This window comes from Triticum aestivum, chromosome 6B, assembly GCF_018294505.1.
Source record: "Triticum aestivum cultivar Chinese Spring chromosome 6B, IWGSC CS RefSeq v2.1, whole genome shotgun sequence".
Classification (NCBI taxonomy): domain Eukaryota; kingdom Viridiplantae; phylum Streptophyta; class Magnoliopsida; order Poales; family Poaceae; genus Triticum; species Triticum aestivum.
In genome coordinates this window covers 686,614,050-686,686,138 of record NC_057810.1, presented here as the reverse complement: position 1 = coordinate 686,686,138, position 72,089 = coordinate 686,614,050, and positions in this window count along the sequence as shown.

Below are 72,089 nucleotides of genomic sequence, written 5' to 3'. Positions count from 1 at the left end.
CATCAACAAGAGAATGCCTCTTGTAATTGCTGTACGCAGCTCTATATGTACCATGTACTGAACACTAAGGAAGTACCAACTACAGTTTCAGTAAAACTACGTTGATCAAAGGGACCAGGATAAACAAATAGTTGAGAGCCTCTTTCTTTTTGTTTGAGCAGTCATGGGCTCGCAGAGAAGGTATAGCTACAGAAGTAGAATATGACCAGTTAATATATTGCAGAGAAGGTTTTTGTGCATCAGCACTGAATCAAAGAACATATTCTCAATAATTTAGACACATCGTTTCAAGTTGTTGCAACATCAGCTTGAGGCTGCTTCTCTATTCTCAATAATTTGTGCATCAGTCATTTCTACAGTTTCAGTAAAACTATAAGAACACAAAGTAAAACTACAAAAACTACAGTTTCAGTCAAACTATATGTACCATGTACGCATAGATTCAAGTATGATACTAAGTGAGCAGGTAGAATCATCCAAGCATGGAGGCAAGTGTCTCACCTGCGGCAACTGACCAGGAGCGAAGTTGAGCATGGCCGGGGCAGGAGCAGCTGGAGTAGCACGGCCGGCCTTGAGGTCCGGGCATCCACAGGCTGCCTGGCATCGGGTGCCCAGACCGAGGGGAGCATCAGGGCATGCCTGCATGAGGAAGGAAAGCAGCATCAGAGAGTTGAAGGGAAGAAATCAAAGATGAGGGTACCTCGAGGAGAAGAGCAGAGCAGAAGTACTATAAATTAACAGGGCAAGGGTCATTGTTATCCTGGTGGCATTGACAGGCTGCAAAATTGCCTCTACAGTTTATTGTTTAGCTATGATAAATAAGTTGGTACAAGAATGATTGTGGCAACAGTAGATACAGTAAGAATGCAAAGTACATTTAGTGAGAATTGTATTCTTATAATTAAGCTACCAGCAGAGAAGCAGAAAACTGCCAAACAGCCTGGCACTAACATATAGCACTGAGCCACTGACTGCAGTACAGAAAGCACTCCAAATTCAGATGTGCTGGACCAATTCAGAACTTCAGATCAGCTCAGAACTGTTTCCCTGATCAGTTCATCCATTGCTAACAAATCTATACACAAAGTAATAAATTGTACCCCCTAATAGAGACCAGGAATTGGGCCAAACAGATCGTGTCAATTGGCTATCATTCGAATTATTATTGTACCATGGCATAGAAAAAATTCAGTAACCTCACTTCTACAAATTAACCTGGTGTTGTTGTACTCCTACACCATTCAAGCTCATGGTCGGGATAAACAATACTAATAACCCATAGATAGCATGGTACAGACGCAAGCAACCAGTTAATACTAGCTATCTGAAGGAACAGCAAACAGTGACATTTGACAGTAGCTGAAGAAAAGTACGATCCTACTGCTACTCTCATCCATTAAACTGGCATCATATAATACAAGCTATCTCAAGGAAGGAGAGAAGGGAATATGGGGTTGGTGTCGGTGAGGAGGTGTATGATCTCCATGGTGTGCTTGATGATGCGGGCCGGCATGACATTCTTCCTATTCTGCTTGGGCTAGTAGCACCCCGCCAGGACAAAATCAAATCAGTAACTGATGAGTCAAAGACCAATCAATCTTCATATGCCGACTGATGCTTCTGAATTTACTTTAAGAAATGTATACTCACTTACAGATTTTCTCCATCAAGTATAGGGACGAAGCTTCCGTAAACGGCCTTGACGAGAATGTTCGCCTTCAATGACCTGACAAACATGATTTGAGATGGCAAGTAGTTTCTCAGCAAGGTAACATAGATAGATGCCACTCCCTCCATCCCACAAGAAAAGATGTTATTACATCAAAAATACTAAAACAACATGGCGCAATACACTGTAATTAGAAGCACATGCAGATTTAAGATCGATGTGTGCATACCTGAAGGCGTCTTGGCAGAAGTGAGTGCTGAGCTTCCCGTCCGCACCCTTGACCAGGTAGAAGTAGACAACGGTCTGCTCCGACAGGCCGTCGTCGACCAGCACGAGTAGCCCGAACGGGCCGAGCAAGCCCCGCCCCGCCGCGTCGGCGCTCGCGCTGAAAAAGAGAGGATCAATGAAACTGAGAAACTTGTCCGAGTAGAACTAGATAGAACAATACTGAATGTCTATCTAGGATAAATATATATATCACAATGATTTGAGCTGGATTTTAAGAACTGAGAAAGCTAAGAGCTAAGAAAGCACAACCATGTAAGCTGCAGTTTGAGAGCTAAGGAAAAAACATGTGGTTGTACTGAAGAAAAAGAAAGGTGCTCAGCTACAACACCAATTGTTGTACTATGTGAGCTACAATTTTCAAATCAAAGAACAAAAGTCTGTAGGAATGATCCGACTACTCATCACAGAAATCTCATATTATACTGAAAAATGGCAACTCTTGTTTGGATAGGGAAGTTCTAAGCAATTCAGTTCAGACAACCACCCCTAAAAAAATCATGTGTTTTTTGAAAATTCTAGTGCAAAGAAACATGACTGAGTGCGCCACACCAACATAAGCAACTTACTACAGTACTAACTAATCTGCCACTTTGCCCCTCAAAAAGAAACAATCTGCCACTTTGGCCCCTATTTTTGTAGCATTTCAGCTATAGAAACTGCAACTTTAATTGCTAAAACATGTCGCTAGTACATTGAAAACTGGTTTATACACAGGCAGTAACCGTGGTTCTTACCAGTAACTGCAGTCAGTAACCAAGCCATGCCTCGCTTGTCTACTCGCAGCTAGTTGGGTAGCCTCGGTAGTTCAGAATCTTCTTAGGAGCGCAATGCATTCATCTCATTCATCGACCACCCTAAACATTCAAGTAAACGGAAGTGAGAGCTCGGAGCTAACTTAAGACAGACTGCAGCGAATCAAATTAACAACTAGTTTTTTATGGCTAAGGGTACACACAGCACATATATATAGTTAGAAAATTTGAGCAGTGGGGAGGGGGGGAATTAAGTGGAGATGCTACATCCTCTTCATAGGAGGCAATTCATAGGCAGCACTCAAGGTTTTTTTGGTGGCAATTGTTCTCGATCTAATTGTGCAAATGAATTCAAAACATCAAACGGATTGCAAATGAATTGATTCTAGGATGCAAATCAAATCATCTAAAGATGGACACACAGAGCATCTCTAAAGACAGACACACAGAGCATGGCAAGGACAAGATGATACGTAGAGCTACCACCTACGTAGAGCTACCACCTAGGTGGATGACCGACGACCCGAAAACGCGCCAGGCAGCGGAGCCGGGGCCGGGAGGTCTCCGCAACGACGACCACGACGCTCTGCGTGAGGACGGAGGGAAGCCACAGCGCGTCAGGTAAGGGAATGGAAGAGAATGGAAGAGCAAATCAGGAGAATATCTTACCTCAACGAGCAGCAGAAGGACACAGACGGCCGAGCGGAAGCAGACGACGCCATGGAGATGGAGCACCAGGTCCAACCCATGGTGGCGCGGATCTGGAAGCCGACCCCATGGAGGAGACGGAACTCCAGGTCCAGGCCCATGGCGGACCTGTCAACTGCAGCCGCCGCCACTGCCATGGGGTTAGAGCTACAGGTCCAAGCCCTTGCGGATCTAGGAGCCGGCGCCGCCGCGTGACCTGCTCGCGCGCATGATCTCCCTCTTCTCTTCCGATGAGGTGAGGGGAGGTGAGGGAGGAGGAGAGCGCGAGAGCGCCGGCGGCGAGGTCGGAGGGAGACGCGGCAGCCAGGATCTGGCACCGGAGGTGGCAGCGGCAAGGGAGGAGTGCAGCACTAGGGTTAGCGCAAGAGAGAGGAGGGCTTGCTGCCGTGGGTGGGGTTCGCGCGAGAGAGAAGGGTTGGGTGGGGTTCGCGAGAGAGGGGGGGGTTTGCTGCCGTCGGATGGGATGGACCGATGGATGGATGGATGTTTGCCAGGTCATCGATCCAAGCCACTAGTGATTTCACCAATCAGAATTAAGCTTAGGTAGTTTTTTTTCTTTTGCTTCTCTTATAATTTTCACCCTCTAATTCAGGGTACACATTTAACATATTAACCACTTATAGTTTGCTAAAATTCAATTTCCATTTTCCAAGGGCCCAAAAGGAGGTTTTTTTGTGAAGGACCTACAAAATAATTGTTGCAAAAATGGATCAAATCATTTTTATAAAATACTAGGCCATTTTTAATGCATAATTGACCAAATTGCCGCTGATTCAGCTGGAAGCGGGTCAAATTTGAACTACAGCTGCCTCATAGTTTGCTATTTATTTTTTCCAAAAATCATTTATAGGTACATAAGTATCTATTTTATCATAGAAACACCAAAAGTTTTCCAAGATTCAACCACTAGCTAGGAACGGTCAAGCCCGCCGTTTTGATCGCATTTTGAAACGGGCATAAAAAATTCAAAAAAATCAAAAAATTGGAAAACCTTTGCATTGTGTCATTATATGTGACCAAGTTCCCATGAAAAATAATAAACTTGTAATACAGTAATTATTTTTAAAAAGTGGTCTCAGAAATGAGCTATCGTGCGTCAAGATTCATGGCTTTCAGGCCAAATGATCAATCTTATGGCCACATTCATGGCATAGTTTGTTCAAATGTTCTCATATTGTGCACAAGGGTGCATCTTGGAATTCCAAACAATGTTGCCTAAGGGAGTTTTCATTTTCTTTTCATGGAAAGTTCAATTTTCATTTTCCGAGTGCCCGAAATGAGGTTTTTTTGTGAAGGAACTACCAAATAATTGTTGCAAAAATGGACCAAATCAATTTTATAAAATACTAGGCTATGTTTAATGCACAATTGACAAAATGGTTGGGTGTAAAAAGTTTTGATCCACCTCTGGTGAAAAAGACAAATTGTCGCTGATTTAGTTGGAAGCGGGTCAAATTTGAACTGCAGATGCCTCATAGTTTGCTATTTATTTTTTACAAAAATCACTTCTAGGTACATAAGTATCTATTTTATCATAGAAACACCAAAAGTTTTCCAAGATTCAACCACTAGCTAGGAACGGTCAAGCCCGCCGTTTTGACTGCATTTTTAAACGGGCATAAAAAATTCAAAAAAAATCAAAAAATTGGAAAACCTTCGCATTGTGTCATTATATGTGACCAAGTTTCCAGGAAAAATAATAAACTTGTAATACGGTAATTATTTAAAAAAAGTGTTCTCATAAATGAACTATCATGCGTGAAGATTCATGGCTTGCAAGCCAAATGATCAATAATATGGTCACATTGACGTCATAGTTTGTTCAAATGATCTCATATTGTGCTCAAGGGTGCACCTTGGAATTCCAAACAATGTTTCCTAAGGAACTTTTCATTTTCTTTGCACGGAAAATTCATTTTCCATTCTCCGAGTGCCCGAAATGAGGTTTTTTTGTGAAGGAACTACCAAATAATTGTTGCAAAAATGGACCAAATCAATTTTATAAAATACTAGGCCATGTTTAATGCACAATTGACAAAATGGTTGGGTGTAAAAAGTTTTGATCCACCTCTGGTGAAAAAGATAAATTGTGGTCGATTCAGTTGGAAGCGGGTCAAATTTGAACTGCAGCAACCTCATAGTTTGCTATTTATTTTTTACAAAAATCATTTCTAGGTAAATAATTAACTATTTAATCAGAAATACATGGTTTTATGGCGAGACATCGATGTTTGGATGGTAGCCGAGGGCCCCAACTCTAGAACGCGTAAGCTCGCATGCCCGCCGCGTGGTCACCGCGTGACCGTGGCATTTCCATGTGTTCTGGGCGGCCTAGGCATGTCTAGTGGATTGGTAACTCTCCAATTAGGTGCTAGGAAGAAAATCACAACATAATATTCTCACGAGGAGGCCGATCGATGCTCAAACATGAATAAGCAGCCAAGTGTTTGATTTGTGGTACGGGAAATGCACATGGCTAATGGGCGTGAGTTTTGGCTGAGGATGATCAGTTACTAAGAAGACCGTCTTCACAAATTTTCACCTCAAAAGGAGGAGCCTAGGTGGTACTTGCTTTACAAAGTACCACACTGGACATAAATACGAATGTTGAAGCTGGGCTCAAAATAATGAATGGATTGAGCTGGCATTTGGTGGAGGATGGTTATTTGAGCATAGGAAAGCACTGTAGAAAATGGATAACATTTGGACATGCCAAAGTGGTACTTCCTTCACAAAGTGCTGGTCTGAATAGAATAGGAAAATGAATATTTTTGAAATTTTTTGAACTAGGCAAGGAATGTTTTTGACACATTTGATGAAGATATGATCCAAAACATTTATGAGAATTATTTGGGAATTTTTGCAATAACAGAAATATAGGTTGCTTCACAACCTAGGGCAAAAACTGCCACATGGACATGACACATAGGCAAAACTGATGAGATGTCGCGTAGTCATCACAACCCACCACAATCTACAAGGCTATGACCATCTATATTGGTCATTAACAACTAGAAATAAGGCAGCGGACTAGCACTGTTTGCTTTGTGACCATTTCGTGTAAGGAAATTACGACCTTTCTGACCAAAATGGTCGCAATGGTTTAGGGTTTGGAGCCCCCTGAACAGCTTTTGACCAATTGGTCTGAAATGGTCATAGATCTATGACCAATTCTTCCAGGGTCACTGACAGAAGGTCACTAGTTGACATATTTCTTGAAGTGTTTGACCATAGATTTACCTAAGAAAATGCCAATGCATGTCACTAAAATTATACCATTTGAAATTATGTTCAAATATGAATCCAACGATATAGTTCTTAGTGACATGCATTAACCTTTTGTCAGTTAAATCTGTGGTCAAATTTTGATACTACAAAATAGGAAGAGTAAACTAGGACAGAGGTAGTACTTGCTCTTAGGGTAACCATAGAGTTACTGGAGTAGTCTAAGTTACTTTCCACTATGACTAGCCTAGGCTACTATAGTAGTACAACAAAAAAACGATGCAGGTAATCATGTGAGAAAAAAATACTTAAAACATTTCTTTTGGTGCAGTGCGTGGATGCAGTTTTAAACACTACACTTGTCATCGTAATTTGGGAAAATTACAAAAAAATTGAGCTAAGTTGTGATTACCGTTTACTTATAGAAAAGAAGTTTCACCTCGATGAGTAGCTTCTCCGTGCACAGAAAGCATGTAAGGAATCCAACAACTTGATCCAGATTGAGGCTGATAGATTTTATTGCCAAGATCTTAACTGTGCGCATAGACTGGGTCAAGCTTGTGGGAAGCATTTTCTAGAAGATGGTCCTAAATACATCAAGAAGAAATTTAAAAATGTGAATTTCAAGAAGACGGAGAAGAAGATGAGTGTTGTACCTGAACGCTTACGGATCCAATAAAGAGTTGGACCTTCTAGTACACCAACGCTGTAATTTCGGCGCGTCAATGACCCGGATTTTTGTTGGACCTTCTAGATCCGATACAAGCAATCTCTCAAGGAAAGGCGCATTCTCAATAACCATAACATGGAACAGCTGGAGTGATCTCTTCCCAATTGATGTCTTGTTGCGGGGCCAGCAAGACACATAAATCCATTGGAGATTTGTCAAGGCGATGTGGAGGCAAATGAACCCATGGATCTTCTCAAGACGAAGGTACTCGAGCACAGTACAGCTGCGGAGCAGGTGCTCCATAGCCTTCTTCGAGGTGACAACGTCAAAGAGGTCGAGGTGCTTGAGTTGAGGGAGAAGAAGGGCAGGCGCGGCATTAATCTAGGGAAGATAGAAGGAGCTGAAGCTGGCGCGGTGCAGCTTTGGCATGAGGCAGAGCACGGATGGCGGCAGAGAGCGACATCGTCTAGCTTCAAAGCTAAGATCCTCGAGCTGATCTAGGGAGGGGGATAAGAACAACTCATCGAACATGGGTTGGACCTTGCAGTTGGTACTGAACATGCGGATGTCAAGGAGTCTGGCTGGCCCAGGGTGCAATGAAAGTATCTTGGAGACTGCAGCCATGCATTCGCAATCCCTGTCATAGAGGCAGCTATCGACGGTGAGGTTGAGGGGGATGCAACGCTAGAGGGGCGCCACCGCCGGGAGAGAAGGGCGGTCCGCACGACAGATATGGTGGGGAGGAGGCCGATGATGACAAGCAGCATGTCATCGGGGAGGCTGATGATGAAGTCCAGGCTCGCCAGATGCCTTTTTGGCTCGAGCCGCCTCCGCTTGTTGGCTGCCTCATCGTCCATCTCAACCGGCGGCGACACCGGTGTACACGTGTGCTGGTGTGTGTTGTGTGTTGGGTGTGCGCGAGTGCATCCTTCTGTGCATGCCACGACATAGTGGTGAATTGTGCGCAAGTGTGTCCTTCACACAGAAGAAGTGTGTCCTCAATGCGCCCTCAATTTACTAGCATGCGGGGTGCTATCCCGAGTGGTTTCAACTTTGTTTACTTCATCGCGTGTCAGATGGCCTCTAGTTTGCTTATTTTCACCCACTGTCGCATGGGCTAGCACACGAAGATACAGAGCACGAGCTAACAAGGCTGCATGTGGACTGGTTGACCGATCACCAAAACAATATACAGAGCTATACACTAACATAGTGAGCGTATAATCCGTCAGTATAGAGAGTTCGAGTGAGAGGGGAGGCCCGTGAGAGATAGCAGAGAGAGAAAGAGAAAGAGCCACTCCCTCCGTTCGATAATGTAGTTCCAACATTTTTTTAAGTCAAACTTTTGAAACTTTGACCAAGTTCATAAAGAAATTACTTATATCTACAATACCAAAGATAAATGATAGTATGAAGTAATTACATGTTGTGATGAATCTAATGATCGTTCCAGATGTAAATGTTTTTCTCCACATATACATGGTCAAACTTTTCTGAGGTTTGACTTTTCAAAACATCCATATGATTATGGACGTGAGAGAGTCCCTAACTATAGAGAGAGAGAGAGTGAAATAGAAAGAGTGAGTGAAAAAAGTGTGTGTGCGTGTGTGAAAGAGACATAGACAACACACGATAAAAGTAGAGAAAAAGCGTGTGTGTCTTATGCAAACATATCACACATGCATCTTCGACAACGAAAGCAAGGTGAGGAGATAGTGTGTGGTTTTTTGCAACCTAGAGAGAAACACCCCTAGCATGTGGCCAAGAGGGGTCTGACAAACAAGGGAGAGAGGTCGAGAGAGACGTACAGAGAAAATGCAGACATGGGGATGAGAGAGTGTATGTTTGTCATAGAGAGATCCCCTGGAGATCGTGATGGGACTACATGGGTGGAGGATCGAGTGACAAGGTGTGTGCATGATAGAAGATACCCCGAGAGATATCGAGATATATGTATGGATGGAAGGAAACAATATGTGTGTACCTGATGGCTAGTGAGAGATTATGGTACTTAGGGGGGTGCGTGTCACATAGAGAGAGAACAAGGGTGGAGAGTGTTGGATGGGTCTATATGTATAGCGTGAACGAGACATGTGTATGTGTGAAACAGGGAGATATGAAGTTTGAGAGAGATAGAGCAGCCCCGATAAGGCTTAGTGGTGCGTCAGATAGCTGAGAGGGGGAAAGAGCTATTCAATCCGCTCAATAATGCAGTGCATGTAAATTTTTTAGAAGTCAAACTTTGGAAACTTTGATCAGGTTTACGCAAATGTTATTTATATCTACAATACCAAAGATACATCATACGAAACTACATCTCATGGTGAATCTAATGGTATATGTTTGCCGTTCTAGATGTAATTGTTTTTTTCCACGTACATGGTCAAACTTTGTGATCTTGGACTTTTCAATAAATCTATATGCTATGAACCGAAGAGAGTGCCTAAGTCGAGAGAGATCAAGTGCGTGTGAAGGAGAATGAGTAAGTGTGCAAAAAGAGTTTGTGTGTGAAAGAGAAAGTGACAACTGACAACAAATGATAAATTAGAGAGAGAGTGTTTTTTTGTTTCTTATGCAAACATATCACGAATGCATCTCCAAGATAGAAAGGCGAGGCGAGGAGATACACGAAGATAGCTAGAGTGTGATTGTTTGCAACAGAGAGAGACACCCCTATAGCACATGTCCAATAGAGGTCTGGCCAACAAGGAACAAAGGTCGAGAGGGGCACATGGAGAACATGGACGCATGGGGAGGGAGAGAGGGTCTGTTTGTGATAGAGAGATCCCCTCAAGATCGTTAGGGGACTATATGGGTAGGAGATCGAGGGAGGTGCATGCGCGATAGAAAGATGCCCCGAGAGAAATCAAGATAGACCATGCACATGTTTGTGATGGAGACTAAGATTAGCTAGTCGTATACATATAGAGGGACTGCGTGTGCCTACAATTAAGTGAGAGACCATCATACTTGGCTAGCTAGGAATGAGATTGTGTAGTGTGTGCGTGTGAGATGGAGAGAGAACGATGGAGCGAGATAGAGTTTTAGATGGACCTATAGAGTGCGAGTGAGATATGCATGTGTATGTGTGACCCAGGTAGATTGAGAGTTTGAGAGAGAGGGAAGAGCTCTGAGACGACAGAGTGGTGCGTGAGAGATTTACGAGCAATGAGCCAAGGAATTTGTGTGCGTACGATGAGTACACCCAAGATATCTAGCTTGGACTAGAGAATCATACATAGTGTGCAAGAGGCCTATAGATGGAGTATATATGCATGCGAACTAGAAATACCCCCCCTCCACACACACACACAAAGAGAGAGAGAGAGAGAGAGAGAGAGAGAGAGAGAGAGCAGGAGTACGAGAGAGGGGGATGTTGTGTTTTATGCATCAAAGAGTAATATAAACCATGTTTCGATATAAACTTGCATTCAAATATTTAAATGGGAAATTTAAATTAGTGCCCCTGGTTCCTTAGTTGTGCTCACTTTTCCCCACGCTCCAAACATGTGCTCACTTTTCCCCTCTTCCTTAGCTGAAACTCTCACAAATGCTCATAGCGGCTGTTTGTCATCTTGACCATCCATTGACCATTAATTGCTGACGAGTGGGGCCGAGTCTTCGTCTGACTGTTGCTTGCTGACGGGTGGGACCGCAGAAGACACGTATTGGGCAGCTTGTCTGAATCTAAAACAGATCTAGACAAGCAGCACTGCACCGCCCTGCACCGCCCCCTCCGCCGGTGTCGTGCCGCGTCCACCGCAGTTGTTTCCTCCACCCTATGCCCCTATTCCGTTCATCGGCTTCGCCGCATCTCCGCCAGATATAGCCCACCTCCCCATCTAGGATTACAAAGCGATGTTGAGGGAGGACGCCCGGAATGTAGTAGGCCGTGGAGAGGATTGGGTCGAATCTGCGGCAGATAATTCATGGATTAAACCTGGGTAAGCATTGTTTCCTCTCGAATTGACATTCTAAGTCGTATTGTAGGCCGTATTTGACTTCTGTTTGCTTGAATCGTTCGAATTTGTGCTCGATTTTACCCAGCTAACTGAAGCCTTTATTTGCTTCAACAAAATAGGATTGATCCTGCGCTGGCTTTCTGGCTGGCGATTAGAATGGAAACTAGTGTGCTGCATGGTACTAAACCGCATTTGATTTCATCATTTTTCTATCCCAAAGTGTTAGAAACCAGCATATCTTTCAAAGATTTGCGAGCTGAGCTCAGAAACACCTATCCCTGGAGTGATGCCAATGTTGTTGAACTGAATTACTTCAGCAGTGATGAGCAAAGATTTCTCCCACTAACTTGCGGCAGTCATATGCCGTTGCTTTTTGCTGGGATTGCTGGATGCTGATTCGGTAAACTCCAAATCGATGTGCTTCAGCCACGCGCAGAACGGGTGAAGGGGAAGGGAGTTCAGACATCATCTGTCTGTTGCTAATAGCCAGCACCCCGGCACTCCTTGTAGGTCGACACCAAGTAAAGCAAGTGGTTCATGGAGCCACAACATGCCTGCTGCCAATTCTGGTTCCGATTCAGCTGCTGCTTCTCGTGTACCTTCTGCAGTTGGTGTAGAAGAAGATGCAGAACCTGACGAGGCAGTGCCTACAAATGATGATGAAGACAAGATGATGTTTCCTGAACTGGTCGATGTAGCCAGTCAGCAAGCAGTGGATGACGAATATATGGAGGAGCCCATCAGCCAAGCTAGGTTTGATGACACTGACAATGAAGAGAAGGTGGAGAACATGGACAGCTTAATCGAGGATGAATACGATGGTGATGACATGCCAACAATTGAGTGGAACAGGGAAAAACTTGAGCTTAGTGTAGGTACCATTTTCCAATCAATGGTGGACTGTCGGAATGCAGTGACAACATGGTGCATTATATCTGAAAACACCTATAAGATTAAAAGGAGTGAGCCAGCAAGGTTCACAGTTTTTTGTCCATATCCTAGGTGTAGGTGGAAGTTGCATGCATCTCGTATGAGAAAGAGCATATATATTCAGGTAATCCAAGTTCAGTTAGTAATTTAGTTTCAGATTGTTGAGTAAGGTTTCTTAACTGTTTTTTTACCCTTTTATTTTGTTTTAGATAAAGAAAAACCCACCCAAGCACACCTGTCCACCTGGAGGGGGAGGGGGGAAGGCCAAAACTAAGCTTGCAAAACTAGGTGGGTGGCAGATGCTATATTGGATTGGCTGAGAGAAGAACTTGGACTTGGTCCAACAGCACTCCATGGGAAGCTTTTTGAGAAGTACAAGATAGAAATTCCTTACATGAGAATTTTCAATGCTAGGGAACAGGCTCTTGAAAGAATAATGGTCAATGGAATGACAGTTTTCAGCTGCTTTACACTTTCAAAGCTGAAGTGGAGATGGCAAGTCCAGGGAGTGTTGTAGAGATTGACAAGCATACAGTTCAATTCAAAATAAAAGGGAAGTCATTTCAGAAGGAGTGCTTCAGAAGGGATTTGTTTGTTTCAAGGCTTGCTGGCATGGGTTTCTAGATGGTTGCAGGCCCTATTTGGCTGTAGATGCTACACATTTGACCGGAAGATGGAGAGGACAGCTAGTAGCAGCTTCTGCAGTTGATGGACACAACTGGCTATTCCCAGTTGCATTTGGTGTGGTGGAGGCAGAGTCTGAGGAAAGTTGGGTCTGGTTTCTACAGCAGTTGCGCAACATTATAGGCACACCCCCAGGTTTAGCTATACACACAGATGCTTGCAAGGGTTTAGAGAGTGCAGTGGAAATTGTATTCCCTGGAGTGGAGCATAGGGAATGTATGCGACACCTAGCGTATAATTTCAAAAAGAAGTTCAAAGGTAAAGTTTATGATGAGAACTTATGGCCAGCATCATACACATGCAGCAAAAGGAAGCATGAACACCATTTGAGAGTGTTGTATGCTCAAAATCCTCTTGTGAGGGAGTACATGGATGCACATCATGGTAAGGTGTGGTCAAGAAGCAAATTCAACGAAATCTGCAAAGTAGATTATGTGACCAGTAACCTTGCAGAATGCTTCAATTCAAAGTTCAAGTCAGTGAAAGGGCTCTTGTTGTGGCAAGCATTTGACAAGATGAGGCAAATGATCATGATAAAGATGGCTCTTCGCAAAAGAATTGCAGAAACACAATATGTTGATCATCAAATGCTCCCATCACTGATTAAGGCATTGCACTTGAAGGCAAGAGGACTGAAGATGAAATGTATTCAATTTGGTACATATGAGGGAGAGGTTACCTATACTGACACTAAAAATAGGGTATGGAGGTATCCTGTGAACCTAAGTACTAGAGAATGTACTTGTAGGCAATGGCAGATCCGTGGGAAGCCATGCATACATGCCCTACATCTGATGACCGTTACCGGGGGTGCAGATGGTGAAGTTGATCAATATTCTCTGAGTATTTCTCTGTTGCCAAATTTATGGCTGCTTATGCTGACAATGTGCCTGCACTATTGGGGAAAGATCAATGGAACATAGTAGATCCAGGGTTCAAACTCCACGCTCCTGTCATTACTAGACCACCAGGAAGACCAAGGAACCAGAGGATTAGAGCAGGTGAGGAGGGTCGTCTACCAAAGAAGCGTGCTTGCAAAAAATGTGGAGTTCTGGGGCATATTGCTAGGCTTTGTACCAATGTAGTGGATGCATCATTTGGAGAGGAGGAAAGATGGACAACAGCCACTGCTGAGGAGAATGCAACAGCAATGGAGACTGAAGATGCATTGGAGAATGTAGCAGCAAATGAAGCAGTGGAGAATGCAGCAGCAAATGAAGCATCTTGGTATGTGTTTGCACCCTTTGTAGAATGCAGCAACCCTTTTGTTTGCATTTGTTCTCTTTTTTGCCTATGGCTTATAATTTTATTTACCAGCTCTAGGGAGAAAAGGCCAAGAGATGAAGAAGCAGAAGATTTTGAAACCATGGCCTTTGATGGTTTTGAAGCTATAAGAGAGGAAGAGGAGGGGGTAATTTTTCCAATCGTGCCTTTAAAGATTACTGAACCCATAGATGACCGTCAAATGGTCGTCAAGTGCTCGGCGAGTGGAACTACTCCATCAGCACCTCCACGGGAAAAACCCCAAGTAAAGCCCAAGATCAAAAGGAACAAGAGTGTGAAAGAAAAGAGCATCTCAACTAGGGAAACCAGGAGCAAGACGGTGAAGCCAGCTGCAAACACAAGGAGCAAGTCGAAAATTTGAATTAAGTTGTTGGGAAATGTTTGTGTTGTCAATTTGAGGGTGAGTCGATCGCTTAAAACTTGGTAGATTTGTATTAAGATGTTGGCATCTTAAAACTTGGTAGATTTGAGCTACTGTGAAAACTTATCAGTTGTAATAATGTTGCTTCTACTTTGGTTTCTTATTTGAGTCAGAATTCAAATTTCCTTCAAAATTTGAATTTAAATCAATATTTGAATTTGGGCCAAAATTTGGATTCGAGCCAAAGTTTAAGTTGAACATTGAGGTTCATTGCTCTGTGTGGTGTATTTGATCGAGCATTTGAAGTCCAATATTCCTAGGTGAACAGTCCGAATGAGAAATGTGCTAGAAACGAGTTCAAAAGCTAGGGTAAACAACCCTATTTGAAATCAAGTTTTTTTTGACCTTGCCTAAATGAGACACATATATTTTTATTAACACTTGTTCCATATATATAGGGTAAAAACGTAGTCTCACTATTTATTGATTAATATTCAAATTACTACATTTTTTTGAAAAAATATGCTTTTAATTCAAAACCGTCGAATAACACGTTTTAGATATGAAAATGAAAAGGTAAGTTCAGATCCTTCTTATTCACTCCAAAATGAAGCTATGGAGATTTTTCTGATTTTTTTTTTTGAATTTTTTTTCAAACCCTAAACCCTCTCTCCCTATTCTACGAACTCTGAACATGTTCATAGGTGAAGCTCATTTGTGTGAAGCCTTCTTTCATGAAAATGACCTACGCCAAGTTTATATTTTTTTCTCATAACCTTTTCACATATGACGGCTATGTGCGCAAGAATTACAACATTTTGATTTTTTTTAATTTTTTAAAAACATTTGAACTTGATTTCGACAGAAAATGTTTTTTCTAAAAAACGCCCCTATACCAACTTTAATTTTTTATGGTAACTAGGTCTCATAAACAGACGAACTACGTTTGTTTTATATTTTTGTGATTTTTTGTAATTTAGTTATGGCCATTTGAAATTTGGTCAAACCCTAATAACCCTGTTGACTCGCTCATAACCCCGCAGAAATGCTCCAAACCCTAGCGTCGAACGTCCGGCGTCGGATCCTACAAAGCGCCAAACACCACCCATCACATGTGGGGCAGGCATGCGCAATCCGCATGATGCATCCTGATTGGCTACTGCACTGTCCTTCTCGGGTTTTTACGATCTGCCCCACTTTACATATGAAATTGTATTTTACGCACATGACCACCACATGTCAGTGAAAAGAGTTGGTTCAAATATTCAAACTGCAAAATACAATGTGGCAAATCATCAATATGGCTTCCCCTTCTCCTCTTCTCCATCTGACAGACAAAGGCATCAAGCAGATCGAGCAATTCCTCTGTTTCTTTCCCCATCTTCTCGCTCTTCTTCCTCTCGACTAATTCATTTGTTTCTTCCTCTCGGGCGATATGTAGACCTCCTTGTCAGGCCCCCGTTCCACGTGGCCGGTGTATGGTCCAGTGCCGATGACTCGATGCACCGACTGCCCACGGACTACGCCACTGAAGCGATTGACTTCGAAGGAGGAGAAGAATGGGAACTTTGGGCGCGAGTTCATCAAATGCGAGAGCAAGCCGGAGGGGCAGGTTAGATCTGAGTTTTCCTCGCATCCTTTATCTCTAATTTCTCAAAAAAATCTATCAGATTTGGATTTCGTTTTCAGATCATGAAGAAATGCCACCATTTCGAGTGGATGGATGATTACATCCAGAGGCTTCAAGGGTTGGGCTTGCTGGACTCGAGGGGGAATGCAATCCGCGAGTTCAATCTGCCCCATGACAGTGCCGCTCCGGTAGCAGCAGCGAGTCCGGAATACCCGATGGTGGTAGATGTCGAACTGAAGACGGAATTGAAGAATATGAACAAGAACTTCAAGCAGCTGATTGAGTTGAAGAAGCAATCCAATCTGATAGCTTTAGGAATACTTGCTCTAGGAATTTTTTACTTGATGGCCATCTCTCATTAGAGATGTTTGTCTACTGTTGTTGCCACTGTTTAGCAATCCAAGTCTGTTTATCTCAAATGCAACTCTGTTTAGTGCAACTGTCGATCTCTGAATGTATGCAGTTTACTGTTAAGTTTCGACACTTTCAGTTTCGGCAGAAGACAACTACCAGTTCAGTGATAGGATTATTTTGTTAGCTAATAACCTCGAGTGTTGGATCATACCCTAGCTCGTCAGATGACAGTAAGCAGTACTTGAGCAGCACAAGGGATATACATCAAGTTCATCTCTTCTCTCTCGCACTTGCCAAACTTTTGTCCTCGAGTTCGTCAGTTCTGCTAGAAAAAAAACCTAGTTCGCGGGCCCAAAGAGAATCAAGCTGCAATAGGCCCACAAAGGATAAATGAGGCCCAGAAACAAGCGATGTTTCTTTTTTTTGTTTAGGAATGATTGCTTTGTTCTTTTTTGTTTCTGATTGCTTTTTTCATTAATTTGATTGCCCAATCTCTTCTATCTCATTGAGGAATTGTTTTGGCTTTCCTTTATGGGTCCATTCATTTTTTAGAATCAAAGTATTTGCAAACCGCAGTATTATTATGCCTAGCGAACCAATACTTCATGATTGGAAAAAGAGGTCCAACCCTCTTATTTATATACTTCAAACCTAGTGTAGTTTTCTACATATTAAAGTAGGGATTAAAGTATATAAAACTACACTTTTGACTAAATCCAAACATCTCAAAGTATTTGATACTTCAATATTTCTGAAAAGCAAAGTATTCTTGGAATACCTAAAAAATACAGAGCTCTCAGCAAACCAAAGCCGTGTACAAAGGTACAATACTTTCTTATTTTTAGAAGGCATCTATAAACACATCATTTTTAGTGAGTTTCGTTAATTTTTCCCATGCCAATTAGCTGTGTCTAAACTTGGGACAAAAAATACAAACATAACAAAGCATTAATATAACACACATAACTTAACTTAGATAGGGTTGCTAGGGCAACATAAGTTCTTACATATAACACGACACACCAATTGCTAGGGCAACATAAGTTCTTACATAGATAATAATTAACCTTACATGCATAGATAGGGTAGCTAGGTCGCGCAACACACACACCAAACTCACAATACATAGTACATAGGGTAGCTAGGGCAACACCGCCATGTCTTCACCGTCGTCTTCACCTTAACCGCCGGCTTCATCGTCTTCTTCGCCGCTGGCTTCAGTACTGGAGGTTGTGCATGCGGTTGCGAGCGGGGAAGATGCTCTCAAAGTCGGTGAAGATGTTATAGGTGGTGAATGTGATGAACTCGCACCCACACCAATACACCTTGCCGAGCAGGTAGTAGGCATCGAACCTGTTGGTGAAGTGGATGATGAGCCCTACCACTAGAGCGTTGGCGTGGGGACGCTGCTCCATGAGGTTGAACATGGGCGGCGAGCCCGCCGGGAGGTGGTGGAAGCCCGCACGGAGGAACCCCCGTGCAAGCTCAGTGCTACCCCTCCAGCGTGAGAACGCCCACACACGGAGCGATGCCTTGACAATGACGTTGGCAGGGTACCGCCGTTCCGGCACGGTGGGCGGCTCTTGGAACGTCGGCCCGTTGTACTGCATCTTGAACGCTTCGCTGAGTGGAACGGCTTTGGCTTTTGGGGGAAGAGGAGAAGTGGGAGGCGCAGATGGATCTGTAGAAGAAGAGGCAATGAATGACAGTTTAAATAGCCGGGTGAGACGAAGTGGGTACACGGGCAAACGGCGTAGATCATGACTCAGTGCGTGCGTGAACCGATGTGATCATCAATGTGCTTTGCGTGCTCTGCGTTGGCAGCTGCCTGCCTTCCCCTTCTCCGTGCTCTGCGTTGGCGGCTGACTGCCTCCCACAACTGAATCGAGCAGCAGCAGTGCGGCGCGAGCGTGCGTGTAGCCTGCCCCTTCTGCCACCGGCACGTATTCCTGCGACGCGTGAAACGACGATGCTGCGGAGCGACTGAATCCACCGGCAACCATGCGACACGGATGGATGCGTGCATGTCGGCGTGCATGCATGCGTTTAGGTCTAGGTCACTAGATGCGTGCGTGTCGGTGTTCGCATGCATAGCAGGCTACATCGATGCCAAAGCCCGGCATGCATAGCCGGCTGCATCCATCGATAGCAGGCTTTTTTAATTGGGCCTTTTTAATTTGTTACCAACAAACTAACGGGCTCATCCTATGAACACAAACACGACCCAACCAGCGAAGCCACAGCCACAGTCAACAGAGTCCAACGTGGCCCCACAAGTTAGTTAATGGCCAAGACGGCAAACGTCTGTTATGAACATGTCGGGGGTTGGATAAGACATATGCCAAAGGATGGCTTATCATGGTGGGAGCGAGTAGAACATCGCCGGTGCATGGAAGCGGGATGAGGCGAAGACATGCACGCCGGCGGAACTTACCCAGCTTCAGGGCTCTCCTAGGAGATAACACCCCTACAGCTGCTCTGCGGGGTCTCCGCATGATCACTAATGCAAGGTGACTACAATGGTGCTCCTGGAGCTATTTCAGGAGGCAGGGGAGGGCAAGGCTAGCTCTCTCCTCCCCGTGCTATCTGGTCTATCTCTATTCAGGTCCAAACCCTTTGCATGGGTGCCCCGGGGGGTTTATATAGGCCTACCCCCCCGGGGGTACAATAGTAATCCGGCTAGGCGCGGGTCCCAGCCGTCTGCCTCTCAGGCCACCGTCCTTCCCGCCGGCTTCTAGGGCCCGCCGACTGCCGGGTCCCGTGGACAGGCTTGATACTGTAGCGGCACTCCTGATGACGCAGGCTCGGTCATCGGGTCGTGGCAACAGTGCTGCCGTCTATCGGGCGATCACTGCCGCCATTCCCCATCATATCTGGTTAATGGCTCGTGGGGCCCTGGGGAGGAGTCGGCCGACTCCCAAAGGTCCGTCTTCGGGGCGCCCAGGCCGCCTTCGGCCCACCCACTGACAGGTGGTCCCGCCGCCTTCGGATCGTACAGGCCGGCGTCGTGGGCACAATGTACAGCGCACTGTGGCTGAGGTCCGGGCAGGCATGGCAACAGTGTCGCGCCTCGCCGGAGATCTTCCAGCGATACGGCTCACTGTAGCCATGCCGGCCCTTCATAAGCAGGGGGGAACGGCCATGCCGTGACCGTACCCCGCATCGTACTTCATGATGAGGGAGGAGTCATGGGCCGACTCTCCAGAGTCGGCCTCTCTTGAGGTCGCCATCTTGGAGTCGGCTTATCTTGGAGTCGCCGTCTGGGACTCGGCTTGTCTTGGGGTCGCCGTCTGGGACTCGGCCTGAGGGGCGCGGCCTGCCCCGATGTCTTGAAAGGTCCTGGGACACGGGTTAGCCTACCCGTGGCCCATTACTCCGACAGAACATTTGTGAGAGTTTCAGCTACGGGAGTGGGGAAAAGTGAGCAAAAGTTTGAAGCGTGGGGAAAACTGAGCACAACTAAGGAATTGGGGGCACAGATGGAATAAGCCCTGTTTAAATTGGAGAACATGTTGTGTGCAATCCACACATGAACGGATATATGCGTATATCAAACAATTTTATTAATTTGACTTTCAACATGTTCATGGAGTACTATAATACTATACAACATGCTACTCGATTGAGGTGTTCAATTTTGGATTTAGTTCACTATTTTGACCTAGTGAACGAGCTATTTCATTGAATCGAGATATTTCATTTTGGGTTTGATTCCAGTTTTTGAGTGGGTCAACTATTTTTCACATAGTAAGTCGCTAGCAACAAGCATGTACACATTACTCCCGAGCATCATCTCTCCATCTCAAAAAGAAGTGGCAAGCTAATATTTCAAAATTTGATTCGAACCGACTTGGTAAGGTAGACGTGGATACTCGTTCTCCCAAAATTTGAACGAACCGTTAAACATCCTCTACTCGGTGGAATTCGCCCGAGCAAATAATGGGAGATGCGAATTACCGTCCTATGTGGGACACGCATCAATTGGCCCATTGTACATCGAGGGTAGGTTTGTAACTTCATCCAGGCGCGCCTTCTCCTTGGCCCGAAATGACATGTGCCGAATAACTCATAAACCATGGTCGGCAAAACACGCTCTCCTCGCCAGAAATAGCTCGCGCCCACTATTTCAAAACAGGCTCTCCTCACCCGAAATCGCTCTCGCCCACTATATTTCAAAACACGCCCTCCTCACCCGAAATCGCTCCCGCCCACTATTTGCGGAGAAAAAAAGTTACTCTACTATCCCCGACCCTCAGTACACAGACCCAAGCCGAGAAGCCTAAAGGCAAGGGTAGAACTGTAACTCGCCCCCATATTTCAGACAAATGCGTCCGTAAGACATGGTTCCACTCCCCTCCCGATTCACCACCCCCATTCATACCTCATGGGCGCCAAATCACCTTCTCCCCGGAAGCTCCCTTCTCCTGAGCCGCGAAACCTCAGCCCCTCCTTCATGGCACCCCCACCGCATCAATTTCACAGCAGCCCTCCTCCCTAATGCCGAAGATGCTGTCCATTTGCCGTCGTGCACTGGGCCATGTGCCTCTTACTCCGTGCTGCTGGAGCTGCCTCGACGACGGCCGCATGAACCATACCGGAGCCGATTCACCCGCGCCATTATTCACGGCACCGGAGCGGCTCCAACTTTGGATCCGTCCAGAGTCCCAGTGCTGCTTCCCCATAGCCGTCGACCGTCATGACATCGCTGCTTCCCTTCCGCCGGTGGCCACCGCAACAGCGCCGGCCTCACTGACTCGCAGCTGGAGCTACCTACTTCACCATGCCGCCAGATAGGTCGCACCCTCATCTCAAATCACTTTATTTAGGCGTCAGTTGTCTGAATTTTTATTCTGGGCCAATCGATTCCCAATGGGAAGCAGCACCCCTCGAGGCGGCGGAGATCCTAGGCTGCCGGTTGGCTAGTGTCTAACGTAAGGGTGTGGGGCCGCAAGTTCGCCGCGGAAGTAGCGCTTAGATGGCTATCTTAGGGTTGCGTGGGTTGAAGGTACTGCCGCTGTTAGATCTCGATGACGGGGAGTCTTTGTGGATTAGCTCGGAGGCGGGGCAACCACGGCAGTGCGGTGGGGCGGGAAGCAGGGTTTTGGCTGGGGCCATGGACAGTGGAGGCAGGCTGCTCTACCATTGGTCGCTGGCTCTTCGAGGAAGATTCCGAACAGTGTTAGCCGAGAGCCACAAGACGGCCATCAAGCCATCTGGCGTAGATCGGACAGTACCAAAATAAAATAAACTTAAATCATGTGACCCCAATTTAGTCTATAGTCTAACAGACGTGTGACCACTCTCGTACCTTGCTGTTGATCTCTTAGTGTATTTCTTCAGATCAAAGAGATGTGTCGTTCTTAACATTATGCGTTATCTCCATCTTCAACCACACCGTCTTCCGACTCACCGTAGCTGCTCCAACAAGGGAAGCATACACCAGAAGGGAGCTATAGTCCCCACTCAACAGTTCCCTGCATCGAATGCGCGTGCCCGACATGGACAACCACAATAACTGCACGGCCATCGACAAGTCAGCACATGATGCTCACTCCTATGGATGGCGGCCAGATAGGTTGTACCGTCATCTTATTGTGCGCAAAATTTATGGCTTTGTTATTCATCTAATCATGGAAAATAGATTATCACATTTCACTGTATATTCATGCTAATCTCTTACGGGTCTTGTTCAGGAGTTAACGTTGTTCCATAGTTCAGCTAAGATACTTGTTCTTTAGGTAACGCTATTCCATAGTTATCATCCATCAGCCAATGATATCCCACAGGCTGGTGATTATAGTATTATACCACTTCTAGTATTACCTATGTTGTTCTTTAATACTTTTTTGTGCCATCTAGTTAATCTCGAGTACAAACGATACATATTCTGCAGCTTTCATCTGTGTTCTCCCTTTAGTTTTTGAGACCTGTTGCTGCTAGTTAACCCCAGTCCTACTATTTATGTCGTCTCCTATAGGCACACATTACATAAATCTAAATACTAGTTGTCTTCCATGCATGTCAGATATAATTGCACACACTGATATCTCCACAAGAACCTCACAGAGCAATGTAAAGGCCAATAAACTTGATGTCAATGATACCCAATATGATGGAACATGTAAAGGCAATTCTTCAGAAGACTTGCAGAAAGATGATGAATCCTCTTCACCCCACAAGGTCCTTGCTCTAACTTGGCCCGTGATATGGGTACAACATGCATATAATGTCCTGGAGTGTATCTACTCTGTTGCAATGCCATGTGCTTAGCATGTTGATGATGCATGTAAATATGTCATGCCTTCCTGTTTTTCAGTACCTATTCCATTCATGATAACATGTTTTCAAATTCAAGTACTGTCATTCTACTCTATCACAATGCCATCTGCTTAATTTGGACGTCATGCTTCTGAATATCTTATGCATTGTTATTCATCAGTATGTACTTCATATGTCTACCATACCATGTTTTTTTACATTCAAGTGATGTTCTAGTGCTCTGTTGCAATGCCATCTTAGTTTCCCAATCATACATGTGTATGTTGCCTTAGTTTTTTCTATATGTATTCCGCTAGCATACAGTTTTACATTCAACTATTGTTTTTTACTGTGTTGTCTTGTCGTATCCCTAGCTTTTACACCATACTCCATCTGTCCGGATTACATGTTGCCGAAATGGATAAAAAGGATGTATCTAGAACTGAAATATGCCTAGACCCATCCATTTTTTCTGGATGGAGAGAATACATGTAAATATGTCATGCCTTTTTATTCTTCAGTACCTATTCCATCTGTCTACTGTTGCATGTTTTATAATTGAAGCACCATTCTTCTGTACAAGGGATGCAAGGGGAAGACGACTATGTTAGAATCTGAAGGGTTACAAACAAGATCTTTGCAAAAGATCCAAATGCCAGGAGATAATAAACCAACTCAAGTTTTTATACATACTGCTCCAGCACAGAGAAACCCAACTCCTACTGATAATAAGCAAATTCCAGTGGCCAAAGAACTAGTCCGCTCCAGTGTAGCAAAAATATGTCAACTCCATTATAAGAAGCATGTGCATATCCTTTCATCATGAAATTTTATAGCATGTTGATCATATTTTCTACATGTTTCTTATCCATCTCTCTTTTAGAAAATAAGCTTAGCAGATAGATGAATTTCTACACTGGTATCGTCTGTGAGGAAAGATTCTTCTAGGAATTCTCTGTGCTCCAATGCAGATGTAAGTACCTGTTGTATATCACTATATTTTTACATCAACATATATTTTGTTAATCGGTGTGAATCCAACCTGTATCTGATCTAAATTTACTTGTAGCAAAATGTATGATTAAAGGCCACAATGTTGATATTTGTAAGGAAACTGCCTGGTATTTTTGCATCCTGAGCTACATGAGTGTACTATCTCATATCAGTGGGTTTGAATACTATGGTTCTGTAGTGGGTTTTCAGTATTTTTTTACTGTGTTGTCCAGTCGTATCCCTAGATATTACATCATACTCCCTCCGTACGGATTACATGTCGCAGAAATGGATAAAACTGGATGTATCTAGAACTGAAATATGCGTAGACCCATCCATTTATTTCCGGATGGATGGAATACATGTCAATATGTCATGTCTTTTTATTCTTTAGCACCTATTCCATCACTGCTGTAGCATGTTTTATAATTGAAGCACCATTCTTCTATATAAGGCATGCAAGGGGAAGACGGCTATGTTAGAATCTGAAGGGTTACAAACCAGGTCTTTGCAAAAGATCCAAATGCCAGGTGATAATAAACCAACTCCATTTTTCATAGATACTGCTCCAGCACAGAGAAACCCAACTCCCACTGATAATAAGGAGATTCCAGTGGCCAAAGAACTATAGTCTGCTCCAGTCCAGCAAAAGAATGTCAACTTCATTCTAAGAAGCGTGTGCGTATCCTTGCATCATGAAATTTTATAGCATTCTGATCATATTTTCTACATGCTTCTTACCCATCTCTCTTTTAGAAAATAAGGTTAAATGATAGAAGACTTCATTGCGATTATATTCGAGGAAATTATCTTGCGGAATTCTCTGTGCTGCAATGCTGATGTAAGTACCTGTTGTATACATCAGCATTATTTTGTTAATCAGCGTGAATCCAACCTTTATCTGATCTAAAATTAGTTGTAGCAAAATGTTAAAGGCGCCATTGTTGCTTTCCTATTATCTGACATGGCCAATGATACCAATGGTAGTGTGTTAATTTGGTGCAGGATGCTGAAGATAAGAAGAAAAACTCTAAAAATAGCAAGGCAACCCCATTGTTTATTTCCAATAAATCTAGGCCAGGTAATATGGCAATAACTCATGATTAATCTGTTTGGTTCCCCTCCTAATTTATGTTATGATGCAGTAGTCGAGACAGTCTCCACTATCAATAATACAAGCCTGCCAAAATCGCCATCTGAATCTGTTCAGTATCCTCTGTCTCGAATGCAACGGAAAAATGTATGTTTGTGAACCAATTAATGTTAGAAGCAATGATGGAAATGGTGGAGGAATCAGAGGTGCAGATTCGTGCGTAACAACAACTGATCAATGTTTTCAGAGACAATATAGCAAAGCAGCAAGAACTTTCCCACATGCTTATGGGCATCATCCGTGCTGAGGTTGTAGATTGTGACGTTGTAGATCGTTAGGTTTTGTTCATTTATTTGCACTCGCATCAATCTTTGGTTGCCCAGTGGATGTAGTTTCCTGTAATATATGATGGTTGTGCAACGTTTTTCCCTGTATGTCGTACCTTTGCTTGATCGGTTGTGGTCTGTGCATAATTGCTCGTTGTAATGGTCTTAAATTATCTAATTTGGCCTAAAGACATGTACGAACTTTAGTGGGCCCATTAAGTTAATGGGTCGTTACCAGGCCGAAAGTTAATGGTCGTCCCTCTTACCTCCTGAGTCGTTAACAGGACGACATCGAAGTGGGCAACAGGTGGGCCCATTTGATTTCACGGGCCATTAACAGGCTGTTACTAAGTTCGGGCTACATATGGCCCAACCATACTGTGGGCCTTTAGCACGCTTAAAGAGACAGCAGGATTGTACTGGGGCATGAAGAGCATGGGCCGCTAAGAGGCTGAAAGTCAGGTCGTATTGTAAATGGCCCAACTATGTTGTGGGCCTTTAGCAGGCCGAAAGAGAAACCGGGCTGGTGTTAGACCATGAAGGGCATGGGCCATTAAAAGGCCAAAAATCAGGTCCGACTACAAATGGCCCAACTCATTTATGGTCCGTTAACAGGCTGAAAGGCACACAGAGCCGGGGATTGGCCCAACACTTAAATGGGTCGCTAAAAGGCCAAAACTCAGGTCCGACTACAAATGGCCCAACTGATTTATGGGCCGTCAACAGGCTGAAAGACACACCGGGCCGGAAATTGGCCCAACACTTAAATGGGTCGCTAAAAGGCCAAAACTCAGGTCGGACTACAAATGGCCCAACTGATTATGGGCTGACAATAGGCTGAAAGACACACCTGGCCAGAAATTAGCCCAACATTTAAATGGGTCGCTAAAAGGCCGAAAGATGTACATCCTGAAAATTGGCCCATCCATTGAATGGGCTGTTAACAGGCCAAAATCTCATCGGGCCAATATTGAGCCCAAATATATAGCGGGCTGTTAACAGGCTCGAACTGACGATGGGCTGCAATGGTGTCAAATCTTTAACGGGTCGTTGACGGGCTGAATTGGCACATCTCGTATGGGCCGTGGGCTTAAATGGACCTGTCACAAGTAGGCCTTATATGGGCTGGCCTGCTAATTTTTACTAGGCCGGCCTTTTTCATCGGAATGGGCCACTGTTGGGCCATGCCATGTGTCGACCTATCATAGGCGCCTCCTATCCAATGAGTGGATGACATCTGTCCCAATGGTGAGGCAACACGTGTTTCCTCGGGCCAATGATGATTTTACATGTGGAAAATCCCCATTGGTCAGGGCTGTTAACGGGTTATCGGATCCAAAACTGGACCCGATATCTTAACAGTGTTCCGTTATGGTGGATGCCATGTGTCGGTCACCCTTGACGAAAGCAGTTCTATGACGCACGATTTATTGTCATCGAAGTGGACACTTCCGTGATGATAAATTTGGTAATGTCATGGAACATTTCTACGACGGCACAGGTATGACTATCTTAATTCTTTCATAAAATCGTCATGGATGTACATGCACGATAGAAAACGCGACCTACTATGACAAACACGTATCATCACGACAGTGTATTTTTTTGTAGTGGATGTAGTCGAACGTCTTCGCGATCCAACCGATCCAAGCACCGAATGTACGACACCTCCGCATTCAGCACACGTATAGCTCGGAGACATCCCTCGTACTCTTGATCCAGTTGAGGCCGAGGGAGAGTTTCGGCAGCATGGCGACATGGTGACGGTGATGATGAAGTTACCGGCGCAGGGCTTTGCCTAAGCACTATGACGATATGACCAAGGTGTGTAACTGTGGAGGGGGCACCGCACACGGCTAAAACAATTGTCAACTTGTGAGTCCTAGGGTGCCCCTCTGCCCCTGTATATAAAGGAGCAAGGGGGAGGCCGGCCAGCCCTTGTAGGGTGCGCCCCAAGTAGGATTCCTACTAGGAATCCTATTCCTAGTAGGTTTCCAACTTGGGGAAGGGAGGGGGAAGGAAGGAGAGGGAGAGAGGGAAGGCAAGGGGGCGCCCTCCCCCTTCCTTGTCATATTCGGAGTCAGGGGGAGGGGGGCGCGGCCTGCCCTAGCCGGCCCACTAGGGCCCATCGAGGCCCATTAGTTCCCCGGGGGGTTCCAGTAACCCTCCGGCACTCCGGTTTTATCTGAAACTTCTCTAGAACACTTCTGATGTTTGAATATAGTAGTCCAGTATATCAATATTTATGTCTCGGCCATTTTGAGACTCTTCGTCATGTCCGTGATCACATCCAGGACTCCAAAAAATCTTCGGTACAACCTATCACATAAACTCATAATACCAATCGTCATCGAACGTTAAGCATGCGGACCCTACGGTTCGAGAACTATGTATACATGACCGAGACACGTCTACGGTTCTACGAAGATCTTTTTTGGTCAAACCGCATAACAACATACGGTGTTCCTTTTGTCATCGGTATTTTACTTGCCCGATATTCGATCATCGGTATCTCAATACCTAGTTCAATCTCGTTACCGGCAAGTCTCTTTACTCGTTCCTTAATACTTCATCCCACAACTAACTCATTAGTCACAATGCTTGCAAGGCTTATAGTGATGAGTATTACCGAGAGGGCCCAGAGATACCTCTCCGAAACACGGAGTGACAAATCCTAATCTCAATCTATGCCAACCCAACAAACACCTTCGGAGACATCTATAGAGCACCTTTATAATCACCCTTTTATGTTGTGACGTTTGGTAACACACAAAGTGTCCCTCAGGTATTCGGGAGTTGCATAATCTCATAGTCTGAGGAACTTCTATAAGTTATGAAGAAAGAAGTAGAAATGAAACTAACACGATCATAATGCTAAGCTAATGGATGGGTCATGTCCATCACATCCTAAATCACCAGAGGGTCTTATAGACATCTGATGGGTCTTATAGCTAGGTTTGGAATCACCAGAGGTTACCTTGACACTACATGCCATGAGGCAGTAGTTTTGATCAGATGACTCGGGTTCGAAAGACATCGTTTTAAGAGATTCTTTGAACTCGCAGAACCACGGGTCTTGACAGGTTCCATGACCCTCATAGACATCATAAATCCGGTCCCAAATAAGCTTCACAGTGCAAAGATGCATGATGCGCCTGAACTCGTCATTGGATAGACATGAGCATATGATATCCTTAGCCATCATACCCATACGAGTGTACTTTCGAATGTCATCAGCATTCGCCATCTTGCATAAATCGGTGAGACCAATCTCTGTGACGGTCCACAGTTCAATGTTCATGGCAAGGAGGCGCTTCTTCATCATTACTTTCCATTTGGGATAATCTTGACCATCAAAGACAGGACACGCAGCAGAGACTTTGATTATCCCTGCAGTCGACATAGCTAAACTCAAGGTGGTTAGACCGAATCACATAGAACAAGGGAGCACCTTGCTCTGATACCAATTGAAAGTGCTAGTATTCGACTAGAGGGGGTGAATAGGCGATTTTTTGTAAGTCTTCAAAACATGAATGCTTTTAAGACAAACAATAGAAATGAACCTATTGATATGCAGTGGAAGGTAGACTACACTAGACAAGCCATAGTCAAGTAAGCAATGAAGTGAAAGCACGAAGACTATCAGCAGTTAGGTAGTAAGGATCGGGATGGAAGATAGTATGAAGCCAAATAGTAAAGAGTCTTCACTCAGTGAAGTCAATCAGATCAGACAAATGGGCAATGAGTTCACGAAGACAAACTGTAAGTAAAGAGAGGTAAAAGATGGAACCAGTTGCTCGGAGAGGACAGAGATTTGTTGGACTAGTTCCAGTTGCTGTGACAACTACACATCTGGTTAGGGAGGCTGAGATTCAACTCAAAAGACCGCATCTTCACGTTATCCCCCTTGAGCTAAGAACACTTAGTCCTCGCCCAATCACTCTGGTATGTCTTCAAGGGAGACTTACAAACCTGCACAGACTTCGTTCACTGGCAATCCACAATGACTCTTGGATGCTCAGAACGCGACGCCTAACCGACTGGAGGATTCACAGTCCTCAAGTGTAATAAGTCTTCAGATCACGCGGACAGAAAGACTTCAGTGATGTCTTAATACTCTTTGGCTCTGGGTGTTTTAGGCTTTGTCCTCACAAGGATTACTCTCTCAAAGGCTTCGGAGGTGGGTTGCTCTCAAACGACAAAAGTCGTGCACTAACTCTGAGCAGCCGCCAATTTATGGTGTAGGGGGTGGGCTATTTATAGCCAGGAGGCAACCCGGCCTGATTTTTCCAAAATGCCCCTGGGTCACTAAGGAACTGACATGTGTCCAACGGTCAGCTTTCGAACACACGCGGCAGCTTAATTTGGGCTGCAAGTAAAGCTGACTCATCCAGCTCTGGATAAGATTTTCTCTCATTGTCTTTGCACGAAGACATAGGATTTGGTTGAGCATGACCTCAGTCACTCTGACTTTGTTCACTTGGACCCCACTTAACAGTACGGTGGTTCCTATGACTCAACAAGGAAGAAATGGAAACTACGAAACAACTATGTCTTCGCACTCCATAGTCTTCATGTGATGTCTTCTCATGCCATAGTCTTCAATGTGAATATCTTCACAGACTACCATTGTCTTCAATGTCTTCACACATTTTTGGGAGTCATCTCTGCTAGGTAAACTGAATTAATATGGGACTACTACCCGTGTTATCCTGCAATTCTCACAAACACATTAGTCCCTCAACCAAGTTGATGTCAATACTCCAAAATAAACTAGGGGTGGCACTAGATGCACTTACACTAACCCTAATTTTATTGGTTTCCAAGAAACAAAGAAGGAAATCATCTCTGATGGTTTCCTTAGATCCTTGGATCCTAAGAATATTTTTAGTTGGCAATTTCTTCCTGCCGTGGGTTCTGCTGGGGGTATTTTCATTGGTCTCAAAAAAGATAAGTTTGATGTGATTGGGTTTGCTAATAATAGATTCTCAATTAAAGCTACTGTTAAGAACAAAAGTGATGGATTTTTATGGCATTTGGTGATTGTATATGGGTCTTCTTACCCTGAGTTCAAACTAGATTGCATTTCTGAGTTACATGATGGTTTTGTTTCCAACTCCTATCCTGTTCTAATTTGTGGTGATTTCAATTTGATTAGAGAGAACAATGAGAAGAGTACTGGCCTTGTTGATCAACAAAGTGCTTTGTTGTTCAATGATTGGATTAATAGATGGAATCTTATGGATTTTTTTGTTTCCAATAGAAAATATACCTGGTCCAATAATCAAGAGAATCCAGGTTTTGCTGTCTTGGATCGGATTTTCACTTCTTTGGATTGGGATGCTCATTTTCCCATGTCCTCCCTTGTTGCCCTCCCCAGAGTTGGTAGTGATCATGCCCCCTTGGTGCTGGACACAGGGGCCAGGAGACATGTTGGTCCTAAGATGTTTAGGTAGGTTTGAGAAATGGTGGCTCTCTCAACCTGGTTTTAAACAGGTTGTAGTGGATGCCTGGGACTTTGTGTCCTCTGGGACCTCCTCTGTTGAGAATTGGATGCTGAAATTAGAGTTCTTAGGAAAAAACTAAAGGTTGGAGTATTAATTTAGAAGTTGCCATTAAGAAAAAGAAGAAAGCCCTTCTTATGGACCTTGATATGCTAGATGTCTCTCCTGAGACTCACAATTTATCCCCTGGTGATTTTGCTAGGATGGGAGACATAAAAAAGAGTTGGATAAGATCTGAAAAAAGAGGAAACTGCTTTGTGGCAGATATCTAGAGATAGAAAGATCCTTGAAGGTGATATAAATAATGCCTATTTCCAGGCCTTGGCTAATCATAGACATAGAAAAAAACCACCTTTCTGAATTGGACGGCCTAGTGGGATAGTGACATCCACAACTGACATGCTAAAAGTGGTTACTGATTTTTATAAAAATCTTTTTGCCTTTGATCCTAAACCTGATATTCATCTTGAACCTAACTTTTGGGAAGGGGAGGAGGTAATCTCTTAAGCTGACAGGATTATTCTAGAAAAATCCTTTTCTGAGGAGGAGATCAAGGAAGCTATCCTGAGTTCGTATGCCAGTGGGGCCCCTGGCCCTGATGGATTATCTTTTCTATTTTACCAATCCTTTTGGGATCTCATCAAAAAAGACTTTATGTGGATGGTTAAAGATTTTGAAGATGGTAGAATTGACATGCATAGGCTTAATTTTGCCCTTATTACACTCATCCCAAAAATTCCTCTAGCCAGGGAGATGAAGAATTTCATACCTATTAGCCTTAGTAACTGTGTTGTCAAGATCTTTTCTAAGGCTATGACTACTAGAGTTTCACCCTTGTGTGATAAACATATTTCTTCCAATCAGACTGCCTTCATCAAAGGGATGTTCATACTGGAGAGTGTTGTGATGTCTCATGAAGTCAATCAGGAAGTTCATGGATCAGGAGGTGATGGTTTGGTCCTTAAGGTGGATTATGAGAAGGCTTATGATAGGGTTAACTGGGATTTTATAAAAGGAATGCTCCTTTCTAGGGGTTTTGGTATTAAATGGGTTAATTGAGTGTTTAGTACTCTACATCAAGGGACCTTTCAGGTCAGGATTAATGAAACTAATGGTCCATATTTTGTGGCTGGCAAAGGATTGAAGCAGGGTGATCCTCATTATCCTTTGCTTTTTAACTAAGTTGCTGATGTGTTTTCTAAGATGCTTTCAAAGCTGCTTGAGGTGGTTTAATTGTTGGTCTTCTTCCACAAGTGATCCCTGGTGGTGTCATCAGCCTACAGTATGTTGATGACACCATCTTATTCCTACAAAACTCTATGGTTTATGCCAGAAATTTGAAGTGGGTGTTGACATGTTTTGAAAACCTCTCTAGTCTTAAAATTAACTTTAGTAAAAGTGATCTACTACTATCAACATTGCTCTAGATATGTACAATGAGCTTGCACAGATTTTTTGCTACCAGTTTGGGGATTTTCCTTTCAAATACCTTGGAGTACCTCTTCACTTTAAAAAGTTGAGGAGGGAGGACATCCAACATATTATAGACATGATCATCCAAAATATAGCTGGATGGTTGGGAAAACATTTATCCTATAGAGGCAAGCCGATCCTATTGACCACATGCATTGCTAGCATTCCTGCTTATTTGATGTCCATTATGAAGTTTCCTAAATGGGCCATTGATGCCATTACTTCACAGATGTCTCACTTTTTTGGGGGTAACATGGGAGATACTCATAAATATCACCTTGCCAATAGGGGCTTAATTACTAAGCGAAAGGAATTTGGGGGAATGATGGTACCCAATCTCAGAGAATACAACATGACCCTTCTGGCCTCATGGGGGAGAAGGTTTCATGATGGGAGAGATAGTGACTTGAAAAAAAATCATTATTTCTCAAGTATGCCACTGATAAGCCCAATATCTATTGGGGCAAGTCTGGGCTGGGCTCTCCTTTTTGGAAAAGCTTAACCTGGTCTCTAGAAGCTGCTAGAACCTTTGTTAGCTGGGTGCCTGGGAATGGTGAGAGCATTGCCTTCTGGCATGATACTTGGATTGGGGAATGTTCCCTAAAAACCAGATTTTTGGAGCTTTTTGACATCTGTCAACAACAAGATGCCACCATTGCCCAGGTGTGGGATGGCAATACTCTACAGCTAACTTTTAGAAGATGTGTGGATGGTGTAACCATGTACAAGTGGTTGGATCTGTGTGATGTAGTTAGAAAATTTACACCCTGTGCTACCCTAGACATTCCTAGATGGGATCTTGAACCATGTGGGATTTATACAGTGAAATCTTTTTATAAAATGATTAACTTTGGAGGCATATCTTTTGATATTAAAGATGCTATTTGGAAAACCAAAGTTCCATCCAATATTCATGTCTTCCTCTGGCTAGCTTACTATAATAAATGCCTGACCAGAGATAATCTAGATAAGAGGAGACTTGTGGAAGACCCTACTTGTGTGTTTTGCAGTGAGAAAGAATCGATTAAACACCTATTTTTTGAATTGGTGGTAGCTGTTCAGATCTGGAAAATAATTTCTGAAGGGATGTGTATCACCTTACCTATATCTTTCATATCCTTGTTTGTTTTATGAAAACAAAGAAAGAAAAAAGAGGATGTTAATCTTGTCACATCTGCTACCTTGTTGGGCTTATGGATTTTGCTCAATGAATTTGTTTACCAGGGGCGAAAATGGCGAAATATTCACTACATCATGGACCTGGTGGGAGGACTACTAAGGCAATGAAAAATTCTGTGCTCGGACTCCCCGGATGCGTTACTTCTTCGGTGTTTAAGGCTTTTGGATCGGCGAAGAGGGGAATTGCTTAGATAGCCTGGGATGTGTCCTGAACTAGCTTGAATTTGCCTATATTTTTTCAGTCAGCCTCTTGGCTGGGCTTTTCCTGTGCTGTAATAGGGTAGCTTAAAACCCTTCTTCTGTAACAGCAACTTTGGTTGTTGCCGAGCGATGTGCAATGTCTTGGGTTTGTCGGTTTCGCCTTTGCTTTTCAATAAAAGTTGGGACGGGGGGAGCACCTTTCGTTTCAAAAAAATGTAAAAATAAAATCTGATACCCGCGGAGGGGGAGGCAGATCTCCCTAGCTGACGGATGCATGTGGTAATTTGATCTGACCTGTCGCTAGCTCGCTCAATTCTGTCCCCCGCCAAACAATTTGCCTGCTAATCCACACACGCTCGGCCGTAATCCTTGTGACAACAACCACGATGGATGCTTAATTTCCCGGAGCCTTGCCGTGTCGTTGTTACGCCGTAGATCTGTGTCGTTGGGTCTGATTAAAAATGCACTACTCTCTCCGATCTAAAATAAGTATCGCGGTTTTGAACTAAAGTACGACTATATAACCGAAAGACAGAGCTAGCTGGCGATCCATTTGATTTTAATCCTGTCGTTTTCGTTGTTCAACATGGAGAAACTATACAATTGTTCGAAAACCATTGTTTAGCTCGTCGTTGTAGAAGTGCATGCTCTAGTCAATGCAACCAAAAGACCGATCTGATGAAAGAGACTAGGCAGCACATTATACGTCAACATTCCCCCTCACGTGTGGCTCCCTCAGGCCTAAACGTGGACCGAAAGTGACTACAATTTTAATTGCATCAGCCGAGTCTTGAACTCAAGACCTCTTGGTACCGAGACCATGTAGAAGTGCATGCTCTAGTCAATGCAACCAAAAGACCGATCTGATGGAAGAGACTAGGCAGCACATTATACGTCAATCGTCATACATGCATTCGTCTATTAGTATGCATTCTTATATTAGTATATAGGAGTATTATACTGCACGGCCGTGGTTAATTAGCGGGAACGTACGTGTGGTCGGGATTAGGCTCAAACCGATCGACATGTGGTACATTCCGTCAGCGTACGTGCACTCGTAGAAAGTACAGACTTCTTTCAACAACCCACGGCTGGCAGTGGCCGGCATCTTACAGGCGTACAGTAAATAAACTAGGTGCCGTTACACCTCGGCCAGCTTTGACAGCCCGGCCGTCGTCGGAAGTACTCGACCGTCTCCTAAACTATTCTTCCCGAAGAGACCAACCAAGGAAGTTATGGCTGTAAAAAAGAATGAACTGGTGAATTATGAGGTCGATATCTACGGCAGCATGGGTTGCCCGCGATCAACTGCCGGCCAATTATCTCTGTCCAGTAAAGTTACTAAAAAAATCTCTGTCCTATAAAAAATTGCAGCCGGACATTTCAAAATTAACCGCTGCGTTAGTGTCAAAGTCTTTGCACCACCCAGCAAAAGTACGCATGCATGCTGCATGCATCGAATCCCCTGACGTGGCCAATCATAGGTGCGTGCCAGATTGCTATTATTGCATGCAGCAGTACCTTGGTGGCCGCATGCATGCAGGCGGATGGACATATTGTATGGTTGGAGAGGGACCAGGGCCGGTCCTGAGAATTTAAGGGGCCCGGGGCGAAACTAAATTTTCGGGCCTTTAATAATAATCAATACATGTATATATAAAAAATGTTTTTGGTGAACACTTGATATTTGTGTCATTGTGATCTTTTTTTTGAAAAGGGGAAAGACCCCGGCCTCTGCATCATCATGATGCACACAACCATTTTTATTGAAAGAAAATAAATAGGTTTGAAACGTACATAGTATCAACTAAAATGGCAAAAAGAAAAAAAAACACCACAAATAGTGGGTACAAACAAAAGATTACATGACTTAACCACATAATCTTCATTGTGATATTATAAGTATCCCTATATATAGAAAATATATGAATGTCGTTATCTAAAGACATCCTTGGAAATAGGAGGGGGCATGCTAATTATCAAGGTTACTAGAACGATGGAGCATAGTTATATGGTTTCAGGTACAGAAGGTTCGAAGACAATGACTCCATGTATAGGCTAAAAGAAATTTGATCAAAAAGCATAGTTGTTCTTGGACTGCTTAATGGTAAGATTATTATTCTATAAATAGCAGTGTCCAAGAAATTAAAATTAGAGGAGCAAATAAATTAAAATGATATTCACAATATTCTTCATAGATTAGAAATCAAATCTGCAACCGTGCAAAGTTACTCCTACTAGTTGTGCAAATTTATTGTGCCATCCTATAATTCAACCCAAAACTACTCGTCACGATTTGCATCCAGAACATCATCCTGTTCTTAATCTATTTGAGATCTACACCATAAAATCCTTGTTCCCAAACTGTAGAAGCATATCGGTCAGTGATATGTACCGCGGAAGACATTGACCTGGCAGACAACGCTCAGATCCACAAACTACACGCCGGTGCGCCGCCGGCTCCGACGCGCAGCTATGTATCTTTGGGTCTCCTTCTCGAGCAAGCGTTAGGTTAACTGTGGCGATCTCATAGCTAGGCAAAAAGGGCAGCCCTGGCTCCTAGCCCCCGATCCTGACCGACGGTCCAGCTTTATTTAAGGGGATTAGACACTCCAGATACATCAACGTAGCTATTACTACTTGGGCTAGGTGGAGCGACCCAGTACAGGCCCAACTACCTTGGGCATTCAGCGATCTTTTTTTGCGTTCGCATTCAGCGATCGGAGAGGAATGAAAGCACTACGTGCACTCGGCTGCACTGCGTGCGTACGCTACACGCTATACTTACGTACCTGGGAGGGGCCCCCCGACCGTGGGGGCCCGGGGCAGTCGCCCCTCCTGCCCCCCCCCCCCCCCCTCAGGACCGGCCCTGAGAGGGACGAGACTTGCCTGCTCCCCTCGCGTGTGTCCATCCGTGCTCCTGTATACGTGGCTTGATTTGATTGAAACAAAATAAGATTCGACCCCACCCCGTAAAATCAGGGGGGAGACGATTAGATTAGAAAAGGAAAAAAAAACAGTTGTAGGATGAAGTGGAAGCACGGATGAGAGCATGGAGAGGAAGCAGACAAACCGGATCCGTTGGAGAGACGCCACGGATTATGCTAGCACATGCAGCCGCTCGATCTATCGTCGAGAATACCGAGTTACCGACTCGATCTATCCACGTTTCCAAGTACTACAAGGGAACGAGAGGTCATGGATTATTATACTATACGATACGATACGATACGACCGAAGAAAATATGGTGCTCGCTAGGGTAGGGTACGTGGCTACGTGCATGGCGCTCACTGGTTGCCGGCCATGCATGGTGGAGAAGTGAAAGTGATGCACGTACGCACAGTAGAAGCTGACCAGGACGGAATAACTGCCTCGCCGACCACTCCTGTGTTCCGACGCGTGCCGCTGCGTCCAGCTCTTGCCGGGACCGAGGGTAATTCAACGGCCAACCGAATGACCACACCTTCGAAACTTCTTGTCCCGTGCCACGTGTGCACGCCCGCACTGGCCGGTGGCTTGTTGACGCTGACGCACGTCAAGGTCTATCGTGCCTTCCATGCACGAGCACCCGTCGTTGCCAAACCTAGCTTCTCCGTGCTGCTTAAGGATACAGGGTAAAACCGTCATAGATCGTGTGATGTTGCTTCACTTGTGAGAGAGCAGGCGGCGATAGGATGATTTTTGATTGGATACGTGTATCACATGAGATCACGCTACATCGAGATTGGGTCGGACCAGGCTTAGCATGATTTGACACGTACGGTGCATATATGCTTTGGACGAAAACGATCAACAAGATCTACCTCTTTCTAAACGTATCAACACGATTCTTGCAATAATTGCGGCATCAACGAAATGCTTCACCCGTATGTTCGGATTGCATTTCAGTTCGAATCCCAGACCCACATGCACTAGGCTAGCCCATTTCTCCTTTCTAAAAAAGAAAAGGAAAAGCTAGGCCGACCCTCTCTATTATTTGTTCTACAACAAACCATGGAATGTATGGAGCGCATGGTATATACTATCCATTTTCATTTCTCTAAAATCCGACAGAATCGTAGATATGCACGCAGTCACCCAAGAATATGTATGACACTATAATCACGAACTCTGAAGTTATACGAAGACCAACATATAGTCAACGAAAATGTTAACGCCCACACGTGTGAGCGTTAGCCAACTCACCCACACGCCTCCATCACCGTCCAGTAATTTCTGCACGAATCTTCGCACGAATTAGCTAATTTTATATGGCACGTAGAACAACTCGCGTGTGTGGTGTGTGTGAGAGGTCGCCCACACATCTGTTTTACCACACGGAGGGGCCGGTGTGTGGGCGTTTAGCAGTTCGCCCACACACCAGTTTCAGTCACGCACAAGGGCTGGTGTGTGGGCAGTTTGCCATCTCCCCCACACGCCCGCCTCCTCTCCCACACCCAAGCTGCCAGTTGCCATGTGTTCCGCAGTGTATATGGCAACTGCCCTAGTGTGATTGCAAGCAGATGGCAACTATCTTTTTTTTACTCGAAGATGTCAGTTGCCATATGTTTGGCATGGTACATGGCAAATTGTCCTAGCGTGCACGTAAGCAAATGGCAACTCTTTCTTTTTTAAATGGCAACTGCCCTAGCGTGCTTGTGAGCACATGGCAACTCTCTCTTTTTACCCGAACATGTTTTTTGCCATGCCTTTTTTTATAGCGCTACATGGCAACTGCCTAGTGTTAGTAGGTGGCAATTCCTAAAGTTTTGAAATCATGACAACTGCAGTAGACCAGACCACACATGGCAACAGTTGTATTTGTCCAAAAAATGGCAATCTGGAACTTTGACCTGAGATGGCAACTGCAGTTGAGCAAACATGGCAACTGTAGCTGTCCGACATGGCAACCGTAGTTCAGCGACATGGCAACTGTACTTAAACGAACATGGACGAGGTTCCGGCCCATGGCGACTACGGGACGCGCGGTAAAGTGTCACGTGGGGCGTGCGGGCCTGACGTACCGGGCGTGTGGGCGTTATCTATTTCGCCCACACGAACGTGTGTAAGAGGGACCGGGAGGGAGAAAAAGAGGCGTGTGGGCGCTAGTTGTTTTGCCCACATACAGACGTGTGGGCTGGTTCTCTTAGGCACCACACAGAACGTGTGAGCAGATTCTTTAACGCCCACACGTGTGGCAGTTAGCGGCGTCCATAGTCAAATGGTTAGAAGGGTGGTCTTAGCCCAACTCACTAGGGATAAAGACTTTTAGATTTGACAACCCGTGTGTCACATGAAGGTTGTACGTGTGTGTGTGCGTGCGTGTGTCGGTTAGACGTTCAAGTTTATGTAAAGTCGCAGAAAAAAGCTTCTACGTACTCAATGTGACCTCAGTGGGGCATTTTGGAGGACGAGCTCCATGAACCATATTTTTTCAAAAAAAGAATCAAAAATCAAACTATGAAGTTTCAAAAAACTATGAAGAAATCTCTACATATTCATATAGATGTATTTTACATATGTGTAAAGTATGACGATGAAATATATTATGATGAAAGCTACACAAAAAATAAAAATTCATTTATTTAAATAATGAACAGTGCATGTATTGTTTGCCATTTACAAAACATGAACATGTTTAAATTTTACACACATGTAGTATACGTCTGTACGAACATATGTGATTGTTTTCAGAATTTTTGAACTTCACAATCTGATTTTTTATTTTTCTTTCAGTAAGATGAGCTACATGGAGCTCGTCCTCCATTTAGCATTTTCTATGTGACCTGCAATATATATTTTTGAAACAAGGCAAAAGATTTGTCATTTTCATTGATTAAGAAGAAGAGATTTGTCCGGTTAATTAGAGGAAAACCGGGTGAAAACCTAGATTACCACCCCCCACGGGGCACACACGGACGACCTGGCCACGAATGCGAAACAGTCGACCGAAGCGTCGAGTACATGCCAGCTCCTATTTTGTTGAAGAGTTTCACAGGAGAAAGTTGCAAGCCTCGCGTCGGCATAGCCCAGTGCAACATCCGGAGAGCACCGCCCGCTGAGAACCACCCTCAGGAAGTCAACGTTGTCGTAGTGGCCCCGCCGACCGCAGCTCTGACTTCTCTATCACAGCATGAAACCAGCATAGGCGCACCCATTGACGCACCGGACCGTCGAAACCAGAAGGACAAGCCGCGACCGGGCTCCGCTCGCCACCATCGTTGTCGCCACAGGAGTCGCAACGAAAACCGCTCACATCGCCGGACGGACACCAGCCGACCGCAGTGCCGCGAGCGTCCTGCCTATGGAATGCGCGAACAGGATCAAAGCTCTTCAAGGCGACGCCCCAAAGGGGTATGCAACGAGGACGATGTCGTCGCCCAGCCCGACGCCGGGCCTTAGGCTTTCACCCGAAGAGCTTGAACCGAGGGTAGGAGAGGTCGGAGATCTCCACGGCAGCGCCTCCAAAGAGGGAAACGACGCCCGCGGGCACCGCCGCCATCGACCGACAGCAACCGGGCAGGCCTTCACCCGGAGCATCTCGGACTCCATACCCACGCGCTGCAATCCATTGACCCCGCACAGCAGCTGCGCTGCCGCCGCAAGGGAACCACCGACAAAACGAATCTGGCCGAAACCGGCCAGATCTGCGGTTGCAGAGCCACAGAAGAACCCTGAGCAGCACTACAAAAAAAAGACACATCCATGACATTTTGGGCCGAACGAATTTTTTTTTGTCATACATATGACACTTTTATGACGATAATTGTGACAAAACCTGGTATCATCACAGATGTGTTGGGCTCCTACTTCTATGACAAAAATTCATGACAGAAAATGGGCTTTTCGTCCTGGGCGGGCCGGAGACGCAGCTGCATGACATTCTTTGGGCCGTCCATGACGAAAAAAACCGTGGTAGAAGCGAGGGGGAGGAAAATTTCGGGGAGTTGCCGGTTACGGTGGGAGGTCGGGGGCGGAGCGATGCGTGTTTCTCTTGTATGTACGCGCATGTGTGTGAGGCGTTGGCTCTAACTGAAGCCGAGCGAGGCGTTGGGCTCTTACTGAACCCGAGCGATTGCACTGCAGGCTACAAGTTACTGAACCCGAGCGATCAATCGATGGCTGTTAACTGAACCCAATGGAGCGATTCCTTCGCTACTGCTGCTAACTGAAGTCGATCGATTGGATGAATAGTGAGTGTTGTGGGGGGGGGGGTCGATGAACAGTGAGCGGTGGCGTTGCCTCTGGATGAACAGGAACCCGTGGTGTGGAGAGCTGGATGAACAGTAGACGGTGGAGGGGTGGCCGTGAAGGGGTGGTTGAACAGGACCCCGTGGTGTGGAGGGCTGGATGAACATTAGACGGTGGAGGGGTGCCCGTGGAGGGGTGGTTGAACAGTAGCTGGTCGAGTAGCGCGCGATGGAGGCTGGATGAACAGGAGCCCGTGGAGGCTGGAGGAGGTCGACGGTGGAGATGAACAGTATCCTGTGGAGTCCCGTTTTGCGGTACGCCACACCCCTCCCTCCCCGTTTCGACCGTAGCGCTCCAACACAAGTCCGTTTTGTCCGTTTTGCGGTACGCCACACCCCTCCCGATGAACAAGACCCCCGTTTCGACCGTAGCGCTCCAACACAAGTCCGTTTCGTCTGTTTTGCGGTACGCCACACCCCTCCCGATCAACAGGACCCCCGTTTCGACCGTAGAAGGTCCGTTTCCTCCGTTTTGCGGCACGCCACACCGCTCCCGATCAACAGGACCCCCGTTTCGACCATAGGAGGTCTGTTTCCTCCGTTGTGCGATACGCCAGGCCTCGTTTCCATCGCCTGTTCCGTCCAAGCCGGTTGGCTCCCACGTGTTCCGTTGCCTCCCGATGAACACGACGCATTCTGTTGCATCCCAATGAAGACGACGCATTCCGCTCCCTCCCGATGAACACGACGCATTCCGTTGCCTCCTCATGAACACGACGCATTCCGTTGCCTCCCCATGAACACGAGCCCTCGCCGTACGTATGCGCGACTAGGCGTTTGAGACCCCACCCGTATATACACATACGTGGTCGTATTTTCTTTTATGCACCCTGGCCGATGTACGTACGTGTACATGCTACGTGTGCGCCTCTACTACGACACGTGCGCGCCTCTACAACGACTAGAATGTACGTACACGTTTGCGACCAGAATGACAACGCTACGTACGCTTCGACCAGGTGGGTCCCAACTGTCAGGCACTTCCTTGCGTGTGAAAATGTAGCTGGTGGGTCCCAGCAGTCAGAGGGGCGAATCATTTTTTTTGTCCAAACGCACTTCCTTGCATGCGAAGGTGTAGCTGGTGGGTCCCAGCAGTCAGAGGGAAATGTTTTTTTCACGAAATACGGTGGCCCGTCTGGTGGGTCCCCGCTGTCAGGTGGAGGAATAATTATTTTCCGCGCAATAAGGAGGCACTTCCTTGCTGGGGCCGTGGACCCAGCTGTCAGCCTCTCCACATACAGTCCACGTCCGATGGAAATCGTTCCTTGACCACGTTGACCACGCCGCGCCGAGAGCACCAGGGCGGTGGACGACGGAGAGGCCTAGGAAGGGGACGACGTGGAGCCGGGGAAGATGCGGCAGTGGAAGCCCGCGCCGAGAGGAGTACGAGGGTTCACTGGTTCGGCTGCGATGTGAGGCTGCCATCGCCGCAGGGCCTGGCCAGCGGTGGGAATAGTAGGGGGCGGTGAGGCCTCCGCGGCAGCACATCTGGCCGCGGGAGGCAGGAGCATGTGGCATGACCGGCGCTGCTTTGGGCGGCTGGAGCAAGAAGACCAGAGGTTGAAGAAGCACTACGGCCGTTGGATGGACATCGTACAGTCACTGGAGCTAGAATCGTTTATATTGACTAAGTTGACAAAGCCCTCCGTCCCCGTCAACTTAGTAGGCCCACAAGTCAGCCTCCCACCAAGGTGGGTCCCAGCTAGCTGGGGGGTATACATTTTTTTGTGCATAATAAGGAGGCACTTCCAGTAGGTCCGAGCTGACAGCAGGGGGAACATTTTTTTCGCGAAATATGGTGGCCCATCGGGTGGGTCTCAGCAGTCAGGGGCAAACATTTTTTTCGCAAAATACTGGTGGCCCGTCCGGTGGGTCCCTACTGTCAGGTGGTTCAATAATTATTTTCCGCGTAATAAGGAGGCACTTCCTTGCGGCTGCCGTGGACCCAACTGTCAGCCTCTCCACGTACAGTATTCTTCTAATGGAATTCGGTCGTTGACCACATTGACCACGCCGCGCCGAGAGCACTACGGAGGTGGACGACAGCGAGGCCTAGGAAGGGGACCACGCGGAGCCGGGGAAGACGCGGCAGTGGATGCCCATGCAGAGAGGAGTACGAGGGTTCACTGGTTCGGCTGCGTTGTCGTCGCCGCAGAATAACAGGGGGTGTGGGTGAGTGGAGTGGAGGGATGGCCTGGCCAGCGGTGGGAGTAGTATGGGGGCGGTGAGGCCTCCGCGGCAGCACAGCCGGCCACAGGAGGCAGGAGCAGGCGGCATGACCGGCGCTGCTTTGGGCAGCTGGAGCAAGAAGACCAGAGGTTGAAGAAGCACTACGGTCGTTGGATGGACATCGTACGGTCAGTCGAGCTAGAATCGTGTATATTGACTAAGTTGACAAAGCCCTTCGTCCCCGTCAACTTAGTAGGCCCACTATACTGGGTCCCAGCTAGCAGGGGGAGTATTCTTTTTTTGGGCGTAATAAGGAGGCACTTCCTTGCGTGCGAAGATATAGCTGGTGGGTCCGAGCTGTCAGCTACGGTAACGTTTTTTTCGTGAAATACAGTGGCCCTCTCGGTGGGTCCTAGATGTCAGGTGGAGGAATCATTATTTTGCGCGTAATAAGGAGGCATTTCCTTGCGTGCGGCCGTGGACCCAGCTGTCAGCTTCTCCACGTACAGTCCACTTCCGATGGATGTCGTTCATTGAACACGTTGACCAGGCCGCGCCGAGAGCACCAGGGCAGTGGACGACGGCGAGGCCTAGGAAGGGAACAACACGGAGCCAGGGAATACTCGGCAGTTATTTCCCACGCAGAGGAGTACGAGGGTTTACTAGTTTGTCTGCCGTCGCTGGAGAATAACAACATGTGTGGGACTGAGGGTGAGTAGAGGGATAGCTAGGTCAGCGATGGGAGTACCATGGGGCGGTGAGGCTTGCGCGGCAGCACAGCCGGCCGCGGGGAGGAGGGAGCAGGCAGTCCCGCCGGCGCTTGTTTGAGCGGCTGGAGCAGGAAGAGTAGGGATTGAAGAGGCACGATGGCCGTTGGATGGACATCCAACAGTATACAGGCCATCTGTGGAAAGCCTCAAATCTGTGGAAAACAGCATACAGCCCATCTGCCATTATTTCAAATAGTTTACAGCCCATTTGCTAATTCTAACGGGTTTTTTTGGAGCCCATATTCTTTTTGTTAGCATTACAGCCCATATTGTGGCCATGGTTAAAAAATTATACGAAATTTTGCATATGTCGGTGCGGTCTGAACTGTTTTTAATTCTGAAATTTTGAGTCACATTCAGATTGATTTTAAAAATAAATGTATATCAATATAAAATCCAATAAATTGTCCACGCATACAAATCAATGCAATTTAAAATCTCGAAATGAAAAAAAGATATTTGAAACTAATTGACGGCTTGATGTGTTTTAAAAATGCACAACCCATTTCTCATTACTGATAGGCCATTTTCTCGGCCAGCCGAGTGAAGCTCTCCTCATCTAGCCCAAAAGGCCTGATAATGTGACTTACTTGACAAATCACAAAAAAACTGGGCTAGCCATTTTCAAAAAGAAAAAAACTACTGGGCTGGTATGGGGTAAACATACAAGAAAAGGTTGTCTAGACAGGCCAGCGTGTCCCGCACAGCCCAGTTGACACCCTGCTTCCGTCTCAAAAACATATTAGATAAATGCCACTCCAATTATGGCGATTCATAAAAATGCCACTGCAATTTCCAAACTTTGAAAAATGCCACTGCAATATTTGCAAACTTTGAAAAACGCCACTCCAGACTTCAAAAAATGCCACTAGAAATGGCATTTTTCAAAGTTTGGAAATTGCAGTGGAATTTCTCGGAGGCATTTATCAAATTAACCCAAAACAAAAATAATTGGGCGAGGTGCTGGGTCCCTGGTGTCAGCCGCTCGTTGTGCAATTCTCTCGTTTATTGACTATGTTGACAATGGCATGGGACCCAGATGTCAGAAATCCACTAGGAGGATCCATTTTTTTATTGGCTTGAAATAAGGAGGCACTTGCTTGCGTACTGCCATGACCATGGAGGGTCCCTGTTGTCATCCTCTCCACATACAATCATCTCCTGATTGTGTACGCGTCAACTTGCTAGGCCCACAAGTCAGCCTCTAAACCCGTGCAGGACAAATACAACCCATTTAAAAAAATAACAGCCCATTCCATACGTTCAAACGGAAAGTTCAACATTCAGAGCAAAGTAACAGGTCTAATCCACATATAGAGTACTGAACTTCCATGTTGACAACCATCATAGGCAAGTTAACTATCTACTCCCACTAGACAAGTACTAACTTACTCTTAGCTAACTAGACGATGCCGGCGGTACACGCTAAACGCCGGCACTGACATCCTGCGCCTCGCCTCGGACTTGCCAGAGGTGCGATAGGGCGCGTTGCTCGCGCACGTTGGCCCTTTCCATGCCGGCGTGGTCCACCGAAGATTCGGCTTCCAAGCGGGAAACCCACTTGACAAACTGGTAGTAAAAATCTGCGTCACGAATGCGTGTGTGCCCGACAGCCTCCAGGGCTATTTGCCGGGCGCCGGCCTCCACGTAGTCGGCCCAGTTGCGGGTGCTCTCCTCGCGACTCAGAGGATCGGTGCGCTGCTGCTCCATGTCCCGCTGGCGGCGTAAATCGTTGTTACGCTGCTCCTCCGCCAGGCGGTCGTGCTCCAACAACTCCTGCTCCTCCGCCATGCGGTCGCGCTCCAATAACTCCTCGATCTACGCATTGTCATCTAAAGACAGATAGAATGCCTCCTCCCTCCGTCTGCCTTCAGGTGAAAAACCGAACACTAGTTCCGGCGGTGACCGCCTCCGACATCGCCTACTGCGGACGGGCGGGGGCATGGCGGACGTGGCGAGCAACGTCGGGCTGGTGGGGGCTTATGAGGATGTGGCAAGTTGGGTCATGGTGGCACTGGAGAATGCCGGGAAATAGTACTTATAGGGGGAAGGTAGCACGACGGTCATCGGAATTCAATGCATAATGGCTTAGCGCGCCAGCTTGCCGTGGAAAACTAGGGAAACTGAAATTATGACTGTGTCGTCCCGTCCCGTCTGGTTCGCACACCGGCATGGCGGTCAAATGAGTGCACTCGAATCATCTCCCTCCTTGTCAATAATGATTTCACGGATTTAAAAAGCCCGCAACAATTAAAGTGTATCTTTTTTGCATCAGTTAGCTGCCTTAATTATGGTCGGCTGCATGCACGCACTCAGAATCGCTCGCAGGCAGTACGTGAATCAACATGCAACGAGTCGCAGCCGAGGGCACGCATGCAGCCACTTAAATCGCTGGAATTATTTAGGCTTAAACTTTTGCATGCCGTTAATTATTGTCATGCCTTGGTCTTGCTGCTTTGCTCACGGGACTAACAAACCCGGACGGAGGGAGTACCTTGATTGGTGAGAGGTTTGAATTAAGCCCTGCAAACCGGAAAGGAGGTACTAGTACATGCGTGATCCGCTATTTATTCGTGTAGGATCGAGTAGGTCGTTTCTTGAATTGAGCCCTGCAAACCGGAAAGGAGGTAGTACGTGCGTGATACGCTATTTATCCGTGTAGGATCGATAGGGTAGCTTGTCAGTTTCTTCAGAGGTAGGCATTTTTATCCGTGTAGGATCGATAGTGTAGCTTGTTAGTTTCTTCAGAGGTAGGAATTTTTATTTAAAAAACTGCCACTTTGCATCTTGTGTCGCGAATAAAACTGCCAGGTGCACATTTGTAGGCTAGCTAGTGATCGATCAGTAACTTGTAAACACTGAGCGAACAGAAATAAGTAACTGTTAATGCATCTCAATGATTCACAGATCATATACAAATATGTAGCTCCAAAAGCAAAGATCAGCCAGTTTGGATCTTGCGTCGCAACTAAAACTAACTAGTACGATTCCCATACATAAGATCAACATGTTAATGCATCTCAATGATTCATAGATCATATACAAATATGTAGTTCCAAAAGCAAAGGTCTAGAAAAAACATCTGTTCTTCCTACTAACATGGATGCTTCTCTTGGCCAACATTCAGTACAGACTGAAAGACAAATTTGTTTGTGAAGTCTACAATTCCTCTTGCAAACGTAAGTGGTTTCACCAAAAGCTGGAACCATGAGAATGAACCACACATGATGGAGGAACATCCACTGCAATATGATTGGTCTTCTCTCGATCACACCGCGAGACTATTTTCGTAATACAAACTTTAACTTAGGGAAAATGATGCCCATTGTATAATCAGACCAAAGCAATGAAGACTATACTATTCTCTTGTGCAGTTCAACCAAAATTGCAGACACTTTGTTTGTTTGCCAAATAGCAACGGGCAGACATCTCTGTCTGCACAAATATCAAGCAGCTAGTAAACATATACCACACCATGTTCGCAGTGATGGAAGAGGTGAAATTTATACAACTGAAATTGAGCATCCAATCATTGAATCATGTCCTGCACCTCCAATGTAGGTCCACCCTGCCAATAAATTCACATCCAAACCAATAGTATTACTATCTAATGACAGTACAAAAAGAGTAGCAAGATAGTAGCAAACCATGTAACTTCGTAATGAACAGCTCATAGTGCCACCAATTGGATATAAATGTTTGGAAAAAAACATGCTCCTAATGTTGAACCAGTTGGACTTTTTGTGTAGCTCCACTAAAATCGAGCATCCCTGTTTGCATAGATATTGAAAGTGTGATTACTATAAAAGTGGCACTAGTTGAAGCATAGACTCACAAATATAAGCATTCCAATTTCTTAATGGGAAACGGTAGCAAGACTGTTTCTAACCACCTGTTTGAAGGAATAAATAAAGCAACAACGGCTGATGTCAGGAAGGCATACATAGTTTTTTTCGGAAAAACTGAGCCATTCCTGACCTTTTCTCTTCTTTTAAGCAATTTTTGTGCAGTTCCACTAAAATAAAATGCCATCACTGCCTTGACAATTTAGTTACACTGTACAAAAGGAAATGACTTAACATTACATCATTATGTCGGGTATGTAGTAGACAGGCATTAGAGACAAACATACAAACCTCCTCCGATAACATAATGAACATTAATTTTAACAAAGGTGTGACTAACTTTACCGGGATAATTTGAGTGAACTCTACACCCTTTGTTCCTTAATATAAGACGTTTTTGCGGTTCAATTTAAAGTACCCAAACGTCTAGTATTTAGAAAAACAGGTAGTAGTTTTCTTGAGCACATATCTGGGAAAGCTTGCCACACTTTATTTATGTCCATACGCTAATGCAACACCATTCGAATACTACAAATATACACTAATCCAGTGGCTAGTCCAACAGTAGAGTAGTTAGTTTATTACAGGGTACAGTACAATGGTTTTACTGAACAGATTTCAATAAACTCTAGCACTGGAAGGTTTCTATAAGAATTAACAATACAAAATGTAAAGGTAACAAGTTTCAGCATTGGTATACTAGCTGTGCATGAGCATTAAACCAAATAAAAAAGTCTGAAGGTAACTAGCATTATTAACTAATGACAGTATAAAAAAATTGCAAACCATGTACCTCCAAGGTAAATATCATTTCGAACTCGGGGGGAGCTCAAAAATTGCTATCCCAATCTTGATAATCGATCAAACATAAAAACTTGATCGAACGAATCAAGAGAACAGCCGGAGGAGGAAGTGCCCACTCTTGACCTTTCCTCTTCTCTTCATAATTCTTTGTGCAGTTTAACCAAAATAAAATGACATCAGCGCCTTGGCATTTTGGTGACACTGTATAAAAAAATTAACTTATCTCATGAAAGTGAGGTATGTAATCTATAAGCATTAACAGTGCAAAAATATGAAGGTAGTAACAAGTTTCATCGTTGGTATACTGGCTGTGCAACAACATTATAATGCCCTAACTGAAAAATCTTTAATACATCCACAATCAACAGCTAACCCTGAAATAATCCAGTGACATTAAATGGCATTGCTTAAATTTATCGGTGGCATTAGACTGAGAGCGGCATTAGTTAAATGTGGCTTCACTTTAGCAGTAGCATTGCTTGACTTGACTGCTGGCGTTATACTAACAGCAAAAAAAGTGGCAATAAGAGCATGGGAGGCCGATTCGGACAGTGGGCGCACCAGTACAATGTACCTCCATGGACGCAGAGTGGTGAGGGAGGTGTGGTTGCCCAGAGCAACAAATATCCAGGCAGCATATGTGGATTACGTCCCATTTTCACTAGTAGAAAAACACCTAATAGTCCCGGTTCATAAGGGCCTTTAGTCCCGGTTCATGAACCGGGACTAATGGGTCGTTACTAATACCTCCACCCATTAGTCCCAGTTCAAACACGAACCGGGACCAATGTGCCTCCACGTGGCCCTGTGCGTCGAGCCCAGTTAGGGGGCCTTTGGTCCCGGTTGGTGGCTCCAACCGGGACCAAAAGGCATCCACGCGTCAGCATTCCATTGGCTGGGGTTTTTGTTTTTTTTGAAAGGAGGGGAGGTTGGGCGTTTTGGGGGGTTAATTTAGGTGTTTCATATATTGTGTTAGCTAGCTAATTAATAGAGAGAAGTGTCCTCTCTTATGTCCGTGCTTGGTCGACGCTACGTACTATATATACATAAGTGATCGAGAGAACCATTCAGTACAGAAGTTCGTCATGCATACCGAGAGAAGTGATCGATTGACCTCTCCTTCTTCGAGAGATTGGTCGAACAACAAGTTTTCGTATCATGTATCCGACGCTACTGGCTACATACATGTACAATATGTATAAGATCTCTTAATTACAAACCCCTAGCATTTGAAATCAATTTCCACATGGTATTCTCTGGCTTTACTGATGACGTGGTCAAGAAAGAATCCCACCAAATCCTCTTGAATTGCTTTCATGCGATCTGGTTCTAGGAGTTCATCCCGCATCTGCCACGTCTAATTTGAAGAAGGGGGTTAATTAATACATATATATGAATGAAACTCAACAGAAATGATGGTGTAATAAAATGAAATTGTGAATATTATTGCTTACGCACTTCATATTGTCTTCTAGAGTAGCCCCGCTTGTTTTTCAAAGTCGTGATGTGGATGAACTCGCACACGTAGTATCCACAGAAATCATTCCCTTCCTCCTGCCACAAGCACTTTACGAGAAATAGAGGTCAATCAAACTGATAATGAAGCATTATAAATGGCATTGATGAAAGTATAGCTATAGAATCAACGGGAGATGCCCGCAACTAGCTAGCCAGTAGTACTTACTTTCGGGTATTTATATGTCAGCTCCTTCGGCAGTCCCGGAGCTTCTGCGGTGAACGGTTTCCAAACCCTGGAAGACAAAGAAAATAATTATTATTACTTGGGATATCAGGAAATGAACAAAAAGTTGCCGATATGGTGCGATAATGATCGATTGAACTTACTTGCTGAGCATGTCAGTGATGTCCGCATAGGATTTGGGACCTTTCCATCTCGAGTCTAAGACGGTTACTAGTCCAAGCTCAAGCTTAATCTCCAGAAGAATATAGTGGAACCTGCGCACGCATGCATAACTCATCAATTACATTACTATAAGCTCGCTTGAGTAATAAGGGAAATCGAATATGCACACGACAGTAACACTCACGGGCCGTTGTAAGGAAAGAGTATGGTATCTTTGTTTTGATTTTTTATCAATGATTGTAGCAAGTTGTCCTCGGCCTCTTTGACGTTCTTTTCAACCAGAAATACATCTATGATATTTGTGTTAATGAACCCAATATCATAAATTTCTTGTTTTTTGCACTCGACGATCTTCAATCTGCATAATATATTGAGGATAATTAATTATAAATACATGCAATGAAAGAGCCGAGCTATATATAGAGACTTAATGACAGAAATAGTACTTACAGGCAGTAGCAAAAGACCATTAATTTATCGAGGGCCTTTTGATTGAAGAACTCGAATAACTCCTCAAATGGAACAGTCAACAGATCATTTGCAACGAGATCGTGCTCCTCTTTAATATGCAGATACAAAGTATTCTTACCCTCGGACTATCTGCAGGTTTCCATGTACCAATTATGGAATCTTCGCATCATTGTTGTCAGAGATTTTTCATCTTTGACGAGAGGCTTCCCGTACTCGTATCTGTGTTCATCCACCTCCAAGAAATCAGGAAGTGCATCGTCAGGCAGGTAATCGTCAAGATTGCCATAACCGGCCACCGTCCCCGGAGCATTAGACACATTGAGCGGGGGGCACGATTGTTGTGCTTGTTTGTCGAGCTGAGCAATTTTTCCCCCTTTGCTCGTTCTTTTGACCTTTTAGCACTGACAGTAGTTCCCGACCGCTGGGCTTGGAGATATGTCTGTTCAGTAATGCGCTCAAAGTTGGTTCTCGGTGGAGACTTTGGTGGTTTCCTCAGGGCATCGATAGTGCGCTTTGCTTTCACCGGATCTACCTTCTCCTCCGGAGGTGGATGTCTCTTTGCTTTCACCCCTTCAGAGAACTCCTTCACGTGGGTCCGCACAATCGTATCGTTTTCCTCCTCGGACCTCTCGTACGGTAACTTCTCTAGAGGCTTGAGAGATGATGGACCGTATTTGTATTGCCTCCCGCCTCTGGTTGTGCTGCTAGATGCCGGAGCAGACGGAGCGGCTGCGGCATCTGTCTTCTTTCATGCTTGCTTACGAGGCGGAGGAGAAGGAGTACGACGGGTCGGAGCAGCCGGGGCGGCAGCGGGTCTCTTCCGCCCTTGCTGGCGAGGTGGAGAATGAGGATGCTGCTGGCTGCTCGGGAGCGCCGGCGCAGGCGGACAAGGAAGCAGAGTGCCGCCATGCACCGGAGAAGGAGGCGGAGTGCCGCCACGCGTGCTCTGATTGTCACTCGCCGGAGGAGGATGCGGTGGAGGAGGCGGAGTGCCCTGACTCACCAGAGCAGGAGGAGGAGGCGGAGGTGTCCAGTTCAAAAGGTTGATGAGCTCCTTCTTCCATAGGCTTGGAGTCTTCAGAGCAGAACCCAGCCTTGTCTCCCCTTCACCGGTAGGGTGGTCAAGCACGAGGTCCTCAAATCCCTCCGTTATTTCATCCACCATCACCTTAGCATATCCTTTTGGAATCAGCTGGCAATGATAAGTTGTGCCGGGTCCACTAGGATAAACTTGGCCAACAGCCGCCTTGACCTTCAAAGTCATCCATCGCGCCATCATGTGGCAATTTTGAGACTCCATGATACCATCCACGGGATAGCTGGCAGGAGCCGTCAAGACATGCTCTGGCTGAAGAAGCTCGGTGGAAGCCACGCTGCTTCTCCGCTGAGATGGCGGGGTAGCTTCGAGGGAAGCTTCGGCAGGTCGTTTTCTGCGATATATTGCTTCTCGTTCCTCTTCTCGATCCTCTAGCCCCATTACCCTTTCGTGCAGCGCCTGTAGTTGGTCCTGCTCCAAATTCTTCCTCCTCTCGTGGGTTTTGTAACCCCATGCGTCCGGAAAACCAACCTTCCACGGAATGGAGCCTAGCGTGCCTCGTGTCTGTCCAGGGTGCTCAGGATTCCCAAGGGCCATTGTGAGCTCGTCCTTCTCCCTGTTTGGAAGGAACGTCCCTCGCTGCGCTGCATCGATATAGTGTCGAAGGTTCTTGACTGGTATTTCCAGTTGCTTGTCCGTCCACTGGCAAAACCCTGTTACAGGGTCCAAGGTTCCGCCAGACCCGAAGAACCAAGTCCGGCAACGGTCTGGAGATCTCATTGTCTCTGGTTCGATCCCTTTTTCAAGCAGATCATTCTCAGCCTTGGACCACTTAGGCCGGGCTTGCAGGTAGCCACCTGAACCCGTGCGATGGTGAAGCGTCTTTTCGCAGCATTTTTCTTGTTTGTCTCCGACATCTTCTTACTCTTTTCCGATGTCTTGTGGGCCACAAATGCGGGCCAGTGATCTCTGATCTTCTCATATTTGCTGGTGAACTCTGGTGTCTTTTTATTTTTGACAAACTGGTTCAGCTCTTTCCTCCACCCCCTCATTAGGGTTGCCATCTTCTTAAGAGCACAAGACTTGATTAATTCCTCTTTAACTGGCTTCTCCGGATCCTCCTCTAGCGGTAGGGTGAAATTTGCCTTCAGCTCAGTCCAAAGATATTCTTTCTGCATATCATTGACATAAGACACCTTAGGGTCTTCCTCCTTAGGCTTATACCATTGTTGGATGCTGATCGGGATCTTCTCCCTAACAAGAACCCTGCACTGAGAAGAAAATGACTTCCTTGTCCGGATGGGTTCAATCGGTTCGCCGTCGGGCGCGATTTCTAAGATCTCAAACTTTTCATCCGAGCTCAACTTTTTCTTCGGGCCTCGTCTCCTTACTGAAGTTGTGCTCAATCCGGAGGGCTAGAAATTATAAGGAAGAAAGACGAGATAATTAATATGTGTACATATACCAAAACAATGGAAGCATCAATTAACTAGTCATCACGGGCTTAACTAATATATATATACCTGGCCGGGCTCGGTTCGGTCACCGGAGCAGTCAGCACGGTCTCCTTCTTGTTCCTCCATTGTGTCACCGGAGCCATCATGAACATAGTCCTGTTCTTATACCGGCATTAATGGGCCGAAGCCATCATGAACATAGCCCTCTTCTTCACCCCGTTCTTCCAGCTGACCAACAACGGTGTCGAGGAGAAATCATCCCTTCCATTTGCGATTATGTCCCTCAATATCGCTTCTGTTTCTTCGTCTCGGCAGTGCTCCATAGTTTCTGCAAATATTTACAACATGTTTATATATGGTACAGATGGAACTAGTGGCAAACGTAGAACTAGCCAGCTAATCACAATAAGGAATCATGTTAGTGGCCTCGACGCTGCTTCTCTAGGGTTTGGGGTCGCCTCGACACAACAACGCTTCGAGAGAGTTAATTTGTCGGGTAGGGGCGCGGCGGGTGGGGGTAGGAGACCAACATCATTTTCTCTCTAGGGTTTGGGTGTCCTCGAGAGTTTTGGTTGAGCGAGAGGGCCGAGGGGAGAGGGTATTTATATCGACCGCCCCTCATGTCGAAGTTATCTCGAGGGGGTTATATCGACAACGACGCGACAACGATGAGAAAGGAAAATAATTAAGGAAAAGGAAGAAAAGAGGAAGAAGGAAGAAGGAAGAAGAAGAAGAAAAAAAAGAGGAGAAGAAGAAAGGAATAGAGGAGAAGAAGAAAAAATGCAATTTTTTTCTATTTTTTCTTCTTCTCCTCTATTCCTTTCTTCTTCTCCTCTTCTTTTTCTTCTTTTTTCCTCTTCTTATTTATTTCTCCTCTTCTTCCTCTCCTCTTCTTCATCTTCTTATTTTCCTTTTTCCTCTCATTCTTTTTCTTCTTCTTTCTTCCTTCTTCCTTCTTCCTCTTTTCTTCCTTTTCCTTATTTTACTTTAAATTTCTCCTCTACACTAACCTAAAATGCACTAACCTAAAATCGATATCTACTAACAACTTAAAATAATAATACATATATGAAAAAATGCATATATGAAAAAAAAAACATCATCATATCATCAACAGAAAAAATAGTATTTTTTCTAAAAATCTATCTTTTGCATATATACATCAACATATATATATACACTAACCTAAAATGCACAAAAATGCTATCAGAGAGGGGGTATATCGACCTCCCTCATGTATCCACATACATACATCTATCCATACATATATACTTACATATATGTATAAATTTTTGCATATATAAAGTTTTTCTAAAATCTAACTTTTGCATATATGAACATATATACACAGAGAACATATACATATATACACAGAGAACATATACATAAAATGCACAAAAAAATAAGAGGAAAGGGCGCCGGCGGCCGGACCGAAGGCGGCGGCGTGTGGTCGGGGCGACGGCGACGGGGTTGGGGAAGGGGCGGCACGCGCGGTGACGGCGGCGGGGTCGGGGAACGGGCGGCGCGCACGACGATGGCTACGGGGTCGGGGAACGGGTGGCGCGCGCGGCGACAGCAATGGGGTCGGGTCAGGAGCGGCGCGCGCAGCGACGGTGACGGGGTCGGGGCCGGCAGGGGGCGGCGGGCGCGGCGACGGTGTCGGGGCAGTGGCTCGGCGGCGGCGACAGCGAGGTGGACCAGCCCGACGGCGTCGGGGCAGGGCTCGGCGGCGACGGCAACGAGGAGCAGAAGGGTCGGGGCGAGAAGAAACAGATGGATTTTGGCGAAAACTGCTAAGTGTTGTATATATACGAAGGGCATTGGTCCCGGTTCGTGAATCCAACCGGGACTAATGCCACCCTTTAGTCTTGGTTGGTTCCAACAACCGGGACCAAAGGCCTCTTTTTCGGCAGTCCAAAGGGCGGGAACCGGCGTCCTTTGGTCCAGGTTGGTGCCACCAACCGAGACCAAAGGCCTCTGTGCTGCCTGCCTTGGGGCCAAAGTTTAGTCCCACCTCGCTAGTCGAGAGGGGCGCGCAGTGGTTTATAAGCCCCACTGCCGCACCCCTCTCGAGCTCCTCTCCACCGCAGGCTTTCGGGCCTACTTGCTATTGCTTTGCCTGATGGGCCTTCTGGGCCTACTGCGGGCCTGAATCCTGGCCCATAGTAGGGTTTCTAGTCGTATTCAGGCCGTGGGGGCCCAATAGGAGGCATTTTTTTTGTTTTTTTGTTTTCTTTACTTATTGTTGCTATATTTATTTATTTTCAAGTTTTTTTCTTTTGTTTTCTGCATTATTTATTTTCTTTGTTTTTTGCTTTATTTTTTAATTGTTTTTGCTTTTAGTTTTAGGAAAATTATAAATTTTCTGTTAGTGCCATTAGTTTTCAAATTTGAAAACACTTTTTTTGTTTTTTTTGTTTTCTTTCTTGCTTTATTTATTTTATTTTGTTTCTACTTACAACAAAATACTTATTGTTGTTTTTTCCTTTTGTTTTCTGCATTATTTATTTTCTTTTGTTTTTTGCTTTATTTTTTAATTGTTTTTGCTTTTAGTTTTAGGAAAATTATAAACTTTCTGTTAGTGCTATTAGTTTTCAAATTTGAAAACACTTTTTTTGTTTTTTGTTTTCATTCTTGCTTTATTTATTTTATTTTGTTTCTACTTACAACAAAATACTTATTGTTGTTTTTTTCTTTTGTTTTCTGCATTATTTATTTTCTTTTGTTTTTGCTTTATTTTTTAATTGTTTTTGCTTTTAGTTTTAGGAAAATTATAAACTTTCTGTTAGTGCCATTAGTTTTCAAATTTGAAAACACTTTTTTTGTTTTTTTGTTTTCTTTCTTGCTTTATTTATTTTATTTCATTTCTATTTACAACAAAATACTTATTGTTGCTTTTTTATTTTGTTTTCTGCATTATTTGTTTTCTTTCATTTTTGCTTTATTTTTTAATTGTTTTTGCTTTTAGTTTTAGGAAAATTATAAACTTTCTGTTAGTGCCATTAGTTTTCAAATTTGAAAACACTTTTTTTGTTTTTTTGTTTTCTTTCTTGCTTTATTTATTTTATTTTGTTTCTACTTACAACAAAATACTTATTGATGTTTTTCTCTTTTGTTTTCTGCATTATTTATTTTCTTTTGTTTTTTGCTTTATTTTTTAATTGTTTTTGCTTTTAGTTTTAGGAAAATTATAAACTTTCTGTTAGTGACATTAGTTTTCAAATTTGAAAACACTTTTTTTGTTTTTTTGTTTTCTTTCTTGCTTTATTTATTTTATTTTGTTTCTACTTACAACAGAATACTTATTGTTGCTATTTTTAATTATTACGAGGGCCGAACCATAAGACATTAAAGCATTTCAAATGAACTCTGAAAAAGTTGAAAGTTGGCATGGTATCATAAATTGACCCACATAGCATGTGTATGTACAAAATGGACAATGGTATCATACTCGTCAGTTACAAAGTTGGCATGGTATCATCATAATAGTTGCGGGAGAAAGTCTTCACTTTTTCTTCGCTTGTGTAATTTGCTTATTGCGCCGTAACCATGGATAATCTTCATCGTTTATCAGGATGCTGGGGTCAGCCTTGACTTTGAAGGGAGGAATTTCATGAAACTTTTCATAATCTTCAGACATGTCTGTCTTGTCCTCCACTCCCACGATGTCCCTTTTTCCTGAAAGAACTATGTGGCGCTTTGGCTCATCGTATGATGTATTCGCTTCCTTATCTTTTCTCTTTCTCGGTCGGGTAGACATGTCCTTCACATAGATAACATGTGCCACATCATTGGCTAGGACGAACGGTTCATCAGTGTACCCAAGATTTTTCAGATCCACTGTTGTCATTCCGTACTGTGGGTCTACCTGTACCCCGCCTCCTGACAGATTAACCCATTTGCACTTAAACAAAGGGACCTAAAAATCTACTCCGTAGTCAAGTTCCCATATGCCCACTATGTAACCATAATATGTGTCCTTTCCCCTCTCGGTTGTTGCATCAAAGCGAACACCGCTATTTTGGTTGGTGCTCTTTTGGTCTTGGTCAATCGTGTAAAATGTATTCCCATTTATCTCGTATCCTTTCCAAATCAATACAGTCAAAGATGGTCCCCTGGACGACAAGTACAGCTCATCATAAATAGTGTTGTCACCTCTGATACGTGCCTCCAACCAACTGCTAAAAGTCCTGATGTGTTCACATGTAATCTAGTCGTCGCACTGCTCCGGGTGTTTGGAGCGCAGACTGTTCTTGTGTTCATCGACATACGGGGTCACCAAGGTAGAGTGCTGTAGAACTGTGTAGTGTGCTTCAGACCAAGAATATCCGTCCCTGCATATTATTGAGTCCCTTCCAAGCGTGCCTTTTCCAGTCAGTCTCCCCTCATACCGCGATTTAGGGAGACCTATCTTCTTAAGGCCAGGAATGAAGTCAACACAAAACCCGATGACATCCTCTGTTTGATGGCCCATGGAGATGCTTCCTTCTGGCCTAGCGTGGTTACTGACTATTTCTTTAGGACTCCCATGAACCTCTCAAAGGGGTACATATTGTGTAGAAATACGGGGCCCAGAATGACAATCTCGTCAACTAGATGAACTAGGACGTGCGTCATGGTATTGAAGAAGGATGGTGGGGAACACCAGCTCGAAACTGACAAGACATTGCACCACATCACTCCTTAGCCTTGGTATGATTTATGGATCGATCACCTTCTGAGAGATTGCATTGAGGAATGCACATAGCTTCACAATGGCTAATCGGACGTTTTCCGGTAGAAGCCCCCTCAATGCAACCGGAAGCAGTTGCGTCATAATCACGTGGCAGTCATGAGACTTTAGGTTCTGAAACTTTTTCTCTGCCATATTTATTATTCCTTTTATATTAGACGAGAAGCCAGTCGGGACCTTCATACTAAGCTGGCATTCAAAGAAGATTTCTTTCTCTTCTTTGGTAAGAGCATAGCTGGCAGGACCTTCATACTGCTTTGGAGGCATGCCGTATTTTTCATGCAAACGTTGTAGGTCCTCCCGTGCCTCAGTTGTATCTTTTGTCTTCCCATACACGCCCAAGAAGCCTAGCAGATTCACGCAAAGGTTCTTCGTCACGTGCATCATGTCGATTGAAGAGCGGACCTCTAGGTCTTTCCAGTAGGGTAGGTCCCAAAATATAGATTTCTTCTTCCACATGGGTGCGTGTCCCCCAGCGTCACTCGGAACAGCTAGTGCGCCGGGACCCTTTCCAAAGATTACGTGTAAATAATTGACCATAGCAAGTACGTGATCACCGGTACGCATGGCGGGCTTCTTCCGGTGATCTGCCTCGCCTTTGAAATGCTTGCCTTTCTTTCGACATTGATGGTTGATCAGAAGAAATCGACGATGGACCAGGTACACATTCTTCCTACAGCTTGCCAGGTATATACTATCGGTGTCAAGTAAACAGTGTGTGCATGCGTGGTATCCCTTGTTTGTCTGTCCTGAAAGGTTACTGAGAGCGGGTCAATCGTTGATGGTCACGAACAGCAACACCTTTAGGTTAAATTCCTCCTGTTTGAGCTCATCCCACGTACGTACACCGTTTCCATTCCACAGCTGTAAAAGTTCTTCAACTAATGGCCTTAGGTACACATCAATGTCATTGCCGGGTTGCTTAGGGCCTTGGATGAGAACCGGCATCATAATGAACTTCCGCTTCATGCACATCCAAGGAGGAAGGTTATACATACATAGAGTCACGGGCCAGGTGCTGTGATTGCTGCTCTGCTCCCCGAAAGGATTAATGCCATCCGCGCTTAAAGCGAACCATACGTTCCTTGGCTCACTTGCAAACTCATCCCAGTACTTTCTCGATTTTTCTCCACTGCGACCCGTCAGCGAGTGCTCTCCACTTCCCGTCTTTCATACGGTCCTCACTGTGCCATCGCATCAACTTGGCATGCTCTCCATTTCTGAACAGACGTTTCAACCGTGGTATTATAGGAGCATACCACATCACCTTCGCAGGAACCCTCTTCCTGGGGGGGCTCGTCGTCAACATCACCAGGGTCATCTCGTCTGATCTTATACCGTAATGCACCGCATACCGGGCATGCGTTCAGATCCTTGTATGCACCGCGGAAGAGGATGCAGTCATTAGGGCAAGCATGTATCTTCTGCACCTCCAATCCTAGAGGGCACACGACCTTCTTTGCTGCATATGTACTGTCGGGCAATTCGTTATCCTTTGGAAGCTTCTTCTTCAGTATTTTCAGTAGCAAATCCTTTGTCAGGCACAGCATTCTTTGCCTTCCACTGCAGCAATTCCAGTACGGTACCGAGCTTTGTGTTTCCATCTTCGCAATTGGGGTACAACCCTTTTTTGTGGTCCTCTAACATGCGATCGAACTTCAGCTTCTCCTTTTGACTTTCGCATTGCGTCCTTGCATCGACAATGACCCGACGGAGATCATCATCATCGGGCACATCGTCTGGTGCCTCTTGATCTTCAGCAGCTTCGCCCATTGCAGCATCATCGTGCACATCGTCTGGTTCCTCTTGATCTTCAATAGCATCACTGTATTCAGGGGGCACATAGTTGTCATCGTACTCTTCTTCTTCGCCGTCTTCCATCATAACCCCTATTTCTCCGTGCCTCGTCCAAACATTATAGTGTGGCATGAAACCCTTGTAAAGCAGGTGGATGTGGAGGATTTTCCGGTCAGAGTAAGACTTCATATTCCCACATATAGGGCATGGACAACACATAAAACCATTCAGCTTGTTTGCCTCAGCCACTTCGAGAAAATCATGCACGCCCTTAATGTACTCAGAGGTGTGTCTTGAACCGTACATCCATTGCCGGTTCATCCGCGTGCATTATATATAATTAAGTGTGTCAAAAATCATTACAGAACATCATGAATAGATAATTAAGTGACCAAATTAATAGAAGTTCATCATCACATTCAAACCAAAGTACATACATAGTTCTCATCTAACAACATAAAGCTCTGCAGAGCATCTAAATTAATTAAACCATACACTGAAACTACGTAAAACATTTCAATGCGAAAACAAATGCGATCATAATCGCAACCAATGAAACAACTGATCCAACGACATAATGATACCAAGCCTTGGTATGAATGGCATATTTTCTAATCTTTCTAATCTTCAAGCGCATTGCATCCATCTTGATCTTGTGATCATCGACGACATCCGCAACATGCAACTCCATTATCATCTTCTCCTCCTAAATTTTTCTAATTTTTTCCTTCAATAAATTGTTTTCTTCTTCAACTAAATTTAACCTCTTGACAATAGGGTCGGTTGGAATTTCCGGTTCCATAACCTCCTAGATAAATAAAATCTATGTCACGTTGGTCGGCATAATTGTCATAAAGAATAAATAAACCAATTAATAGTTATGAAAAGATAATATATACCACATCTGAATCATAGACACGACGAGGGCCCACGGGGGCGGATACCAAAACCATCGCACTATATAAGATGCAATAATAAAAGTAAGAAAATTATACAAGTTTCTATATAAATATACAAGTAAGATTTATTTTCCTTTCAGAAAGAAGATAAGAACAAGAGGCTCACCACGGTGGTGCCGGCGACGAGATCGGCGCGGGCGATCGACGGCGGTGAAGACGGGGACGTGACGTGACGGACCGCTAAACCTAGACAAATATTGAGGAAAATGGAGATTGGAGGTCGAGCTTGGAGAGGAGAAAGCTTAAGTAGTGTGGCTCGGGCATTCCATCGAACACCTCGTGTGCATAGGAGGTGAGCTAGAGCACCACAAAGCTCTCCCCTCGCCGGCCATGAAAAACAGAGCACTGGGAGTGATCTGCTCGCGGGCGAGGGGTAGATATAGGCAACTAATTGGTCCCGGTTCGTGCGACGAACCGGGACTAAAGGGCAGCCTTTGGTCCCGGTTCACTCCAACAACCGGGACCAATGGTTGTGGGCCAGGAGCGAGGCGCATTGGTCCCGGTTCGTCCCACCAACCGGAACCAATAGGTCCAGCCGAACCGGGACCAATGGACCACGTGGCCCGGCCGGCCCCCGGGGCTCATGAACCGGGTCCAATGCCCCCATTGGTCCCGGTTCTGGATTGAAACGGGACTAATGGGCTGACCCGGCCTGTACCATTGCCCCCTTTTCTACTAGTGTTTTGTTCTCTTTAGCCACCTTTTTCCTATGTGAGGACAACAAACCGATCGACCTGGTCATTCTCTATTGCGTTGTCATGCCTTTTTTACCCTTCTTCAACCAAGAGACACGAGACTCGTTCCTTAGCTACTGATTTTTCCCCTTTTCAACCTAGATGCGGGTTCGATGCCTACTCTCTTGGACAGTACAGTCTCCCTTCCTTTCCTTATTCAACCCAGACATGCATTAGTCTGCATGAAGTAGGGTTTCCTTTAATAGTGTAAATTATGGTTTTCATCTGCGTGGCCAGCAGAGCATAGGATAGCAAATTGGGAAGATGGTGGAGTGGAAAAAGATCCACATGCGACGACGTGCCAGATGGGGCAATAGAACAAGGGTATGGTTCAAAAAGAGGTAGCATACCTGAGGGTCGACGAGAAGTGGCTTCGCTCGTGGTTGTCGTCCTCCGCACACACTACGGCAGCGATCCCACGCGGGCGCTAGGTCTGAGAGGATGGCCTTGTCGTCGGTGCGTGACCTTGCCCACCGACGACGAGTGCGTCAACGCTGCACCTCCTTTTCTTCATCGGCGGATCTGTGACCACCGATGTGGAGGGAGAGAGGGGCCATCTTTTTTAGATCTGGAGAGAGGGTGGAGTGTGAGAAGCAAGTGGGCAGCCCTTGGCAAGAAAGCGCTGAAGCTCCAGCCTATATATCTTCTTTATACTACTAGTACTGGAGGTGGAGTAGTGGTAGAGTAGTTTATATTTTCTCTGCGTACAGTACCAGTTAGTCGTGCTTCAAAACTGAACGACGTGCCATTAAAAAAATTAAGGCCGATAACTAATGCGGCACCTCGGGCCAACGCGGCCAGATCGCATTTTGCATGATAAATTACACACCATGTCTCGTTGACATGTGGTCCCATTCCACATATCAGTGAGACGATGGTGAGTAGTAGGAGTATTTCCGAACCGACGTGTAGGCTGGGGCGCCCCTTCCTGAACCGTGGCAAACTAGCAACCGTCCACCAACTCTTCGCCTTTCCCTCTCAATTTAGAGCTGTTGTCGCACGCTCTTCCTCTCCCTCCTCCATTTTCCTGTAGCCCTTCACCCTTTCTTCTGCCATTGTTCGATCGTCTTCTCCATGGAGGGAACAGGACGGAAACGACCCCGTTATTCTTGCCCCGAACTGAAAGACGACGTGGTGGAGGGAACTCATTGATCGGTGCGACATCATCACCTTGCCTAGCATGGCAGGTTTGTTCAAGCCCATTCTCGACTCAACTAATAACATCATTACAAGGAACCCAAGATTCAAGGAGCGGTTTGATCTCCCCTATCTTCTTTCGCCGTGACCCTGATGACTGGCGCCATCACGACGGAGGCCTCGCCCTGTGCAAGTTGATGCCGCTTGATAATGATATGTATGATGTTAAGATGCCATCGCTTGAGGGCAAGGCTTGGGCAGGCACAAATGGAGATTGGGTTGTTTACATTGGGTCCAACTGCGAGTGGGAACTTATGAATGTGTACACTCGTGACCGGGTTCCACTTCCAAAAATCTCAGCAGACTGCCCAGAGGTTGAGCACACCGGTATTGTACGCACGTTCAAATACAATCATGGTGACTGTCTTCTACGGAAGATAGCAATTTCTCGAGTCGCCAACCGCTCTTGGAATTACAACAACTATGAAGTTGTTGCTATCTTTGACAAGCTTGTTGCCGTCGTCAGTGGTTTGACTGGATGGATATTGCTCAAAAATCAGTTTCTGTACACGGATGAGTACTGTGATGCAATTCAATACGAGGGCCTTGTGTTTGCTGCCACCACTCGTGGCACTGTTTTTGCATGGCATCCTCGTTGTTTCGGTACGTTTGTCTTCCATCGTAATTATAATTGTTTCATCCACATGCATGCGGGTTAGCAAGGCTGGTCATAGTGGGGAGTAACTTAGACTAGTAACATGCATATGTTACTAGTTTATGTTACTACCTCTATAGTGCATAGTATCTTAGATTAGTATCATAGGTGGTCTCATTTATTGCCATGCATGACACATAGTAGCATTACATTTATTATGTTACGGTATCTACCTATGTTACTATAACCATCTCTCTCTTCCTTAATTGCCTGCCACATAAGCATGGTTGCGAGTCCCAAGTGCATGATACTACTTATGTTACCCCACTATGGCCAGCCTTACTAAGTAACCTTCTTCTTGTGTTTCCAAGGTCCTGTGAACATTCCACCACCTATACTTGAAGATTTTTATAACCAAGGGGGAGATGATGATGGTGATGATCACGAGCATGAGGACGAGCAGCGCCCATATACTATTTGGCGCCTGGAAACTAATTCTGATGGATCACCTCTTCTCGTGTGTATACATCCCACTAATGATGTTACTGCTAAGGAAGCAGGTGTCTCCCATGGTCGCACTCTCCGGACCTATTCCAACACCCGTTGCATGGTATCTGGATGGATAGACTTGGAGAAAACTCGCTCTTCCTTGGACAAAACTATCCAATGATGGTGAAAGGCGATCCAACTGTTGTTGACACAACGTTACTACCATTTATGAGAAGCATCTGTGTCTATACATCGAACATTTGGGTGGTTCCCTACCCTGGTACTGATATAGTAGGCCGCTTCAGCCTGGATGATCAGTCCTGCGTTGGTCTCCAAATCGACAATGGATGGCCCGTCCCAGAGAATCACTTGTGATTCAAAGCAAGCGTTTCCAACGCCGAGGAATGGTTGAGTTGAAGTTCATTTCATTGCTTTTTCTTTGTTGTATGGTGAAAACTTTAGTAATTATAATGTATCCTCATTGTCGATGTGGGTTGATAACCTGTTGTATGTAATAAAATTATATGTCTGTGATAAGCTTACCAAATTTATGAATGGCTTTCGAGTTGCTTCTGTGAGTGAGTGGTGCGACGAGGCAAAAAAAATATTTTCCGAAAACATAATTGTACGTGCATTGCAACAGGTTATTGGATGGGGCCAGTCAACAATAGTAGTACACTATTTGTACTAGCTTCACATGCTTTGCGCGTCGTGCGGGTGTTTTTACTGTAGCCATACTGTACTACGTAACCAGCACCTCGAATCCTCGATACTAGTAGTACTATATAGAACTAACTAGCAGGAGTAGTGGGGTGGCATGGGCTAGAACAAGCATTCACGTCCAGGAGTACGACACACGCCACCAGCATGATTTCCATCTGACATCATATTTCTTGGAGTCCGTGCTAGAGCAATCTCTTCAACCTCATCGTTTCTCTAACTCAGCCATCACGCGGCGGGCGAGGTGGGGGTTTGCCGATAGTCGGTTTCCTTAACTGCGGTCCCACTTGTAAGGCCACCTACAACGCATGACCCCAAACGGACCTCCGTTTTGCACGAACTCCAACGATAATTTTGACTAGAAAAGCAAGACCAAAGAAAACAAGAACCACAAGAATACATTTTACTACTCCTGTAAGTTGGATTAGTGCCTTCTCGATGCATTCATTGTTGATCTGTGGAGGCTCGATCTTGCGTGCTTCTTTCTTCTTCGAGTGTAAAGAAGTAGATGTTGCTTCCTCGCATCTAGTCTCATGTCTAGCCTCTATTCTAGTACTCCCTCCGGTCCGTTTTTCTCTGCGTCTAAGAAACAACATGCATACCAAGTAGGAGTATCAACAACAACTGCACTAATCTCTTCTATAGCCTCTGTGCTAGCTAAAAGTGATAGAACATCTACTAAATTGCGCTCTATCAATATATTGATGTACTCTTCTTCCCAATACAAAAACTTGCATCCATTCTACTCCCTCTGTTGTACAATACATGCCTTCTATTTGTCAAAATATATGTGTATCTAGACATGTTTTAGTAATATAGGCACATCCATTTTTGGACAAATGGAAGTCAAGTATTTTGGAACATAGGGAGTACACAATAAAAAATTTAAGTTAGCACAACTAGTCTAATCCGAGAGCACAACCGAAGATTTGGTCGGGTTCTTCCTCCTTTTGTCGACACGTGGGACATCCAGCATCCAGGTCGTGTCATGAAAGAAAATAGAGTGGTAGTTGATAAGTTGAAGCCACGAGATGTGCATCTTGGGTTAAACTGTAAATAGAATCTTACTACTCTTGAGTAACTCCAAGAGCAGCCACCGAAGATCTTTCTTGGATTTGTTTTTCATCACCAGCACGTCGAGGTGAAAGATATGCAGGTTCAGTGTGTCCGCTTGTGTTTTCACTGACATGTGGGACCGCATGTGAGCAAATAGACGATGGGCTCCGCGCGTCCGCTGGCTGGCTGAGAAGAGAGATAGAGGAGTGTTGGGCAGGGACTGCAGGAAATTTGTTCTACATACTGTACCTCGATATAGGATCGATATAGTGGGGTGGCATGGGCCATAACTAGCATCCACGTCTAGCACTACGACACACGCCACCCACACGAGTTCCATCCGACACCAATTTTCTTGGAGTCCGTGCTACAACCATCTCTTCTCCCTCCTGTTTTCTCAGCCATTGCGCGGTGGGCGGGGTGGGGGTTTGCCGACAGTCGGTTTGCTCAACTACGGTCCCACTTGTAAGTGAAAATGCAACACCGCACGCATTCCCGCTTGAGCGGCATGCTGGACCAACCGTGTGGGAGTGCGACACGAACATGCCAGGATTTTCCTTTTGAACTTGTAACTTGTAAAATTTGGTTCTGCTCCATGGCGTGATCGATAGATAGAAAATAACGATTTTGCCTAGAGTAATGAGAAGTTTGGTTCTGGCGCCGTTCATGCATGGAGTACGTACGGAAATTATGAAGTTGATGCGAAAGGTAAGATAATTACTGTAGTATCATATACTACTACATGGATTTGACGGAAAGATAAAAATACATACGGATCCATCAACGATATCCTCACGCCCTAGTGCGTCGGGTCACCAACCGACGTGTGAGGAGCAGCGGCATTGGCGGCGAGCTCAACGTGCTTCTGAACAGTGCGTCCAAGGTTGCCCTGCAGTCCAAGAAGGCCAGCGTCCTATCGTCCTCCTCTTGCATGCGCGTAGACATGGGTGATTATGTCCATGTTGTCTTGCTGCGCCAGGTGCTGCGCGGCGAGCGCAACCTCAAGGTGGACATTCTCTGGGGCGACGACGGGTAGTCGCAGGGCCACCAGTGCGTCGAAGAGGTTGTCACTATAGTGGCCGTTGAGGGTGGTGGGCATTGCAGAGCCTGGGCGCGTCGGCTGAAGGCTTATGTCAAAGTCGTCCGTGAGCTTCTGGACGATGGTGAACTTATCGAGGAAATCGACGAGGACCTCGTCGAACAAGGAGACAAAGTTGTCGTCCAAGCGGCCCCTTGCCCTGCCGGCCTCAAGCAATACTACCTGGAGACGTTCCTCGTTGCCGGGCCACAGGCCGGCGTCATGGACCATGTGGCACTGCCAGCTGATGCTCGCGCTCATCGCCTCCATGGGTCTAGCTTAGCTTCTACTAGTCAACTGATCTTGCGATTCGAGTGATCACTCTTGCCCTTGGTTAGCGTGCGTAGGTGCGTAGGATTTCGTACTACTCCTCGGCCCTCTACTGCACCTGCCTTTGGTTGTATGATAGGTGGGCCAGCCACCCCTGGGCCCACGTGTCATTCACCCAAAGGCAGTTGCCGTAAGTCAATGAAGCTGCGCCCCCCTCCGTGTTGGTGCAGTATAGTCATCTCACCGGACCTCTAGTTGGGGCCAAATGAGAGAAGTTTGATGTTTACTAGTTTATTGGTCCCCTTTGCATTTTGCGCCAAGTTTTGACCTTTGATTTAACTAATAAAATGTTAATGCATGTAAACAAAAATGTTTTGTAAGTCACATTACGAAAACCAAATAATCCCAAAACACTTAGGCACGGTGCATTAACTCCCTCCTTGTTTCTTATTTCGTGAAATATCAACCAATGAGAGATGTGGGCCGTGCATGCTTTCAATGACTTGAGACTACCAAACATGACATGCAGTGTTTAGTTCATTGCATCATTGCATGTAATCCTATTAAGACTCTAGTTAGCAAGAAAACATTAAGTTCTCTCGCCGATAGGAATAAAACACCATGTATTTATTTACAGAGGGAGTAGTACATTTTTTGTGACATGCATTACTAGATATTGCTAGTCAAATACTAAAATCCAGATGAACGTGGTAGTACTCCTAAATCAAGACGGTGGTCCTACTAGTACTAGTAGTAGTACTACCAATGTAGTACTCCTAGGAGTACTAGCATTGTACTACCCGTTGGTCAAATTATTACGTGCTGCTCCTCACAGTGAAGTGACAAGACCCTGCGCCGGAGATGGTACCTGAGTATAGGCGCCGCGTTCGGCATACCATAGTCAGCCTCACCGTCTGCAGTCACTATCATCATGGCTGTAGAGGTAGCTTGCTTACAACTAGCCCTGTTCAACATAATTTCCCGTGCGTAGATGCCCGTGCATCGCACGGAACACCAAGATTGGGGGTGGACTGCTCCGGCAGCGGCCTTCGCGCCAGATTTTTCCACGGCCTTCTTGATGTGGTGGGGAGGAGATAAGGCTGATTGTGAGAGACGAGGAGTTGTTTGTAAATAGGGAACAAGTGCGGGCATCTTCTTGCAAAAATGGAGAAGCTTGGTTTGTATGCGTCAGATCTAGATCCGACGGCTACTGGTGAAAGATGGGAGGCACAACATCATCACCAACTCATGACCTGTTTGATTCGCAGGATTTTGAAATCGCAGGAATAGGACACGGCAATATTACAAGTTTCAAACTGATATCACAAATGTTAGGAGTAATGATGCACCTAGGAAGAGGGAATTACTAGGAAGTTCACATAAGAACTTTCGTTACTTTAGGTGGACGCTGCGTTATCGTACAAACTAAAATCCACCGCCCTGACAAGTCACTAATGGGCAAATAAGTTTTCGAGTCTCTGGCCACTTGATGTTTCAAAAACAAATTCAGCTTCTGTGGAAACTTTGTCATTTAGGCTTAGACGCTTGCAGTGATCAGCACGCCATTCATTGTTGCGCCAGAGAACGCCAAACCTCATTACCTTGAGCAGACTAGCCTCCAGAACAAAGAACCTGGCCAATTTAATCTCAGATGTGCTGCCTCGGTAGTCGATCAAATCAATTTTTGTAAGATGGAGATCAAGGCATTCGATGAGATTGTTATAGTGCAGCACATTTTTCACTTTCGACTCTTTTTTTATCTGCAAAGAAGAGAACATATTAGAGCAGCTGGCTGCATAAGATTGCTGTGTCATCAAGAGGTACCAATATCATTCGCTCATACGATAGGGTTGGCTGGCTAGTGATCTTTTTTCACTCTCTCTCTCTCTCTCTCTCTTTGTTTCTGTTTCCTCTCATTTAACTAGGAGCATGTGAAGAGCTTGGGCATTTGTTGCCTTCCACTATGTGGCCGATGCCATATTTCGCAAAAATATGCCACATAATATGCATTGATGTCAAATCAAAAGATTTTGGCACCGCTCTCGCGATGTGAGAGAGTTGGAACCGCTGTGCACACAGACCCACATGTATAAACAAATCAATCAAACCAACTACACCAGCCTCTCACTCTCCCAAACAAGTGTTTTTTATTGCCTCAGTCCTCTCTCTCTCTCCCACGCAATGTTTTTTCATTGCGTGAGTTAATTTGGCACCAGAGCAAAGTAGGTGCTCCAGATTGGGGCACCAGGTGAGCAATGGAGGGGCATCGATGCCAAGTGCATCACAAGTGAATTTGGCACATGTTTTGGCCTACATAGCCCACTTTTGTACTCCCTCCGTCCCAACATTCTTGTCTTAAATTTGTCTAAATACGGATGTATTTAGTTACATTTTAGTGTTAGATACATCCGTATCTAAACAAATGTAAGACAAGAATTTTGGGAAGGAGGGAATACTACCTCGTATTTAGTATAAAATTTTGACCATAGATTTACCAAAGAAAATGACAATGCATGTCACTAAAAATTACACCATTTTAAATTATGTTCATATACGAATCCAACGATATAGTTCTTAGTGACATGCATTAACATTTTGTCAGTTAAATCTATTGTCAAATTTTGATACTACAAAATTGGAAGAGTAAACCAGGACGGAGGTGGTACTCGCCCTTAGGGTAACCATAGAGTTACTGGAGTAGTCTTAGTTACTTTCTACTATGACTAGCCTAGGCTACTATAGTAGTACAGCATAAAAATGATGCAGGTGATCACGTGAGAAAAAATACTAAAAACATTTCTTTCGGTGCAGTGCGTAGAAAAAATACATGTCATCGTAATTTGGGAAAATTACGAAAAAATTGAGCTACGTTGTGATTACTGTTTACTAATAGAAAAGAAGTTTCACCTTGATGAGTAGCTTCTCCATGCATGGAAAGCATGTAAGGAATCCAACAACTTGATCCAGATTGGGGCCGATAGATTTTAGTGCTAAGATCTTCACTGTGGGCATGGACTGGGTTAAGCTTGTGGGAATCATTTTCTGGAAGACTGTCGTAAATACACCAAGAAGAAATTTAAAAATGTGAATTTCAAGAAGACGGGGAAGAAGATGAGTACTGTACCTGAACGATTACGGATCCAATAAAGAGTTCAGAGAATTTGGCAGACGAGTACACCAACGCTGTCAATTTTGGCGCGTCAATGACCCTCATTTTTGTTGGACCTTCTAGATCCGATACAAGCAATCTCTCAAGGAAAGGCGCATTCTCAATGACCATCACATGGAACAGCTGGCGTGATCTCTTCCCAATTGATATCTTGTTGCGGGGCCAGCAAGGCACATAAATCCATCGGAGATTCGTCGAGGCGATGTGGAGGCTAATGAACCCATGGATCTGCTCAAGACGAAGGTACTCGAGTGTAGTCCAGCTGCGGAGTAGGTGCTCCATAGCCTTCTTCGAGATGACAACGTCGAAGAGGTCGAGTTGCTTGAGTTGAGGGAGAAGAAGGGTGGGCGTGACATTAATCTGGGGAAGATAGCAGGAGCTTAAGCTGGCGCGGCGCAGCGTTGGCGTGAGGCGGAGCGCGGACGGCGGCAGAGAGCGACATCGTCCAGCTTCAAAGCTGAGCTCCTCGAGCTGATCTAGGGCGGGGGATAAGAACCACTCGTCGAAGTTGGGTTGGACCTTGTAGTTGGTACTGAACATGCGGATGTCAAGGCGTCTGGCTGGCCCAGGGTGCGATGAAAGGATCTTGGAGACTGCGGCCATGCGTTTGCAATCCCCGTCACAGAGGCAGCTGTCGACGGTGAGGTTGAGGGGGACGCAGCGCCAGAGGGGGCGCCACTGCCGGGAGAGCAGGGCGGTCCGCATGACAAATTTGGTGGGGAGGAGGCCGATGATGACGAGCAGCATGTCGTCCGGGAGGCTGCTGATGAAGTCCAGGCTCGCCGGATGTGGTTTTGGCTCGAGCGGCCTCCGCTTGTTGGCTGCCTTGCCGTCCATCTCAACCGGCGGCGATGCCGGTGTACACGTGTGCTGGTGTGTGTTGTGTGCTAGGTGTGCATGGGTGCGTCCTTCTATGCATGCCGCCACGCAGTGGTGAATTGTGCGCGAGTGCGTCCTTCGCGTGCAAGAAGTTTGTCCTCAATGCGCCCTCAATTTACTAGCGTGCGGGGTGCTACCCCGAGTGGTTTCAACTTTGTTTCCTTCACCGCGTGTCAGATGGGCCTCTAGTTTACTTATTTTCACCCACTGCCACATGGGCCAGCACACCAAGATACAGAACACGAGCTGACAATGCAGCATGTGGATTGGTTGACCGGTCAACTAAACAATATACAGAGCTATACGCTAACACAGTGAGCGTATAATCCGTCGGTACAGAGAGTTCGAGTGAGAGGGGAGGCCCATGAGAGATAGCAGAGAGAGATAGAAAGAGCTACTCCCTCCGTTTGATAATGTAGTTACAACATTTTTTTAAGTCAAACTTTTGAAGCTTTGACCAAGTTTATAAAGAAATTACTTATAGCGGCAATACCAAAGATAAATGATAGTATGAAGTAAGTACATGGTGTGATGAATCTAATGATCGTTCCAGATGTAAATGTTTTTCTCCACATATACCTAGTCAAACTTTTTTGAGGTTTGACTTTTCAAAACATCCATATGCTTATGGACGTGACAGAGTCCCTAACGAGAGAGAGGGAGAGAGAGAGAGAGTGAAAAAAGTGTGTGTGCGTGTGTGAAAGAGACATGGACAACACACGATAAAAGTGGAGAAAAAGCGTGCGTGTCTTATGCAAACATATCACACATGCATCTTCGACAACGGAGGCAAGGTGAGGAGATAGTGTGTGGTTGTTTGGAACCGAGAGAGGAAGACCCCTAGCACGTGGCCAAGAGGGGTCTGACAAACAAGGGAGAGAGGTCGAGAGAGACGTACGGAGAAAATGCAGACATGGGGAGGAGAGAGTGTATGTTTGTCATAGAGAGATCCCCTAGAGATCATGTTGGGACTACATGGGTGGGAGATCGAGTGACAAGGTGTGTGCGCGATAGAAGATGCCCCGAGAGATATCGATATAGACGTATGGATGGAAGGAGACAATACATGTGTTCCTGATGGCTAGTAAGAGATAATCATACTTAGGATGGGGGTGCTTGCGCCTATGGCCCTGTTTAGATACTCTAACTCAGTTAGAGGTTAGAGTTAGATTCTAACCCTAAACTAACTCTAAGTAAAGAGGTGTTTGGATGGCAGGGTTAGAT